The sequence below is a fragment of the Benincasa hispida genome, chromosome 4, assembly GCF_027475165.1.
Source record: "Benincasa hispida cultivar pf3 chromosome 4, pf3_genome.v1.1, whole genome shotgun sequence".
Lineage (NCBI taxonomy): Eukaryota > Viridiplantae > Streptophyta > Magnoliopsida > Cucurbitales > Cucurbitaceae > Benincasa > Benincasa hispida.
The window spans coordinates 39,717,029-39,789,117 of NC_143481.1; the positions used below are offsets into that span (position 1 = coordinate 39,717,029).

Here is a 72,089-nt window from a genome sequence, read left to right on the forward strand (position 1 = left end):
CAACTTTTGTTGATGTAGTAGGCTCTTGAACAACTCTTGTTGAAGTTTCAGTAGTTTCATTGGAAAGCTCACGCAACATGACTTTGCTTCGTGGACTGTGCTCCCTTATATGATCATCCTCCTGGAAAGTAGCGTTTGTTGAAACAAACACCCTATTTTCCATTGGATCATAAAAATAACCCCCTCATGTTCCTTTGGGGTAGCCTACAAAGAAGCGTAACCTTGACCGTGGTTCCAACTTCTTGGGATTAGTCTCAAGCACATATGCAGGGAAACCCCCAATGCGGAATTGACGTAAACTAGCTTTACGCCCGTTCCACAATTCCAAAGGTATTCTTGCAACACTCTTGGAGGGAATATAGTTGAGTATGTACAATGCAGTCTCCATTGCGAAACCCCAAAATAAGTCCAGTAAGGAAGCATAACTCATCATTAAGTGAACCATGTCTAACAAGGTCATATTTCTCTTTTTCGCTACAACATTCTGCTGAGGTGTACCCGACGCTGAGAGTTGGGAAAAAATTCCATGTTCTATCAAATAATCCTGGAATGCCGAGTCCGAAAACTCTTCACCTCGATCCGATCGAAGTGTTTTAATCTGTCTATCTAATGTGTTTTCAACTTCAGCCTTGAACTCTTTGAACTTTTCAAAAGATTCAGACTTCCGTTGCATAAGATAAACATACTCGTACTTAGAGTAATCATCAGTAAAACTGATAAAATACTCATAACCACCTCGGGCTCACACATTCATAGGACCACAAAGGTCAGAATGTACTAACTCAAGAGGCTCCTCGGCTCTAGAACCTTTTCCAGTAAAAGGTCATTTAGTCATCTTACCCTCAAGGCAAGATTCACACACTGGCAAAGAATTTTTTTCTAACTCACTTAGAAGTCCATTCCTCACCAATCTCTTAATCCTATTGAGATTGATGTGTCCTAAATGTAGATGCCAAAGTTGGACATTTTTTTTTGGGGAAATTCGTTGACATTTTGATTGAGTTACGACAGTTCTGAACATTTCAGTATTATGGAGGGAATTAACCGCTAACGACCTTAACACATATAAATTCGATTCCAGATTTGCTGTGCAAATAAAAACACCATCTTTATGAATAAACACTTTATTCAAATTAAAAGAAACAGTGTATTTACATTGCAATAAACACTTTATAGAAATTAGGTTCCTTTTAAGTTCAGGAACAATATATACATCATTTAAAATAAGAAACCTATTATGTAAAGCTAACTGGAGTCCTCCCACTGCCACAACTGAGACGACGTGTCTGGTGCCTACTCGTATCGTCATCTCATCAGCCTCCATCTGCCATCAAGATCTAATCCCCTAAAAAGAAGAACAAATATGGTTAGTAGCGTCTGAATCAATTATCCAAGCAGAACCATCATTCTCCACTAAACAAGTTTCAAGCACAAGTAAATTACATTTATCTTATCCGCTTTGGCCTTAGCCATGGCTGTTTTCTTCTCCTTCGATAGAGAGGACAGTTCCTCTTCCAGTGTCCATCTTGGTTAACGGAAACACTTTCCTTTAGCAACTTGTGGACACCTTCTTGGGGCGACAGGTGGTAGGTTAGTAGGTGCCTTCCCTTTTCCCTTACCACTTTTCTTCTTATTCCCTTTTGCAGAGTTAGAAGTAGAAGCTGCAGACTTCGTTCCTGAGGTCGAACCTCTATGGAACGTCCTTGAGGATGAAGCAACATTTGCCTCACCCTTCTGCCTTTCCTTACTTTTCAGTAAAGATTGGTATGTCTGCAACTCGTTGAGGAGAGTTGTAAGGTTATATTCATTTTGTTAAGAATCACATTGCTAACAAAATGCAGGAAGCTATCCGGCAAAGAATGCAGGATTATGCTAACCTGGCTACCCTCATCGATGGTAGGCCCATTCAAATCTGCCACATTGAAGTGGACCATCATGTTTAGCACATGTTTACAAACAGAGGTGCCTTCTTGCATTTTGGAATTGAATATGTATTTAAGAGTCTCATGCATAAGCTGTTCAGACGATTGTCCAAACATCCCCTGCAGGGACTCCATGATTTCATGGGCTGAGACCATAGGCTCATGCTTCTTGGCCAAGACTTTAGAAAGACTTGCCAAGATATAGGCTCGGGCCTTCTTATTCGCCCTTGTCCATCGCTCATATGCCTCCCGAACATTTCGAGCAGCATTTAGAGCTGAAATAGGAGGACAAGCCTTCGTGAGAGCGAACATGAGATCTCGATGATTAGGATTGTCGTGATCATGTGTTTCCATGTTGAAAAATTGTCATCAGTTAGTTTTTCAGTGCTTGGCAACGATAAAGTGGCTGTAGCCATTTGAAAAAGTTACTGAAAATATGAACAAAGCTTTATTAGATTTTGCTAAACCACTTTTAAACCAATTAGTTTTACAAAACAGTTTCAAGTACCCTAAATTATAGACTTCTATTTTGCAATGATGCCCCAGTGAGTCAGGACAAACACCACCGGTGGAGTGATCAGTTGCCCTTTCACTGGGATGAGACATTCTCAACCATTAGGCAAAACCAACTCTTAGAACTGAACCTAACAGCCACCATTTTTCAGTCCAGAATCGTTAACCTTTTAACTATTATGTGTAAGTGTAACCCCTCGTTTTCGGTGCCACAGTCCCGCCCTATGGTCATCCTAGTGAAATGAAGTCTCTGTCATGAACGGTGTTATATAACGAGACGTTAACACTTCGTGGTCAGGTCTTATACAAACTCTTTGTATAGAACGCTGATAACGGGTAGAAATGCACGTTATTACAGTGCTAAGTTATTAAATAATGCAGGTTTACATTGATAAAATATATAAGATTGCGTTAAAAAAGCATTAAGTTTATAACTTTGCGGTCGCATGCGTTCATCGCATAAAAATAGTTAACTTTTGTATTTTTGTGCAGAATATGCGTTGACACAAAGCGTGAAATGCGATCATAAGAAATCAATGGTCGAGCGCAGCATTACCGTAAGGCTTTTGCGGTGATTTATGCTCGCAAACATTTGCTCAATAAGGATTACCGCATAGAGCTGTCACAACTTGGTGGGCGCATCTGGGTGAAAGGCATAATAAATCACGATGGGACAGAAAGCTAATGACGGTCGAGTCCAAATTAAGTTGACAAGTCGCTAACGGTCTACTATAGCAAGTATACTCAGCTTTTCGGTGATAAATATTCGGTGCATCAGTCAGAGAATTAAAGCCATCCCATCAATGCAATCATAAGAGAGAAGATGTCTCTCACCCCGAAGCTCTATAAATACCGAAGGCAACCTTCGGAAAAGGAGTTCGGAGAGTTCGGATAATTGGATAATTTTCCCTTAGATAGAATAACCTTGTTCTTAGTTTTTCTTTTATTTAAGGCGGAAGCGAGAGAAGCGAGATTGTGCCGAGAGATCGTTTCGGGAACTTGGAAGAGTGTCGGAAGTGTTGAGCTCAGAGAGAGGGCCAGCTCCTTCGGAAGTAGGAATATCTTTTGAACAGAATCGAATTGACAGTATAAAAGCCTTGGGAAGCAAGGATTGCTACCAGGCTCTCTATCCTTATCTTCCATTGTCATTTTGTACTTAAACTTATCTATAGAAATAGAATTTACTTCTTTATATTTGTTCACTATCTGTTTATTACGCATGAGTAGCTAAATCTGTCGAATGGGTCAAGAAGCACTTAGCTAGCATAATTGGGGATCTTCACTCTATGTGTTTATCTTGTATTATGTATGCTTCATTCATCCATTAGAGATACTCGGAAGGGTAGTCTAAGGACAAAATCTAGGATTGGAAAAGTTAGGTTAGCATCTAGGCTCGGGAGAGTAAGATTAGAACGCATAATCAAGAGATAGAAGCTTAGGAATAAGCACTGTTTGCTATTAACGCATCGCATGCATCCTAAAGATAGGATATGATTGTGTGTGGTCACCTTATCTTTGTGTGCATCTTGCATCATCGCATAGGAAAAGAGTAGAGACTTAAGAATAAGCTCTATGAATATTATTGCATTCAATACATGCGTCCTAGAACTAGGAGCACTGCATTTGCATTGGAAAATGATTTGTTATCGCATGAGTATAGCATGATCGCATAGTTTGACGCATTCTCGGTAAACGCTAGCTAAAGACCTTCTCAAATCTGTCGCATACATTTATTTTATACCGTAAACAACAACCCAAAACAACTATTTGATTATTTGGTTACCGCAAAGTCTTCTTAGAAATTATCATCGGAAACTGTTTTCCCTAGTCCCTGAGTTCGACCCTAGACTTACCAGGAAACTCAGTGGGGTTTATACTTGGATTTTGCTGAGAAAACTTGTTGCTCAATGTATTTCCATCACCGCATTTCATTCCATTAATTCATCACATAAAATAACGCATCAGACGCCCCCTTTGCATGTCTCCAACACGAATGATTAGGATCAGACCATCTGTAACAAGTCACAACACTTGTGACCATTCCATAAAGCGGGCCGCGTCCGTAGCGTTACCAGGATAAGGTTTCCCTCCTTTATCCATTTACTACAGACTATTTTGGTTATCACTCAAGACATGATCCACTTGTATATCACCACATACATGCTTGAGTCACATACAGACAACCAGGGATTTTATGTTTATTGGTCTGTGGTAAAGCAAATAAAACAAATAACCGAGCAAAACAACAAGATGTGAAGTAAATATCATATATCAACAATCACAGGTGTTCGTATATACTGTTTACAAACTACAGGACACGAGACTTTAGGGCATCAACCCTAACATATCCTTACCACCCTTCTTCTTCTTTCCCTTTACAGAGTTAGAAGTAGAAGGTGCAGACTTTGTTTCTGAGATCGAACCTCTATGGAATGTCCTAGAGGATGAAGCAACGTTTGCCTTACCCTTTTGCCTCTCCTTGCTTTTCAGTAAAGATTGGTATGTCTGAAACTCATTGAGGAGAGTTGTAAGGTTATATTTCACTTTGTTAAGAATCACATTGCTAACAAAGTGTAGGAAGCTTTCCGACAAAGAATATAGGATTATGCTAACCTGGTTGCCCTCATCGATGGTAGACTCATTCAACTCCGCCACATTAAAATGGATCATCATGTTGAGCACATGTTCACGAACAGAGGTGCCTTCTTCCATTTTGGAGATGAATATGTATTTAAGAGCCTTATGCATAAGTTGTTCAGACGATTGTCCAAACATCACCCGCAAGGACTCCATGATCTCACGCGCTGAGACCATAGGCTCATGTTTCTTGGCTAAGACTTCAGAAAGACTTGCTAAGATGTAGGCTCGAGCCTTCTCATTCGCCCTTGTCCATCGCTCCTATGCCTCCCGAACATTTCGAGTGGCATTAGAAGTTAGAATATGAGGCTAAAATAGGATGACAAGCCTCTGTGAGAGCGAACATGAGATCCTCGATGATCAGGATCGTCGTGGTCATATGTTTCCATGTTGCGCAATTATCGCCAGTAAGTTTTTCAGCGCTTAGCAATGCTAACGTGGTTGTTGCCATTTTGAAAAAAGTTGTTGAAAATACGAACAAAACTTTATTAGAATTTGCTAAACCACTTTTAAACCAATCAGTTTTGCAAAACATTTTCAAGTACCCTAAGTTATAGACTTCTATTTTGTAATGATGCCCCAGTAAGGCAAGACAAATGCCACCGGTGGGGTGATCAGTTGCCCCTTCGTTGGGATGAGATATTCTCAACCATTAGGCAGAACCAACTCTTGGAACTGAACCTAACAACCATCATTTTTCAGTCCAGAATCGTTAACCTTTAACTATTTTGCATAAGTGTAATCCCTAGCTTTCGGTGCTAGAGTCCTGTCCTAATGAGCCCACCGTAGGGAAGAAGCAGTTTAGGACAAGAGACTAAGTTATCTTATCCTCTTATAGGAGATCAAATAAAGAAACGCGCAAAACTGCCATCCTTTAAGAGGACACTCCTAGGGTGTCTCGAGGTGATGCGCAGTAACTTTATTCAACCGGAGACCGAGGGATATGCTGTCGCACTTCCTACTCCCACTTACTATGAACATTCTCTCCATCCACCTTGATATCGACCTACCCAAACACCATCCGTTGGGGGGACACACCAAAGGTGCCGCAAGGTCGAGGATAGATCTCACAGTGTGGACTATTTAGGAGAAACGTAAAAGGTTTAAGTGAAGCATCTCATGCCCCAAGTACCTCCCACTGAATGTTCTACCTAGGGGTTCATTAATCTAGACAATCCGGCTACTGATTTTAGTCTAAATCATCTTTTTAAACTCTACTCATAAACAACGTTTGTCTATGAAATATGAACAAGTTCAAGTAGTCACATTTAAACACTTTAATGGATTATCCTTAACTTGCATGCATGCATCAAATCTATCTAATTTACCTTTCCAGGTAAGTTCCCAGGTAGGGGTGTTATGTTTCCGTCAACTTAAATACCCCAGCCTAGACAGAACCCGCCTTAGACAAAAGGTCCCTTATAGATAGATTTGCCACACTTTAACCTTTTATTAGCTAATTTAATCCTATTAAACTAATTAAAAGATTAAAGCCTTAGGGTTGCTAATCGTATTAGAACCGAGATCTTAGGTCTATGTGATCCAAGTTTTAAACACTTTAAAACCATGAATTAAACCTAAGTGAGCATGCATGTCTTTCTTATTTCTTTTAGTTCTAATTTATTTTTAACTTTTAAAAGGAAACAACTAAAACCATTGCGCACAACGAGGTGTTTATAACATTTATAAAGTAACTTATGTGTCATGCTTCATACAATGTCCGATCATTACTATATATAACTTCTATATAATGCGTAACAACCTAGCAAACATGTTATCATTCACCCTTATACTATAACATTTATAATATAAAGATGATGCATGTCAATGCTTTTTATGCATGCATAAAATAATTTTTATATTATATGATGCATGAGCATACTCTTACATAATTAAATCATGCTTCTCTAAATTATAACAATTACAATAAAGAGATGATGCATGACCATTGCATAACCTAAGGTGGGATTTACTATATGTGCATACCATATAACATAAAACGACTTACCTTGCATTATTAAGCGATCGTTTAGTCAGTTACTAAGCAATGAAGCTTGTTGATCTAAATGATCGTCTAGTGCACGCGCTTTAAATGATACGTGAGCATCTCATTGTCTACACGATGCGTGCAACTAGGTAAACGATTTACCTTGCGATGCTAAGCGATCGTTTAGTCAGTTACTAAGCAATGAAGTTTGCTGACCTAAACGATCGTCTAGCGTGCGCGCATTAAACGATAATCAGAGATCGTGTACCCGATCGTCAACACGATATGATCAATTCTTGATCACATACCCAATCGTTTAAATGATGTGTTTAACCGCGATCATGTACTCCTTCATCTTTACCACGCGATCACTATCTTCTGCACGATATGATCAACCCTAGATCTCTTTCTTCCTCGAAGAACTGCAACACTTGCCCAGATCGCGTACCACTCTTATGCAACGCTTGCACAGATCTGTTTCTTTGACGAACGACTCATAACTTCAAATAAACTTTGAATACAGACTCAATAACGATTATTACTACCCAAAAACGCAGGGGCCTTTACAAATAATCGCAAATGTAAAAGGATTTAAATCAAATAGAGGCTTAACATCCTGAAACCATCCATTAATCCGCACATCCATAGCAAAATTTAACCATTAAATCGTGTAGAAATGCACTCACCATGAATGTAAATCTTATTTCGTTGCAATAGATGAAATCGGAGTATCATAACTTGGCTCTGATACCAATTGAAGGATCTCATATTTAAGAGTTTCATGAGCGCATTCAGATCGCTCCGATCTCACCATGGCCGAAATACATATTATACATTCAATACATACAATTATGCAAACAAATCTAATTAACGACATGCTTTGAACCAGAAAAATAACAAGGGAAAGAGTGTCATACCAGTTGAAGACATTCTTCATACTTCGGCACTCCAAGCAGCATAACCCTCCAAGCGATCTACCAACGCCTAGCGAAAATGTCGACTGCAGCAACACGAACAACGCAAACTCATGACCGCTGTGCCAATTTACCGTTTTTGCCCTATAGTTAGATCTAACTCCTTAAATACCGCTGGTCCCTCTAATGAACAATAGATCATAGTCCCATTATGACTAAACCCCTCTCGGGCAAGGAGAGGATGTGGCACCACATTGTTTAAGACCCATAATCAACCCTTAAGAAAGCAATTTATCTACTTACCCCTGCTTCGGGGAAGAAGTGAATTCCATCTTGTGTAGCTAGATTCCTAGCTCCTCAATTAGATGAATTCCCAAAATGGTAGGCTTGTTGAATCGATGATTTGGCCACTCTCACCCATACAAATCAAAGGACCGCCCTCATAGGCAGGAATTCATAACTAACTCAGGATTAAGGTCATGTTACCTATGGTCATCCTAGTAAAATGAAAGTCTCTATTACGAATGGTGTTATATAATAAGACTAAGCATTTTGTGGTCCGATCTTATACAAATTCCCTTGTATAGAATATCCTCTCTCGCATGTCTAATAAATGATCATGATCAGATCATTTGTAGCACTTTACAACATTTGTAACACCTACAAAGCGGGTCATACTCGTAGTGTCACTAAGATAAGGTACCTAACCTTATCCATATACTACAGACCATTTAGGTTATCACTTAAACACGATCCACCTGTATGTCTCCACATATATGTTTAAGTTACAACGATAACCGTGGATGTTAGTTTATTGGTTTGTGGTTAATGCAACTAGAATATCATATATTTCATATACAAGATGAATAAAATATCAAATATTATTAATCACATAAATGTTTGTTCATACAAGGTTTACAAACTATAGGACCCTACGAGATTTAGGGCATCAACCCCAATATTAACAACATTTACGAATTGCGAGTTTAGGCCATTCCTAAAGGAACCCTTTAAATATGAGTAGCAGAAACACAACGGGCAACCCTAACTTCCATAGAAATTGAGAGCTAAAAAGGAAAAAATATCGGCAGAATAAAACAACAAAGGAAACCACCGATAAGAAAAGTATTTTGTAGGATCATAGGGTTTTTTTTTTTAACAAACTTGGTTATAAGGCATGTGTTGAGCTTGTACGCGCAGGTCTGAATATAACTCTTCTTCTTCATTCCTCACGAAAAGGGGACTTCAACTTCTATATCTTTTCTGTGTGTATTACTGCGAGAGAGATGAATATGCCTTTTATACTGGGAGATGGTAAGCTGAGGTTGTATTAAGAGCTGTGTATTTCCTCATGAGCTCTCTGTTTTTATTTTATTATTTTTTTTATGATTCTCTAAAGAAAAAAGATCAAGCTTGCACTAGTGGATGTAGGTCCCTTATTAGGATTAAACCAATGTAAATCTCTATGCATCTACTCTTTCTCTTAACTATTTCTTCTCAGATAAATTATTATTTCTGGCTATACTTTTCTTTTGTTCTTTGATGTACACGAAGGTTGTCTACTCTGATAACCAAAACAACAAAATAAACTAAAGAAGTTGTGAACTACGTCACTTATTCTATAATATTGCACAAACATGTATATGTAGGAGTGATAGTTGCCAAGTATAGGTCATCACCACAATAATACAAAAAATGTTATCAATTTAGATTCATACATGATTTTTTTTAAATGATGGTAGGTTTTCATTCAAAACTAGTTCAAGAAGAAGGATCTATTGAGTACAATTTTCGAAGAAGAGATCACAATGCAAAAATAAGTTATTATATTATATGAATTGAATTAAAATATATAAATTGTTGTAAAAGAGTCATTGGGTGATTTCTTATCTTATTCCTTAGTACAATTTTATGAATGTTTTTTTTTTTCTTTTCATATATACAGTGTGTTTTCTTGCTTTAAATATTGATGGAACCCATAAAAAGAGTAAAGTATTAGGGATGTTTGGATTGACTTAGAAAAAATGTTTTTCAAAAAGTTTTCCATTTAAATATTTTAAAAAATAAAAATAAAAATTGCTTAAAATGAAAAACACTCATGTGTTTGGATATTCTTTAAAAAAATGTTCGTATATACAAGTTCCAATTACTTTAAATTACTATAAACAAAGACTAAAAAACACTATGAACTGGTCATTGGAATTGGTCACTAGAGTTAGTCGCCTGAGATAATCATCAAAGTTAGCCACTGAAGGTAGTCTTCGAAATTAATTGCGAGAGGTAGTGTTGTTTGCTCTATGATGATGAGAAGATTGTGCTTAGAGTTATGTGGATATATATGATTCAAATACACGATTTCTCTTTTAAGTATGAGCTTTCAAAAGTAATTTACTTGGTAAAGACCAAGATCGAAAACAAGAATTATTCGATTCAACACAATCTATTAATGGTGTCTCTCCTTTTAAGATTAGTAAATTTAAACAAGACATTTGCAAGTGGTGAATTCTAAAATTACTTAATGTGATGAAATAACATAAACGAAATGTAAACACGCTTGAAGGGCACGATTCAAAAGAAAATAGTGTTGATGAAGGAGATGTATAGATGGAAAAAGTAGGGTTGAAGTGATTACCATCATTCATTTAAACATACACAATAAATACGCTCAACTTCTCAGTGAAAATGCCACATTCTTTATATTTATATGAAGAATGCATAAGAGTTATGTTGAATGAAGCATTATCTTTATCTATAAAGGCACTACCTACTCCCATTAATACGTTCCACAACCTCTTATCCTCTCAGGGCAGGTGATCATTTCCCCTTGATTCGATGGCCAAATGGAACCAAGATTACGTAGATCTAAACTCACAAATCAAACTAAACTTCTACTTTTGCCATGTTCGCAGGAATTTTGTATCTTTATCTTAACCCATTGGAAATTTAGCTACTTGTGATTAAGGAAGTAAAAATGCAAATGAAGAATGAGATGAAGTTCATGTTATATTAATGAATGAAACAATAACTACAAGAGTTTTGAGTAGTAAGATGAAATGAAAATAGATATAGAATGATGGATGAAAGTTGACAGGCCAAGCCGCCAATTGACAATCTTTGCTTCTCGTCGGCTTGGTTGTGATGATTGCTTCTTTTTCACCGTTCTTTTGCTACCAACGAGGGATCCTCAAGCCTCATTCCTTTTGGAATTTGGTGTTTTTCCTTGAAAAATTTAGTCTGATATATCTTTCTATGTATCGGTCTCCTTTCTCTCTTTTGAGAGTGCTCCTTATATAGGCAGACGTGGGGACATTCTCTGTCATCCTGGACCACAACAGACGTGTCAACTTTTTCACGTATCACCCATTTCTTGTCGGTAGTCCCCCCTCTGCATATAATTTAACTTAACTGCAAATCTTGCTCATGCATGCTTCATCACATCCCTTGCTGGCTCATGATCATTGCCACATGGGGCTATCAAATTCTTTGCATTTCATTTGCTTTCTTGCATTTTCAGTGGATTAATGCTTGCTACCGCATAGATTAAGTTTTACACCTAGACTAATGCAAGAAATGTATTTTTGCCCTAATTTCTTTTAATACCGCTTTTTTTTTTTTTTTTTTTTAACCAAAGACAACTGATTATTCTAATTCTAAATCACAATAATTTATACTTGATTAAAGTTATCGATAGTTGTTGTCAAAATTGAGGTATTAGAGATGATCTTCATTGGAATTTGTCGCATGAGTCCTTGTAAATATTGGAGAGAGGAAGAATGGGTATTTTTGTATCAAAATGCTTGGTTAAAATAGGGAAATTGTGGTCTGTATTCTGTAGCAACATTAACTTGCAATTTAGAAAATGTATAAAATATACTAACTTCGAACAGTTATGAAAATTAGATTGTTGTTAAGGTAAGAAGAAAAGAAATTTTAGATTGTTTGGGTTGGGGTACATTGGTAGAAGATCCTGTTATATCAATTTCCCCTCCACCCTGTCTTAAAAAGAAAAAAAAAGTGGTCTCGACAAAAAAAAGAAAAAAAAAAAAAAGAGGAAAGGGGAAAATTTCCCCTCCACTTCTTCACCCCTTCTCAATACTATTCACGTCGGAGCGCCGGCTCCCCTCCATTTTAACAGCTATCGACGCCTCGCCGCACTTCTCCCGCTCCCATTGCCACCGCCGCCGCCACCGCCCATCTCTTTGTTCTTGCCGCAGTCGTCGCCTCTCTCCACCCTCAGTGCTGCTGCCGCCTTCTCCCGTTCTTTGGTATTCTCCGAATTTCTATTATTGTCTTTCCTCTGTCTTCCAACTTATACTAGAACTTGTCTAATGAAAGGAAGGATAGTTCCTCAGAATATATATAGTTCCAGATTATAGTTGGTTTGATGAATTTTAGATCAAAATCATGGTAGTGAAAAGAACAATTAGCGTTTTGTGAAAATTGGAGCTCTTCCCCTTAAATTAACGGATCACCAATGGTACTTTGAATTCACTGTAAGTACGTGCATGGTGCAGAGTCTGCATTTTATGTGTACCTGATAAAATGTTCTGAACAGTAACAAAAATAATTAGAACAAAATAGGCATATGTAAAAAGTGAATCTCTTCCCCTCAAATGAACTGATCGCCAATGGTACTTTGAACTTGCTGAAAATGAGTGCAGTAATATACGTGTTTTTGTTTGGACAAGATACGAAACTTTTTATTTAGAGAATGAAAAGATATGAATGTTAAAAAATACAAATGTTCAAAATACAAAAGCAAAAATATACCATATACGTGTTAAAATGTTCTAAGCAATAACAAAAATAAATGGAGGGCAAGAAGGAAATATAAAGATTCTTCCTAACATCGACTCATATGTAGTAGAGATTATACACCTCCAATTTTTATGGACTAAAAGTGTCATTTTTGAAACTTGATCAAATAAACATCAACAGAAACTCTAAAAAATTTCAAAACTAACTTAAGAGTCAATTTCAAAACTTTTAGGTCAATTTCATCAAGCTTCACTAGCAACGAGATCAAAACCCCAACCTCTGCTATGGCCTCCGCTTCTTCCATTCATTTAAAGTCCATCATCAACCATATGCCAACTTCTGATGCGGCTGGACACTATGAAGTAACTATAACTCTACACCTTTTTCTATTTTTCCTCTCTCTTATTGAAATTGTCTATTTGGTTTAAGTGAAAGGATTGAAATGTGAAAATGAGGGGCCCAACTGATGATCTCTCCTCAATTTGCTGCTTTTGGATTTCTTATTTTGATGACATTTGAAATTTTTATCCGGGTTTGGTGATGGATCGACCTGTTATTGTGTTCTTCATTGGGGTTTCACAGGGGGTCACTTCCAAGAACTTTCTGGTTAGTTTTGGATTCCACAAGCCACCATTTTCGAGGTGTAATCAATTGATGGTTTCAAAGAAGTGTGCAATGAACAAAGAGACGGATGTGTCCACATCGACGTTGATTGATGTTGTTGGTAAGTTAGCTTTGCTTCATGCATAAATTTATTGGAATTATTTTGCTTGGTATTTGAAGTTTGGTTTCTTGCTATAGAGTTGGAGGAAGAAGAGCCAAGCATTTCAACTATGATAATGAATTTTGAAAGCAAATTTGATCCTTATGGTGCTGTTAGCACGCCACTTTATCAAACTGCGACCTTCAAACAAGTAAGTGGTAGGAATGATATATAATTAGGTTTAAATTTGGTCCCAGATTCTCACTTTTGTTTCGTGTAGGTCTCGAATTTGTAAATATTTTGTTTTAGTTACTAAACTTTAAATAAAAAGGCATTTAAATCATCAACCTTAACAGTTATTAACATAAGGCATCATACTTTTTTTTTTTGGTTCATTTACTTCATGAATGAGTGCCCCCACAGAACAAGTGTTGGAGTTAAATGTGATAGGTTAGTTGTTGAGTTCCTAAAAGGATTAGGGTTCTTATTAAATAGTTAATGAAGAACTAACAATAAAGACATAGTTCTTTTAATGCAAAGTCTAGGGATTGAAATTAGAACATATACAAGTTGAGAGGCTATAGAATATTTGAAATTTAAGGACCTACAAAAGTCTTGGGACCCAAATAAGATTTAACTTTTCTGAAGCACTAGTTCAATTGAGTATTATAGACTGATTTTCCATACTTGTACCTAGTTAGGTAGGTCACACTCAACCACTCCACTTGGCTGAATATGAGTATCAGAAAATGGCTAGTTGGACTTAGGTTGAGTGGACTTCTCCTTAGTATTGATCTGTTTATTGCTTTGCATAGATAAATTTTTCACGAGATTGTAACTAGGATAACTATTTGATGGAAACATTGAAGTCACTGAAATTCCAAGATTAAAAGTACATTCTTCGATATTAAGACTACTAAAAATCTGATATTATAATTATTGTTGTTTTCTTGTTAGTTTGATCTTTGCGTTTGCATTCTCTACATTGTTCCTTGGATCCTTATTGACATTGTGAATGATGTGTCTTCTTACTTGATTTCTATTTTTCACTTTGCTATGCAGCCTACAGCGACGGAAAATGGCCCATATGATTACACCAGAAGTGGAAATCCTACACGAGATGCCTTAGAAAGGTGCATTTTGTCCTATGTCCTTCTTTAGAAAGGAAAAAGGGTACTATGCTGACACTAATGCAGCTCCCCTCTCACCCCAAAATAATTAAATCTTTGTTCATGTAGCCTTTTAGCAAAGCTTGAAAAAGCAGATCGAGCATTTTGCTTCACCAGTGGGATGGCTGCTTTATCTGCAGTTGCTCAACTTGTTGGAACTGGTGGGTTTTTTAATCCATTTGCATGGTCATTTTCCACTTTTGAGTCTATATGATTATTGTGTATTTGTTCTTATGATAGATCTTGCATTTTGTGCTTTCATCATTTTGCATGTAAGGATTCCTTTTCCTATGTTGAACCTTCAGGATGGTCAAACCAACTTGTGTACTGTAAATTTCTTAGGCGCTTTGTATTTCTACATTCTATTTGCTTGATCTATCTTGGGCCCTCTTTCCCTGACTTTGATCACCTCTCTTCTGCCCCCTCAACCAAAGGGGGGAAAAGAGAATAAAAAGAAAAGAAAAAGAAAAAGTGACATCAAGTTACTAGATCACCATTGTTCATCATTGCTCAATAAATGGAGTTAAAAAGGAAGACTCCAGCCAGACATTTTCAAAATGAAAGGGTAGGACCCTATTTTAAAACCCAGCTTCAAAACTAAAGGAAAGTGATATGAGGTTAACCTGGTGAGCCTTTCAACTCTCAAGTCTTTGAAAAAGATCTTCCCAAGCTATGGAAACGAGAAATCTATCAATTTGTCGAAGAAGGTTACTCACGCGAGTTAGATTGCCATTGCTGATAGGAATGTTGACTAGGTCAAAGGAGGCAATTAAGGAACTGAACTAACTCACACTTCTCGTGATTATGGTACTGATAGATCCCAACTTCCTTCTAGAAATCCATCCTACCTACCATGAGACAAAACACAACCATAAACACCAATAAACCAGCTACTAGTACTATCATTGAGAGAGAAGTTATAGAAATCGAGAAAACCACAACATTAGCTAAAGTAGTCGATTCTTTCCACATGAGAAGAGCCACTTGAAGATCCTTCTGCATCTAAGCGAGGGGCCCCGACCTACTTTCTCACTAATTACTTTAGCCTTAACTTCATTTTAATTTTTCCAAGGTAGGACAAAGCTTTTTATTTCCCTAGCAATCTACTATGCTAGCAATTATTCCCTTTCCTTGTTGATCTTCCTTCCATTGGGATGGGTTTGATAGATAGGGCATGCTTCCATAATGAAGCCGCCATTTTCCTAGCAAAAGGGAAGTCAATTGGGGGGGGGGGGTTATTGTCACCAAAGGTTGAATCTTCTAAGGGATATTTCTATATTGCCAGTGTTTTAAAAAGCCCTACCGGCGCGTGCCTAGATTCAAGGCCCAGGTTTGGTCAAGACGCTCACAAAATAAGGCGCGCCTTAGGCACAAAAGCTCTGGGCCTTGAGGCTTTTCCATTATTTTAAAAATATAGTAATAATTAAAGTTTTTCCTTCTTTATTAATTAAAAAAAATCAAATTTACTATTATAAATGCAATTTCCCCCATATTATATAAAACGCGCCTAAAAAAAATCCACACTTTTTTTTTTTGTGTGTTGCGCTTAAGACTTAGAAGACTGTTGCACTTTATTGTGCCTTGTTCTTTAAAAAACATTGTCTATTGTCTTTTTCCCATTTGGAAGCTCCAATCCCTTCTCAATATCCACTAATATATTATTTGATGTTTAAGTGAGTTTTAGGGAGGGTCTTCCTTAACCCAAGAAACATAGACACGACATGGCACAACACGACGATTTCCAAAAAATGTAGGATCCAACATGTTGGAGACACATTTTTTTTCAACAAAAATAAATGTGTGCATATTTTGACATATATCATATTGTGAAATATTACTTTTAAACATCAAAATATCAGCTATACAATTCATGAAAAACGACAATAGATAAGATGACCAACATCATAAAATATATTTAGGTCCTAATAAGTAATTAGTCTAACACAATAGAACTAGAAAGTAGAATCAAACAAACCTTCTACATATTTTCCTCATGCTATAGGAAAGAATCGACTAGCTATTGGTCCTGGGTTTTAGAGTTAGTGTGTTGCGCAATTGTGGAGAACTTATGGTCACAACTCTAGAATTTCAAAAAATAAGGGCTGAACCGTGAACCTAAATGGGCTTGAATGGGGGGATTAAATAGGCTGCTGATCGTGGTTCAAGGTAGTGTGTTGTGCATTGTTTTTTTTTTAGTAGATGACATGTCCATCGCGTGTCGGACACGCTTTGGACACACCAGCTGGCGTGTCAAGCACGTATCGGAAGTGTGTTGGTGTCAGACACGTGTCCAACATCGAAACTTACCCATTTTAGGAGTATTGGTGCTTTATAGTCTTAACCATGGGGGAAAGATGTTTATTAGGTCCATAGCTTTTTGGGCTAGACAAGAACGAATCATGAGAAAGCTCAATCCATTTACCTTTCCTTTGGCTCGAGGTATCAATCTTAGGGTAGAAAGGGCAAGATTTGAGGTGGGACTTTTATCACATCCCGCGAAAATGGTCCTTCAAATCCCGCCAATAAGTGGCCCCAAGACTCCTTTAGCAAGGTCGAAGAGGAGTCAAGACCCATCGGATGGCATCCCCAAGTCGCCATGCACGGTTGACACGCGTGCCCATGACCCAAGCAAGCACCCGACCCAGGTGCCTAAGACATTAGCATGCTTAGGTGCCAAAATGCATGATTAGATGCGCATGCCCAAAAGCACAAGGCCCTGACGCTCCCATGTCCCTAAGCGCAACCCATGGATGTGCCTAGATGCCAAGGCACGTTGTCAATGACGATGTCACACGCCTAAGGCTGAGACGTGCGCCCGAGTCCTAGCCTAGCGCCCATGTGCCCAACCACGCACACAGGCATGCATAAGGTGAGGTGCACAGTCATACGCTCAGTCGAGCCCGCGCCCATGCACGCAGTCATATGCATAGATGTGTGCAAGGCCAGGTGCGCCACCGTGCGTACGGCCGAGCGAGGAAGGCCTGTTGAGCGCTGGGTAGCATCAATGCTCATGCCCGCGAGTGTGCCAGACAACTATTGCAGTTTCTAGAAGCTGCTAAGCAACTCCAACGGCCACGCAAGAAGCCTAGGCATGCCCGGAAGGATCAGGATGGTGTTGGATAGTGCCAGTGGCCTCGTGCGTACCCCAGGCAGCCCAACACAGTGCCAGGATGGGCTAGACAACCCCACATGCCTCTGGAAGCCTCTAGAAGGCTCTAAACAGTGCCAGAACAGCCCGGATGGTTCCAGAAGGCCATAGACCGTGCTGGAAGGTCCCAACATCAGTCCACTTGTACACACTCTCGAATGCTCTGTAAAGGTCTAAAAAAGCCTAGGAGTGTCTAAAAGGATCTAGTATGTACATGGATGCTTGTTGAAGGGCCTAGTATGGTCCAAGAATGTTCCAAGATACTTTGAGAAGGCTCTAGTGGAGCCATAACCGACCCTCAAGGGCGGTTTAGAGTCCATAGGTCGGTGACGAAGGCTTATAAATAGCTCACTACCCCTCATTTGTAAAGCTCTACGAGGTTGACACTCAATAAAGCTTTCTCACATTCTCTCAAACTCACTCTCTTGCCTACCACTCTTAAAACCTTTCAACGTGTACCTAAATGCCAAGTTCTTCTTAAGGCTTACTTGGTGCATCTTTCGACAGCAAGATAGGCCAAGTGTCGCACGTTCGGTTAGCTCAACTCAACAACTAACCGCGTGACAGGTGGCACTAGAGCAACGGTCCTTGAACCTAGGTACCTCTAGTCTACACACATTCTTTGGCCTTTGTTACCCGATGGCATCCGAGGAACGATCTAGCTCACTGATTGAGCAAGTCGTTGAAGGCCCAACGACTCGAGGATCAGTGTTTTCGAGGCGACCCTGGGCGCACGCCTGAGGTGAGAGGTGAGGCGCACAGGCCTTGTGCGCCTTGTACGTAGCTGGGGCGAGCGATTTGAATAAGGTGCTCACCTAGTGGCGCCTTGCGCCTTGGCCAAGGCGTGCTCCTGGGTGATATTTAGTGTCTTTTTTTTTTTTGGATTGTGCCTTGTGGTTTTCTGGTAAAAATCAGTTCTTGCCCCCTTTCATTATTCTTATTTCTGTCAAATTGTTTTCTAAACAGGTTAGTTTTTTATTTTTTTAGTAGTATAGTGATTTTCGGCAGAATCTGAGTAAAAATAAATTATTTTCTTGCCCCCTTTCATTATTCTTCTTTTCTTTCTGTCAAATTTTTCTAAAAAGGCTAGTTTTTTATTTTTTTAGTAGTATACTGATTTTCGGCAGAATCTGAGTAAAAATGAGTTATTTTCTTGCCCCCTTTCGTTATTCTTCTCTTCTTTCTGTCAAATTTTTCAAAAAGGTTAGTTTTTATTTATTTATTTTTTTTAGTAGTATAGTGATTTTCTGCCTGGGTAAAAAAAAGTTATTTTCTTGCCTCCTTTCATTATTCTTCTTTCTGTGAATTGTTTTCTAGAAAGGTTAGTTTTTTTATTTTTTTTAGTGCAGTGATTTTTGGCAGAGTGGATTTTTATTCTAAAAATCAAAATCAATTTTTTGGTTTGTGGTTGTATTTTTAAAGTTTTTTGGTTTACTTTTAAATTTTATTTTAAAAAAAACTTGAAAGTTTAAACAGATTGAGTTTTTTTTTTTTGACCTGGGTTGATACCTCCTCCTTATCATGAGGCTAGAGTGACATGCTTAAAAAAAGGAAGTAGAACATACAAAAAATTTAATGAGTAACCATGAGGTTGAATAGAAAAGAAATGGTTGTTCTTTGATATCTGATGGGTGGACTAATAGAAGAGATAGAACCCTTATAAATTTTTTAGTGCATTCTACTGCGGGGACATTGTTTTTGGAATCGATTGATGCATCTTCATGCATCAAAACTGGAGAAAAAGTATTTGAACTCTTGGATAGCATGGTGGAAAAGATAGGAGAAGAGAATGTTGTCCAAGTTGTGACTGATAATGCCTCGAACTATGTCCTAGCTGGCAAATATTTGGAAGTAAAGCGACCACATTTATATTGGATACCATGTGTTGCCCACTGTTTAGATTTGATATTAGAGGACATTGGGAAGATTAATCAGATCAAAAGATGTCTTAAAAGGGCTATAGCACTAAGTGGTTTTATTTATAATAACTTGTACGTACTTAACATGATGAAGAGTTAACCAATCAACATGAATTGGTGAGACCGGCGATTACACGTTTTGCAACATCATTTTTGACCCTAGCAAATATCCACAAGAATAAAGCGAACTTGAGAAAAATGTTTATTTATGAGAAATGGATGACTTCCAAAATGGGCAAAAGATCCAAAGGGAAAGAGTGTAGCCGCGACACCGTTTTGAAGCCATCCTCTTGGAACTCCTCGGTGGTTTACACTTTAAAAGCATTCAGACCATTAGTTCGAGTACTTAGACTTGTCGATGGTGATAAACCTGCAATGAGATATATCTATGAGGCCATGGATAGGGTAAAAGAGGCCATTAAGAGTGGATTTAATGATAATGAGATGAAATACAAGCCAAGCCAATTTGGGAGATCATTGATAGAAGATGAGATTGTCAACTTCATCGACCATTACATGCTGCTGGATATTATTTGAATCCATCACTTTTCTATGACCACAAGGATAGAATTATTCAAGATGTTGAAGTCATGAGTGGTCTTCTTAAAGTTGTGCAAAGATTGATACCATCTACTAGTGGTCAAAATCAATGCACAATGGAATTAAAGTTATATTCTGAAGCTAAAGGCATGTTCGATATTGACTTAGCAATCAACACGAGGAAAGTTAAGACGCCAGGTATGGATATTCCCTATTACATTAATAGTGTTTATAAGTATGTTATTTCTAAATCATGTCAAATGTGTGAACAGCATCTCGGTGGGCTCTTTATGGTGATAGTACTCTAGTTTTGCAAAAATTAGCTATGAGAGTCCTTAATCTGACGTATAGCGCTTCTAGGTGTGAGCGTAGTTGGAGTGTTTTCGAACATATATGTGATCATTTTGTTTTTTACATTATTAATTTAAAATTTAAAATAAACTTTTAACTCCATAATGGTTAATAATTTGTAGATTCATACAAAAAAAGAGGAACAAGTTGAAACAGAAGTGCTTAAATGATCTCGTTTATATAAAGTATAATCAAGCGCTTAAAGAGCGCTTTGATTTAAAGGTTGATCCAATCTCCTTAGATCATATAGAAAGAGTAATGAATGGCTGGTCGGAACATTAGATGAAGAAAATAATGAAGCTGAAGTTGACTATGAGCTAGTTTTTGATGACGACGACCTCACAGGGGAGAACCTATCACGTCCATTGGATCATTACTATTATTAATCTTTGAGGTTTTGACATTTGTATATAAACTTATGTTTTTGTTCTACATATATTATATATTTGTTTATTTAATCATTGCACCTTGCTTCGCTCGGGCGTCGCCTTTTTGTCGCCTCTCGCCTTGAGGCGACCATGGGACTTGTCGCCTTGAGGTGCGCCTTGCGCTTTGAAAACACTACCGAGGATGCAAGGCACAACGTTCTCCGTCGAAGCGAGGAAAGTCCAAGGCCCCGACAACGAGAGAACATGTCGACACTCGCCTGGCCAACTTGGAACGAGGCTTGGAGGACGTGCAAGGCATAGTTGGTAGGTTGAGTGACGATTATGAGGGGCTTGTCAAAGAGAATGCCGAGATCAGTATTGCGGCTAAAGAAATGATCACGGAGCTTGGACGCACACTTGGTAGGGAGGTAAGTGCCCTATCCACCGAGTAGTCAACCTACGCAAGTTTGTGGAAGGTGAACTCCACGAACTTTGCAAGGAGATCGATGACATTCGTGCAGAATGCCAGGACAATCATAGGGCTAGTAATCAGTATGCTTCTACTAGCTCATCATCCATTGTGCACGGCACTCGTGGGTTGAAGGTGCCCAAGCCCGACATGTACAATGGCACGCGAAATGCCACCATGGTGGAGAATTTCATATGCGGCCTAGAGCAATACTTTAAGGTTGTTGGTGTCGTCGATGATGGTGCAAAACTTGAAAATGCGCCCAACTTCCTACGTGATGTGGCATAGTTATGGTGGCATAGGAAGCATGTAGAACGTGAGTTGTATCAATGTAGCTTGCGAACGTGGGAACAATTCAAGACAGAACTCTGAAAGCATTTTGTTCTCCACAATGCCAACATGGAGGCAAGAGCCAAACTAAAACGCTGGAGACAAACCGGTAGCATTCTCGAGTACATTAAAGAGTTTACAACTCTTATGCTCGAGATAGATGACCTATCAGACAAAGGCGCACTCTTTCATTCAAGATCAATTTGGATTGGCTCGTTTTCGTTTAGAAAATATGGTTTGAGGAACCATATGTGGAGCAATTAGACATACATTGATACTGACTCCTCAGCAAGGATGGTCTCAAAGATTGGGGGAGGATCGAGCTTGACCAGCATAATATGCGGACCCTCGATGATGCCATTTCCGCCGTTGAGATGCTCACGGACTACTCAACCAAAGAGATCCAAGAAGAATGAAGGAGAAATGTTGGAGTCCGAGGAGGATCACGATCGTACGGCTAAGGGAAGCTCCAAAGATGGAGAGAAGGATGGGAAAGCTATGGACCCAAGTGAAGGTAAGCCCTTCATATACAAGAAACCTAAGTCATGTTTCTTTTGTGGAGGGCCACATTGGACTAGGGATTTTCCAGATAGGACAAAGCTAAATGCCCTAGTAGCCAAGTCCTGCGAAGTCATGGACGATGGAGCAGAACCCACGATAAGAATGGGTTCAATGCAACAACTAGGTGCTCTCTCTTTCTCCTCTTCCAACGAGACCACGGAGAAATACGAGGCACCCATGATATCAACCATGCAACCCAAGGATGGATGCACAAAGAAAAGGAGGTGCCCAAGGAAGGAAGACGCAACGAGGACATTGTGAAATCCAGTGGGGAGGGTGTCACATCCCACGAAAATGGTCCTTCAGATCGTGCCAACAAGTGGCCTAAGACTCATTTAGCAAGGCCAATTAGGAGTTAACACCCATCGGATGACATCCCCAAGTCGCCATGCACGGCTGACATGCATGCCCATGACCCAAGCACGCATTCCTCTCAGGTGCAAGCATGCATGATCAGACGTGCATGCCCAAGAGCACAAGGCCTCGACACTTCTATGTCCTTAAGCGCAACTCGTGGATGTGCCTAGATGCCAAGGCACGCTACCAATGTCGATGGCGCATGCCCAAGGCCAAGCCGTGTGCCTCAGATGAGCTCCCATGTGCGCAATCACGCGCACAGGCATGCGCAAGGGGAGGCGCATGGCCATACGCCCAGCCAAGCCTGCGCCTATGTGCGCGGCCATACGTGCAGATGTGCGCGAGGCCAGGCGCGCCATTGTGCATGTGACTGAGCGCGTGCGCATGCCAAGACACGCGCTTGTGTCCGATGCGCGCGACCCCATTGTAGGCCGATCGGGGAAGGCCTGTCGAGCATAGAGCAGTGCCAGTGCTCGTGCTCGCGAGTGTGTCAGACAACTCTGGAAATTTCTAGAAGTTGCTAGGCAACTCCAACGCCCACACGAGAAATCCAGGCACGCCTGGAAGGATTAGGATGGTGCTAGACAGTGCCAACACTCTCATGCGTGCCTCAAACACGTCTGAAAGGTTCCAGACAACCTCACACAGCACCAGGATGGGCGGGACAGCCCCACACGCCTCTAGAAGGCCCTAGCCAGTGCCAGAACAGCCTAGATGATTCCAGAAGGCCCTAGACCGTGCTAGAAGGTCCCAACATCAGTCCGTTTGTACATACTCTTGGATGCTTTGTAAAGGTCTAGAATAGCCTAGGAGTCTAAAAGGATCTAGTATGTACATGGATGCTTGTAGAAGGGCCTAGTATGGCCCAAGAATGTTCCAAGATACCTTGAAAAGGCTCTAGAGGAGTCATAACCGACCCTCAAGGGCGGTTTAAAGTCTCATAGGTCGGTGCGGAAGGCTTATAAATAGCTCACTACCCCTCATTTGTAAAGCACTACGAGGTTGACACTCAATAAAGCTCTCTCACGTTCTCTCAAACTCACTCCCTTGCCTACCACTCTTAAAACCTCTCAACGTGTACGTAAGTGCTTTTGATAGGCCAAAGCTCTTCTTAAGGCTTACTTGGTTCATCTTTCGACAGCAAGATAGCCCAAGAGCCGCACGTTCGGTTAGCTCAACAACTAACCACGTGACAGAAAGATGCACCAAGTGTTGCATGTTTGGTTAGCTCAACAACTAACCACATGACACTTTGCCTTTCTTCAGCATTGAAGAGGTTTTTTTCCTCGTTTTCCTTTTCCTTGCCAAAAACCACATTTTTAGGAGAATGGCCTTGACAACCGTTGTACCTATTTTAGCTTCGATGTGGTAGAAAATGTCCCTTTCTTTTTTAAGGATTATGTATGTGGTAGAAAGTGTTCCTTTCTTGTTTAGGATTTTGTAGGTGACAAATCAATGGATCCATTTTGGGTCGTATGTTGCCGCAAGCAATTATTTAATGCAGTGAAGAACTCAAAGGTGGCCTTAAGCATGCTGAGGATTAATATTGCAAAAGGCAAAGCAGCTAGGGGTTATACTCAAATGAGACCTACTTTGTCAGAGTTATGTTTGTGGACAAAAAAATGTGAGACAACAGTGCTGATCTTGTGCCCTCCCCATGTTTGTTGGACAAGGGCCATAACTTATTGTGGTAACGTTCTATTGCCTTCAACGGTGGTTGTGGAACTCTGCCAATTTTATGAGGAGATAGTTTGATCTTGATAAGTGGATACTCGAGTCATTTGCTGTCTTCAATTCGGGAGGGGAGGTATCCATAGTGTAGTTACTTTAGACTTTAGTGGTCAGTTTCACTTCCATGCAATCAATCAAAGTGGAGGAATCCCAAGCAAACAAGCTAGTTCTTTGAAAGGCATTCCAAGAGGGCCTTGTCGGGTTGAGGGGCAACATGACTTTTCTCACTAGACAACTGTCTGACCTTTTTACATTTGGTTGCTAAAGTAACTTGAATGTTAAATCTTAGTTACTGGCCACCGTGGCTTGAACTCATTTCCATTATTTTTATTGGCTAAACCAACCATGGTGAATCATAAAACTTCCATTTTTGTTGGTGGTTCCTAATATGGTGCAATGGGTCTTTTGGAAAAGTCTATGCTTCATGCGAGAGGAGGAGATCTTCTAAGGTCTCTGAGATCAAGAGGAGGTCTTCCCTTTGAAATAGAGGCAGTTCTTTGGGTGTTCAAGATTTGGTCCACCCTCCCCCAGCCATTCCTATCAGAATTGTAGGCAAGACTTTGAAAGAGAGCTTATGAGAGGACGATAGAGAGATTTATTAGAGGCATGGTGGGGTAGGGAGAGGGGGAGAGAGAAGAGAGCTAATTGCAGTTTCTTCTCGCTAGTAATTTTGTTAATTTGTTAGGTATTTAAGCACCTTGGAGAACACACCCTAAAAGTTAGCTATTGGGGTGGAAGAGCCAAGCCACTTAAGTACCACATTAGTCATCCCATTCTAACCAATGTGGGACAAAGGCATCCTATACTACCTTGATTCCTAACAATATCTCATCCTCAGAAAGTTGATGTTCCGGCGGCTACTCTGGCGATAGTTCACTTGGCCACACCCGGTCAGAACCCTCCGCCGGTTTCACTCCGGAACATCAACAACCGGCTCTGATACCATTGTTAGGTATTTAAGCACCTTGGAGAACCACATCCCAAAAACTAGCTATTGAGGTGGGAGAGCCAAGTCACTTAAGTACCACATTAGTCATCCCATTCTAACCAAATGTGGGACAAAGGCATCCCATACTACCTTGGTTCCTAATATAATTCTATTTAAATTATTAACTTGCGATGTCCTTTTAACAGGCGAGGAAATTGTTGCTGGTGATGACCTTTATGGTGGCTCTGATCGATTGCTCTCACAAGTGATTCCTAAACGAGGAATTGTGGTCAAGTACGTATTTTCATCATTTTTGCCCTGCCTCCAACTCCAGGATTAATATTGCAATGGATACAATTTGCAGACGTGTGAACACGAGTGACTTAGATGAGGTCTCATCTGCTATTGGCCCTCAAACAAAGCTTGTGTGGCTGGAGAGTCCAACCAACCCAAGATTACAAATATCAGATATTCGGGTATGGTCTCTTTGTAAACAATTATGTGAATTTTTCATGCCCTAGTAACTTGATTTTTCACAATGTAGTTAGCTACGGATAATATTGAATCTATAAGCCAAAATAATTCATTACTAGCCAAAATAGTCCATTCCCTTGGATTCAGTTGAACATCATGGGGAGTTTCAGCTGAAGCTAAAACTACAAGGAGGCAAACTTCTTAAATATTTTATTCATCTACTTGATATTTTGGAAATGGATTAATTGAACTTCGTATTTGACTCATTCAAATAAATCCATAAACAGACTTTGCTTCGTTTGGAAATCCACACGTAACTGACATGTTTTACATATATTATACTGCTGGCAAATAATGCGAAGTTCTTATTTTAAAAATTATTCTAGTTAACCATGAAATAAAAATTAAGGCTTTGTTTGGTAACCATTTCATTTTTGGTTTTTGGTTTTTGAAGATTAAGCCTATTTACTCCTCATTTCTTTTAATGATTTGTATAGTTCTGGTTTTTGGTTTTTGAAGATTAAGCCTATTTACTCCTCATTTCTTTTAATGATTTGTATAGTTCTTAAGTACAATGGTGTATTCTTAGTCAAATTCCAAAAACAAAAACAAGTTCTTAAAAGCTAATTTTTTTAGTTTTCAAATTTTAGTTTGGTTTTTTAAAGGTAAAAAGTAGATAATATAGTAAGAAATTTGGAGGTGGAAATAGTGTCTATAAGCTTAATCTTAAAAGACAAAACCCAAAAACTAAATGCTTACCAAACGGGGCCCAAGCTATTAACTTAGATTCTATGTAATGTGTACAATGACACATTATAGAACTCCCTGTACCTCATGCTTTAAAATTTTTGTTTCTGCTTGCTTCAGTTGTACACAAAGAAGATGAGCGTTACCTTTATGTAAAAAAGAAAAGTTAAATCATAGGTTTGTGCCTTGAACGTCCATGGTTACTCTATGAAGTCTTTGTAATTTGAAATTTCATTAATAGGTTTAGAGTTTTAGAATGTGTGTCTTTAGTCCCAATAATTTTAAAAGAATCTAATAGGTTCCCTAAACAACACTTTTGTGTCTAATAGTAGAGGTGTTCATTGGTTGGTCAATGTCTATTCTCGGCTCAAACTGATGCCAAGCACCAACTGATCGGTTTCTTTTGGTCAGTTTCTGATGGTTTTGGAGGGGTTGGATACACTGACCAACCAACTACATCGGTGGTTGGTCGGTAGAAAAGAAAAATACTAAACCTCTAAAGAGAGAAGAAAAAAAAAAAAAAGAAAGAAGAAATGGGGAAGAAAGGAAGAAAATAAGAAAATAAGAAAGATTGAGAAGGAAGAAAAAGAAGAAAAAAATTGAGAAAGAAGAAAAAGAAGGGAAGAAAGAGAGAGGAGGAGAAGGAGAAAAGAGGAGAAGGCACTTGCAATGGTATTGGCGGGCGGTGGAAAAAAAAAAAGAGAAGAGAACCGAAGAAAGGAAGAGGGAGAAGGAGAAATGGAGAGGCGAGAGAGAATTAATGTTAAAAAAATAATAATAAAAAATATATTTTTTAAAACAGGTAATGAAGGTAATCATTACTTTTAAGTTTTAAACCAAGACTGGTTTTCTGAAACATGCACCCAGCCATGAAAATTTTCATTTTCTTGAAAAAAAAGAAAACACACACACACGTAATAGTCTGACTGCATCTTCTTCATAACTGACTGACCGATGTTAGTTCGGTAGGTTTTGGTTGGTCATGTCGGTTTTTTGTAATTTTGTGAACACTTGTGTCACAAAACCTTTCAATTTGTTTGAAATCAGTCCATCATGAAATTCTTAAACAATGCAGTCAGTGTGGCTCCATGTAAATATTTCAGGGGCGTTTGGAATGGTGAGTTAGTTATTATATTATGTGAGTTATAATAGCCTGGAGGTTATAATAGTTTACGTTTGAGGTGCAAACTATTTTACTGAAACATGATGAAAAAGACAGAGTAGAGAAAGAAAATAGCACACACAAAGTTTATGTGGAAAACCTTAATCAGGGAGAATAAACTACGGGATAAAGAATTCTTATTAGAACACTGATACAAAGAATACACTGTGACTACTTGCTTAAATAGAAAAGAGGGAAACCCTAGGGGTACAAGTAAAAAGACAAAAATGCCCCTAGAGAAAAAAACCCTAATTTCAACACTCCCCCTCAAGTTGGGGCGTAGATGTCAATAAGACCCAACTTGCTCACACAAGTCAAACAACTGTCTGGGCAGTCCCTTTGTTAGGACATCTGCAATCTGTTGGTTGGAAGGAACATAGGGAACACAAATGTTGTCACTGTCAAGCCTTTCCTTGATGAAATGCCGATCAATCTCTACATGCTTTGTTCTGTCATGTTGAACTGGGTTATTTGCTATGCTTATTGCGGCTTTATTATCACAATAAAGTTTCATTGGATCGCTGTGACCTTGGTCAAGGTCTCTTAAAACTTTTTCAAGCCAAATTTCTTCACAGATCCCCAGACTCATGGCCCTATATTCAGCTTCGGCACTACTTTTGGCAACTACCCCTTGTTTTTTACTCCTCCATGTGACAAGGTTACCCCACACGAAGGTTCAATATCTTGATGTCGACTTTCTATCTACCACAGAACCTGCCCAATCTGCATCTGTGTCCGCCTCGATGCATCGTCTGTTAGTCTTTCTGACATCAAGCCTCTCCTTGGAGAAGTTTTCAGATACCTCAGGATGCGCTCCACTGCCCTCATATGTTCTTTGTTCGGAGATTGCATAAACTGACTCACCATACTCACTGCATATAAAATGTCTGGTCTAGTGTGAGAGAGGTATATTAACTTTCCAACAAGCCGCTGATATCTTTTTTTATTAACTGGAACACCTTCACTCAGATTACCTAATTTCGCATTCACTTCTATAGGGGTATTAATTGGTTTGCAGCCTACCATGCCTGTCTCCTTAAGCAAATCCAGAGTATATTTCCGTTGGGAAACTGAAATCCCTTCTCTTGATCAAACTACCTCCATTCCAACTGCTTTGTGTCCATTTGGAAGAGTAACTTGGTCCCACATATGATTTTTCTCAAGAGTCCCTATTTCTTCCATGTCTGCGGCTTTCCTTTCAGGAATCTCCAATGCTGTGTGTATACTGTTCGGTATTACCATTGTGTCTAGGCTCGTAGTGAGGGCCTTAAACTCAGGAGACAGGTTGCTATAAGACAAGTAACTCTGCAGTGGATATTTTGTACACGATCTGGTACTTTTCCTTAGGGCAATCAGAAGGTCAAGGGATGCATCTCGGTCTTTACTCTCCTCGGACTTCATATTGCACTCAACCTCCTACTCATACGTCTCATGCTCTGTCATTTCTTTTCCATTTTCAACGGTGTTTTCAGCTGGAATAGGTGACATTTCTTTTCCAGGTTCAACAATATTTTCTGCTGGAACAAGTGTCCCACAAACATCATTTTTTGCCTCGGTTACATCCTTGCTGTCATTGTCTTCCCTGTCTTTGCTCTCATCATTTTCAACACAAGCATCAGTTTTATCACATTTATTACCATCATCAGGGATAGGAGTATTAATACCTGGAACTGATCCCTGTTCTGACTCATGGATTGGACCCGGAGAAATAACAAGCGACATCATTTCCTTTCTGAGATTCCTCCTATCGTATGTGATCCATGGGACTTGTTTGGTCGGTAAAATGGGTTCATTGGTATTGATGTCAAGGATGGGTTCGGGCAAGACGAATAGACTCGGACCCCAATTGGTTTCTTCACTAGTATTCTCCCCTTGAAGAGAACCATTGGGAAAGAATGGATGATCTTCGAAGAATGTCACATCCATTGAGACAGTATTTTTTGGAAGAAGGATGATAACACTTGTACCCACGCTGATGAAGTGGATACCCCACAAAGACATATTTCTGAGCTTGGGGAGTAAACTTGGTTCGGTTAGGGCCATGAATATGGACAAACACAACACATCCAAATACTCGGAGGGGAACATCAGAAATAAGTCGGTTATTTGGATAAGACTCTTTGAAGTAATCTAAGGGGGTTTGGAATTTTAGAGCCCGGGACGGCATTCGATTTATTAGATGGGTTGCTGTCAGAACAGCATCCCCCCACTAATAGGAAGGAAGGGAAGTTGACAACATAAGAGACCGAGCAACTTCGATTAGGTGACGGTTTTCCCGTTCGACCACTCCATTTTGTTGAGGAGCGTACACACAGGAACTCTGATGGACTATTTCTTTTGAGATTAAGAACTCCCTAAAGGAATTATTAAAGTATTCCCGACCATTATCACTTCGGAGAATAGCGATTTTGGCATTGAATTGGGTTTCTATAGAATAGTAGAATTTTTGAAAAACCGATGTAACTTCGGATTTTTCTGTCAGAAGGAAAACCCAGGTTAGCCTAGTATGGTCGTTAATGAAGGTTACAAACCATCGCTTTCCAGTGGTGGTAGTAACAAGTGACGGACCCTAAACATCGCTATGGAAGAGGGTGAATGGTTTAGAAGGCTTATAAGGCTAAGATCTAAAAGATACACGGGGTTGTTTGGCTTGGACACACACATCGCAATTTAACTTAGAGATATTAACATTATGAAAAAGATAAGGAAACAAGTAATTCATATAATGGAAATTGGGGTGCCCAAGTCGATAGTGCCACAACATATAGTCAGTTTCAGAAACCGAAAAAATGAAATGAAAGCAAACTAGTCCTATCACATATCCTAGATAAGGCTTCTTCAGTGAGGAAATAGAGCCCCCTGTCATGTTGAGCAGTGCCAATTGTCATCCCCGAGTTCAGATCCTGAAAAACAACGGCATTAGGTGAGAAGATAACACGACATTTCAAATCCCTTGTAATTTTACTAACAGATAAAAAGTTATAAGAGACTTTTGGCACATGTAATATATCTTGGAGAACTAAGCCCTCAAAGGGTGACAATCGTCCTTTTCCAGCAACCGGGGCAAAAGACCCATCAACAATCCTAATCCTCTCATTACTAGCACTTGGTTGATAAGAAAGAAACTAGTTGGAGGAACCAGTCAAGTGGTTTGTAGCCCCTGAATCTAAAATCCATGGTTTACTACCAGTTATACTAACAAAGCCAAAGGAGTGAAAAGTACCTGATTGGGCGATTGCACTTACTCCTACTGTACCAGAAGTGCTCTGACTGTTTTCCTGATTCTGAGGTTGTGTGTCTCTAGTTACTGATTCATCTACCAGTGCCCGACTTGACTGTCGTTTTTTACCATTTGGCGGATGGCCATGCAACTTCCAACACTGATCTTTCGTGTGCCAGGGTTTCTTGCAATGTTCACACACTGGAGGCGGCTTACTGTTCTATTTATCATGGGCAGGGCCTAGCGTTTTGTCTTTTGGAGTATAGTTTTTGGACTGCCTCGCAAATATCTCGAGCCGTGGTTGCATATAATAAGGGTTTTCCAACCTGAAGTTCCATACTTCCTACCATAATAGATCTCAGCAAATAATCCTCCCTCTTCCAAATTCGTTCTTAGGGTCGCCTGGCCTTGGTTTTGGTATTTCACCTGTCAGATACCCAAATTTGTGACAACCCTCAAGGGCCATTTTAATGGATTGGGACCAAGAGAAATAATTATCACCATTCAATTTTTCTCCTACAATAAAGCTAGAAGAGTTGTCTATAGCTCCAGAGAATAAATTTGAAGAGTATGCAGGGAAAGAAGTTACCGAAATTCTAGGGTAGATTGGTTGATTTTGGTTTAGATCTGGTTGGACATTGGATGTCGATCCCAGGGCTTCCCCGATGGCAACTATCTACTGCTGGAACATTTCATTCTGCTACTTAATCTGTAGTTGCAACTGGGTAAACTGATCTTGGATTATACTCCCTTGGTCCCGATGATGGGACGATGATTCTCCCCCTTCAAACCCACCAATGATCGACGATGACTATCCAAATCTACTACCCACATTCGGCTGAAGCATAGGATCCCGATTGGTGAAGTGATAGCCATTGATTTGATCCATTCCCAACTGATTCGGCTGATGAAACACACTGCGGCTGAACCCGTCGATCATGGCACCCCTGTTCGGCTGCGGCTGAGAAGACCCAAATGGATTCGCGCCGACTTGTGGGCTTGGCTGGAACTGGCTGGGAGGAAAAGTCGGGCTGATCCGCACGGGAGGAAGAAACGCTGGTTTGACCCACGGTTGAGGAGGAGCTACACCGATCGGAAGTTGCGAGCTGATCGTCTGCGGCGCAACCTGGAAGCTTTCGAATGGAGGTTGCGAACCTTGGAAAAAATCGACCGAGACTGTCGACTTCAGCTTCTGCGGTTGGACCTGATCATCGATCGGCTGGTTGGATCTGTTGGAAGCTTCAACTTCGGAGATCTGTTGGAAGTTTACCGGCTGGTTGGCTCTGATCGGCTGGTCGAGTCTGATCAGCTGGTTGGATCTGGTCGGCTGGTCATCACGCTGAAGATGGGGAAGAACAGATTGGAAATATCTGTCAATGGCGTTTTGGATAACAATGGTTATATCTGGGCTATTGGTTTGGGATTCTCCTATTGGGTTTTCCTTAATAGTGCCCAGGGTTTCGTCTCCATGCTCTGATACCATGATGAAAAAGACAGAGTGGAGAGAAAATAGCACACACAAAGTTTACGTGGAAAACCCTAATCAGGGAGAAAAAACCACGGGATAAAGAATTCTTATTTGAAGACTGATACAAAGAATACATTGTGACTACTTGCTTAAATAGAAAAGAGGGAAACCCTAGGGTACAAGTAAGAAGACAGAAATGCCCCTAGAGAAAAAACCCTAATTTCAACATAACAAATAGAGAATGAATAGAAAATAGTAACACTATGACAAAAAGAGACTTGAAATAGTTATATTATAGTTAATTGTAGGTTATAATAGTTGGAAACACCAACTATTATAATTGGAGTTCCAAACATGGGGTGGGCTATAATAGCTCACTCCACCAACTTCAAGTTGGGCCAAGCACCCCTAAAGGATCAAAGTTAGCAATGGGACCAATTAGACTAAAATTTCAAAGTTTAGAGGCTTGGTTAAAAGGCCAAGAATCAGATAAACACAACCTTGAAGGTTTATAATTTTGTTAGAAACTTTTTCAAGTACTTGTACTACATATATAGCCCTGAAAGTGTGGGACTACTATTTTAATTTAATCTTTAAAAAAATGTTCATGTTAAAAACCGCGAAACGATTTCAGGGAGCCAACAAATAATGCCTTTTTGGCAAACACCATACAAAACTGAACTTAGGCTAGATAAATTCAAACTGTTAGTAGAAGGCTCACTTTGGATGAATGAGTCACGGGCAAAGTAAATTCCAACTTTCAGCCTGCAATTTAAATCTTCAAACAAATATGGGGAGGGGCAGCTAAAGAAGGGTTCTTTTGGATCTTATTTTGTGTTTAACCTCCTGACTCCTGTAATCTCCGGAACATAGCTAAAACATGACATTTGACAATAAGCTTTGACAAGGACTTCACTAGCTTAATGGTGGAGATATCTATCAAAATACATTTCTGTGTTGTAAAACTCTTCATGACATCCTTTCCCCCTCCTCCCCTTTGGATAAAGCTCTTTTCTCGGCCCTTTGGAAGACAAATAGCCCTCGAAGGGTTAACATCCTTACTTGGATCATGCTCCTCGGCCAGCTAAATGTAGCCTCCGTTTGCCTCCGTTTTACAACACAAATTGCCCTCTAATTACCTTTCCCCTTCTATATGTCTGTTGTGCCTTTAGTTTGGCGAAGATCCTCTCCACCTTTTCTTTTTGTGCTCCTACTCAGCTTGGTGCTGGGAGAACTTATTGTCTATCTTCAATCTATCATGGGTGTTGAGCAACGACTTCCGGAAAAATGTGCAGCAACTTCTAGTTGGAACAAGCTTTAAGAAACCCATCCGTTTACTTTGGCTTAATGCGGTTAAGGTTTATTGGCAGAATTATGATTTGAGAGAAACCAGAGGGTGTTTAACGATAAGTCTCTTGGGTGCCAAAGTCACTTTGATTCTGCCCGTCGTCTTGCTTCTTCTTGGTGCATCCTCTCCAAACACTTTAATAGCTACAGCATCCTGGATTTCAACCTCAACTGGAGAGCTTTTATCTCCCCTCTTAATGGCGGTTCTTAGCTTCATCAGCTGCTGTTTCTCTTGTTTTCTGCTTTGTTATCCCTTGGTTCTTTTCACTTTGTAGTTCTCTCTTTTTCCGGCCACTGTTTTGGTCTTGTTAAGCTGTTTGTATTGTGTTTGGCTACTTTTCAGCCTTTTCTATTTTCCCATTAGTTTATGGTTATCTGTTTTTTGGATATGATGAGGGCGCTAAGAGGGTGTCAACCTAGTTGAGATGCCTGGGTGTGCTTACTGATCCTTACACTTTTTGCTCATTGTATAATCCTCTTGTACTTTAGGCATTGGCTCACTATTTATTTAATATAAAGAATCGTTTCCTTATTGGTCAATAACGTTGTACTCCTCTCTCTGTGAGGCAGTTCTTGGATCAAAGCTTAATACTTCATAACCTCAAATATATTCAAGGTTCTTTGTGAGGATGCTTAATCATTGCAGGGCTGCAGGAAAACTGGAAACATACTTTCATTAAAATTCTTTTATAGTGCTTGCTATATCATGTTTGAAACATGGAATCGTGCTAATTGTTTAGCGAAATAAGAAAATGATGCCTTCCACATGTAATGCATGTCATTTGTCTTTCCATTTCAGAAAATTGCAATTATGGCACACAAACACGAGGCTCTAGTGTTGGTGGATAACAGCATATTGTCCCCTGTGTTGTCACGACCACTGGACCTTGGAGCAGGTATCAAGAATACTATCTAATTTCAATGTTAAAGCATTTGAATACTGTTTTGAATATTGATACTCACTCAGGTCTTTGATTTCAGACATTGTTATGCACTCTGCTACCAAATTTATTGCTGGACACAGTGATGTAATGGCCGGTGTGCTTGCTGTTAGGGGAGAAAGGTACTCTTGCACTATGCTTTCTGACTGCTGAGGTAGAATAGATACGTAACTTTTTATGTGATTTTCATTTAATCTATTTCAAATATTAATCCTTTGAAAGAAAAAGGCTGTGTAACTCTGTGCTTGTTAGATGCATATTCAAATAGATATTTTAGTATTTATATAAAATTTTTCAGAGGCTGCTTTGACTTTTGAGGCAGAAAAAAATCCACTTTGGAAAATGCAGGACTAATTCCAGGCACAGCTTGACTTCAAAATTGATTTTAGTTTTACTATGTGGTAAGAGTTACCATTGTGAAATCGATCTCACCTTTTCACCTCTATAATGATACTTCTCGTTTTGAATACTGCTTAATGTTCCTCTAATCACTTACAAATTGAATGTCAATAAAATATTTGTTTTCTATAAGAAAAGAGTTGGACGGGCAGTGTGCAGTGGATCTTTCTGTAAAGAGCCTCTTCTGCGAGCAGATTTCATTTATGTTTTCGTTGTTGATGCTACTTGTTCATAGCTTAAAATTGGTAGGAAGTCCTTGTATTAAAAAATTGGATTATCCTTTCCTAAAAGGTCAGGGCTTCTTGAAGGAAAAATATATTTATTAATTTTTGGGTAACTGAACTCTACAAATGACTCACCAACTTTTGCCCTTTCTATTTTCTTTGGATCTGTAGTTTGAGTAGGCCTTATGCTCAAACCTCATCTTGTTCCTAAAATTTTATCATCAATAAATATCAATATTTTTTTCTGATCGAGAAGTTAAAAGAACTCTTCCACTGGTGTTTTTTCAAATCTATGACAATCGTTACAGCTAGAGTATGCTATGGCACAATGACTGACTTATCAACAAGTAGGATGATTTTACAAACATTGAAGGGTAACATATAGCCGGAGAAGAGTTTCTAGCAACTGTTAGTAGTTTTTCTTTCTGAGGGGGTGGGTGTGTGGACTTGGGAATTTTCTGTAGCAGTTTATATATATATATCTGTTTGACTTTGTGTATGTGTGTGAAAATTAGGGGTTAAGGAGGCAACATTTGCTGCTTATTTTACCAAGTAAATGTGAGGTAGCTTTTTCGTGGAGTTTCCCAATTAAAATGTTTTGTTGATTACTCTATTCAAGATATTTGTCTTAATTGGAGTGCCTTTGTTTTCTCTATGTAATCATGTAGACATCAAGTGGATCTCTTTTGTATGTGGATGTGATGAGGTTGCTAAGGATGTGTCAACCTAGTTGAGATATCTGGGTGCATCTGTTGATCCTTAGATTTTATGTTTAGTTGTATTTTTGCTCTTTTGCTTCTTGTATTTTGAGCATTAGTCTCCTATCATTAATAATGAAAAGTTTTTTCTGTTTCAAAAAAAAAAAAAAGCGGCGGTCTTGTTAAGAGAAGAAATACATCATGATTGGATTTGATTGGATGGATGCATGCCTTAATGCTTTTACCACATGTTGCTGAACCCATTAGTTCTGATAACTCAATTTGCTTTTCCTTGTTCCCATTATACCAGCTTGGCAAAAGAGTTGTATTTCCTTCAAAATGCAGAAGGATCTGGACTGGCTCCATTTGACTGTTGGGTTTGTTTAAGAGGAATAAAAACACTGGCCTTAAGAGTTGAGAAACAGCAGGTGCCCATTCCGACCTGCATCTTGTTCTTTTGTCCTCTTTCTAAATATCCATAATTGTCAGTTTCAAATTCATGTTGCGTTCTCAACACAATTGGCAGTTTTTGTTTCTTATTAATGTTATTTCTTGATTCCTTGCTCGTTTTTTGGTTGATACTTATTTGTATTATGATTCAGCTCAAATTATTATGCTCCTTGAGACCAAATGTCTACGATCGAATAGCTTGTATGTTCCTGAAAAATCTACTATCAAGTTTATTGTTAAGAAATTATGCTTTTCCAATATTTTAGTGTTGGTAGGAGTCGTAGGATATCAGAAGTTTATAATTTGAGGAAACGCCACTATTTGCTTAGTTCATTTGATGTTTCATTCTTAGTTTTCACAAGTCAAAGTGGTCAAATGTACGCTTGAAGAGCAGGATAATCTGAGAACTCTAGTTCAGGGTATATTAGGATTATGAGTAAGGGTATATTAATGATTAGCTTCGGACTTTGTTATTGTTTTTGATTTATAAATAGAGAGGGGGTTGGGGGGCAAGGTAGGAAGTCTTTAGTAGCAATTTCCATTGTGGGAATCTTAGAGAGTCTAGCCCTCTCCTAAGGCCATGGTATATTGCAACTTCTTTTGATTTTGCATTATATATTTTATCTTTGAGTGTTCTTTATGTTCTTTGTTATGCTTTAGTTTTCTTGATAGGTGGTATCTTAACGCAACACTGTCTACTATTCATATCAGTACATGTATTTATGTGTATGAGACAGTTCATTTCTCAATAGATTGATGTCATTAACAGGAAAATGCACAGAAGATTGCTGAATTTCTCTATACACATCCACGAGTGAAGAAAGTGTACTATGCAGGTCTTCCTGCTCATCCTGGCCGTTCGTTGCATTATTCTCAGGTACAATATTCAACAGAAGGTTAATATCGTAAAATAAAGAATCCACAGTGCCTTAGCCGTTGATCATACAAAAGAAAGAAAATAATGAACAAAATTTGGATTGTAAGCTAGCCCTTAAACTCACACAAATAAACTAAAAAAAGAAAAAAAAAATAATTAGTTAACCATGCAACATTTTTATGTTTTTAGGCGAAGGGTGCAGGAGCGGTACTGAGCTTTTTAACTGGATCGCTGGCACTCTCCAAGCATATTGTTGAAAGTACCAAGTATTTCAGCATAACTGTCAGTTTTGGTAACCATACTCTTCCATTTGGAGTTAATTACACTCTTTATCATGCCTACAAGTGATTAGGGATAGTCATACGATAAGGCTGCTTCAGGCAAGATGATGCAACGATAAGGAAATGATTAATTGTCAGGCCTCTAGTATTTAAAGTAGCTTAAAAAATTTGTACGTCAGTAGTTGCTCTTCATTTTTTAAAAATGAAATCAACAACTTCCATTGAGGGAAAAAATGATAGAATACAAGGATATACAAAAATGCAATCCCACGAAAGGTATGTTTCTCATTAGATAGTAGGACGTTGAAGAAAATTCACTTCATTTGGGGTTTCCTTATAAATGAGTTTATGGAGTTTCAGTCACTCTGCCTTTCTTTTATAGTCAACCTGTTGGCTTTTGGGATTTGAGGCTTAAAGAAGAGAATTATGGTTCCCTGTCTCCTTGCAGGTAGTGTGAAGTCCCTTATAAGTATGCCTTGCTTTATGTCCCATGCAAGCATACCTGCTGCGGTGCGAGAAGCTCGAGGTCTAACAGAAGATCTGATTCGCATATCAGTTGGTATTGAGGATGTTAATGATCTTATAACTGATCTAGACAATGCCCTCAGAACTGGACCTCATTAGGAGTTTGGAACATTCAAACTTGTAAACAATCCCTAACTAGATATGATGAAATTGATGAAAGGTTCTGCAAAATCCAGGAGCCTGGGTTTCGGTTCTGCAATCATCTACTAGGGATCAAACATATTCATGTAGCAAAGGTTAGTTTTAATTTGGGTTGGGAAGTGAGAGGGCCATGAGAATGGCATCTGCAAAGATTCCCTTCTTGTATTGAATTTTAATATTTGAGTTGATGGTACAGAGTATCCCTAATTGTTAGTTATCTATCTCTATGACTTTTGGTGGATTATGAAGGTTTAAAATATATATTTATAAACTTCTTCGTCAGGGACTAGTTATGAACTCAAAATTCTTTGAAGTCATAAATTAAAATAAGTAAAAATTACATGTTTGGTTCAGAAGTTTGACTTAAGTTGCATTTGAGTTGATTTTCAAACTCGACATTTTATTTATTGAGGTTTTGGACAATCTCATTCTTTGTCCATTCTATTGATACTTTTGGTTCTGTTATTTATATGTAGGATAGATGATAGTTTTTTAAAAATTATTTTTAAGTTAACGGGGCTCAAATATTATAATTTTTATTTTTACGTTGATGTGCAAAAAAACATAGTTATCTAGGTTTTTTCAAAAAAAAAAAAAAAAACACTTGTTAATTTTTCTCTCTTCCTGGAGATGTCCACGGGATAGGGATAGAGAAGGTTTCTCTGTCCCCCATTTCAATTCTCGTCTCCACGAAATTCCTTCCATAAATTGAGTTTCCAAAGAATGTTTTGTTTGTTTTTTTTCTTTTTAAATTTATTCATTTTTAAACTTTTAAATTTATTCTAAATCTTAATAAAATTGTATTACTAAATAGTTTATTTTCAATATATTTTTATTAAAAAAAATATTATAATTTTTTTAAATAAAAATAATAATATTTTATGTGAAAAATATAATTAAAATATTTAATTTTATAATTTTTAAAAGTTAAAATTTGAATATTACAAGTTTAGTCTTTCAATCTAATTATCATAACATTCATGGTCTTAAAAAGTAATAAAGTCCTAAATATTAAAAAATGTTTTTAAAGTATAAAACATTGACATGAAAATTGGAAAAGGACTAATGGTTGAAGTTCTGATTTTTGTAAAGTATTATATAAATAATTAAATATGTATGCATGTAAAATAAAGTAACTGTATGTAATTTTTTTTTAAATCTAATTGATTTTTCTTCAATATGTAACCTCTTCTCCCATCGATTCTTCTTCTTTCAATTGATTCCTCCGATTCTTCTTTGGATTCAATATTTTTTTATCTTTCAAGAAATAAGAAAGTAAGTGTGAATTGAGAATTAATGAGTGAGAAGCATGAACAAGACCTTCGCTTCTGATGCGACCATCTTTGGATCAAAGTAATAATTTCGTTTGAAATTAAAATTCTCTCTCTAATACAAGTAAAAACCATCTTTGGATACAAGTAAAAAGATTATTTATTTCTTAACTTTGGGTTAATTTTCGTTTGAACCCATAAAGAAGGGTCATCCGAACAAAAATTCTCTCTCTGATATGATGGTGGTGTACAGTTGTGATACACTATGAGAAATAGCAAATTTTAAAACTTCATACGTGAAAATGACAAAAAAAAAATTCTAAATTAGAAGAATAATAAAATGAATGTCTGGATTATTAATTAGAAATGATTGGATGACAAAAAAGAAAGAAACCATAGATAAAAAAATTGAATCAACTAGAAAAACAAAAAAATCAAAACGTAGAAAGAGCTTTACTCGGTATCCAAAAAGCCTCTCGTCACATTTTTTTTTTCAAAAATAAAAAATCAACTACAAACGAATTACAAATTGGAAACACAAGAACCAATAAACCTAATTAAATTAGATGGAAATGATCGACATACTTCCCTATACATGCATTAATCAACCAAAAAAAAGCTCAAACGAACCTATCATTCACAAGAAATTCATCATTTTGCGTGTGAATTCAAAACATAAATAATCAGGATTTTAGGAACTCACCATTTTCATCCTTCATCCCATCCAAATTAACTATTCCCTCATCTTTCCGTTCATTTTCCCCTCACTAACAAGGAGGACATACAAAAATGCCTGTGACAACCTTTTCAAATATAGTTACATTGTACGTAACGACGATTAGACCCCTAAAACTCAAGTTAGGCCGTTACTAAACATATGCATGCATGAAACTTAAAATGACACACTTTCATAGAGAAATAAATGCTAAATAAATAAAGTCAAATAAAAGATTTTCATTAAAACTAAATAAAAGTCAAATGAAAGGGAACCCATAAATCATAATTAGAAATTTAATGAGTCTAGAAAAATGTAAAAGTTTGGAAACGAATATTAATCAATAAGTTTCAAACATGAAGACTGAAAGTGGAAAAACATGAAAGAAATCTAAACATCATGAGCGGAAGCATAAAACTGGTCCCAGTGGCTCGATAACGAATTCCGCTTGTCATTCGTCGGCGTGTCCCTACTCTTACTTGAAACATAAATATGAGAAAGAGTGAGCATAAAATACTCAGTAACTAACCCCACTACCGGGGCCAGGCTAAGCATTTATGTCCAATAAATGCAACATGAACTGAAACCCTCTACTAGTGGGCCTTAAAGATTTCTTTTACATGATTCACTCTTTTTTCTTTTTCCTTTCCCCTAGAGTGCACCCTTTATGTACACCCCAGGTCCTCTCTATGATTGTAGGGACGTGTACCTCTTTCGTACACATGGTTATGCATACACCTCTTTCGTATACACATAACCCACTGAATGTGTACCTCTTATGTACACAAGGTTATGCATACACCCTTTTCGTATATACCTAACCCACTTAATGTGTACCTCTTTCGTACACATGGTTATGTATACACCTCTTTCGTATACACATAACCCACTGAGTGTGTACATCTTTTGTACACATGATTATGTATACACCTCTTTCGTATACACATAACCCACTGAGTGTGTACCTCTTTTGTACACCCCAGATCCTCTTTATGAATGTAGGGATGCATACCTCTTTCGTACACATGGTTTGTAGGATTGTATCAGCAACAACGGAAGCACAAGGATCATCTAAGCACTCTTATTCACTAATTTTGGCAAAATATAAAGCATGCTCTTGTAGTAAACAAGTGAGTCTCAAGACATACCTCTTGAGAACTTCTTCAAAGCTCGATCTCCAGCTGCAATCTTCTCCAAATCTTGTTGCAGACCACCTAAAGATCTTCTTCACTATTCTCTTGGTGCTCTAGATTGAGTTGTGGGACTAAAAACAAACTTGAATCAAGGGATAGAGGAGAAATGTTCACTACAACAATCTTGTTGAAGAACCCTTTCTTCAACCCGAATTTTCTCTAAAACTTTCTCTTGATTGCATGCCCGAATTTCACTCCAATCTCTTCAATATATTGCAGATCAACATGCAAAGGAGAGAGTTGCATGAATTGCAACTCATGCTTGGAGAAAGATAAGGCAAAGGTGAATGCTTTTGTGTGAGCAAGTTGAAAGATGGGTAATGAAAAATAAACTTTTTCCATTTATGTTTTGTTTTTCATAAATTTTCAATTTTATCATAAAACCAAAAATGATATTTCCAAAATCCATTTTGATTTTAAAAATTGAAAATTGAAATTAATTTCATAAATTAATTTTTAAATGAAATTAATTAATTTAATCTCAAATATTAAATTAATTTTTACACATATCCATCTTTATATATTTAAATCATATTTAAATATATAAATTCTCCTATTCTGTTTAATTCTCAAAATTAAACACGTAATTATATCTCATATAATTACTAATTCCCTTAATTCTAATTATTGTTCGTCCCCGAACCACATCTTATTGGGAGAGGTTCCATTCAACATGCTTTGTCCTCATTCACATGCATCCTAGGAAAATTGGTCACCCAACATAGGATTGACCCAAGCAAGCACGCTTAGCACGCTTAACTTTGGAGTTCTTATGATTGAGCCACCGAAAAGGAAGGTACACCTTGTTAGTATAGGTAGTAACTTTCAATTCTTTTAAGTCTTTCTTAACTATACTTTCATGTCCTCAGGATCCCTCTCATTCGGATGTGAAGTCGGTTCATTCATGTACCCCTCCTGAACTCGGGTCCTTACACTATGTCCCAACTATCTATTCAGTCTTACCCTTGAAATGGGAGTCTTATTGAGCCAGCGCTGTTGAGCCAACCCCTACCTATGCAAATCTAAGGGTAATCCCAAATAAACAGGAGTTCATAGTTAGCTCAGGATTAAGATTGAGTTACCTAGGTCATTTAGGTGAAATAGTCAGTATTATACAGTAAATAGGGTTATAAAGTAAGAGTGACTTATTTCTTGGTCCGATCTTATGCAAACTCATTGCATAGGACGCCTCACTCCTCATGTCATAATACAATAGTCATGAGTCTTAGTTTATTGGATTTAGACTTTCATACAATTTATGAAATCAATAATAAGTTTATTGATTATAGAAAATGTTTATCATTTTACAAACTATGAGTTTTAGGACATAAAACCCAACATGGTTATGTATACACCTCTTTCGTATACACATAACCCACTGAGCGTGCACCTCTTATATACACCTCAGTACCCTCTAGGTATGTATCACTTTCATACACACCAGCCCTAGTACATCTCTTTCATGTACTAGCGTCCTCGGGCATGCATCACTTTCATGCAATCACATAGTCAGGAAAGGAAAAAGAGATTGCATCTAACTTCACATTACATATAATATTCACTTAATCCTGAGTCCTCTAAAATCTCCTCATTAACCTCATGTTAATTAACCTCAACATACATATTTAATCTAGTTTTAAATGGATCAACTGTAGCACATCACTTTCATGCACTAAATCATGTAAACAATCAAGTATTCAGGATTTCATAATATATCGTACGATCTATACATTCTCAAAATAAATCGCATAACTATATAGATATGCAAATGGCTAATTCTCATTTAACTTTAAGACATTCTAGTAAGAGTGCCACTTAACTCATAATTTAAGGGTCATACTCAATCATCATTTTAATATAATTCATAAAATTCTAAATCAAGCCCATACGTAATCATAATCATATATATTACCACATGCTCATATATCCTTCCTAAAATTGGGTTTTGTCCTAAAAACTTGTAGTTTGTAAAATGATAAACATTTTCTATTATCAATATACTTGTTATTGATCTCATAAATTGTATGAAAGTCTAAATCCAATAAACTAAGACCCATGACTATTGTATGAGTACTTGAACTTTATGTGGAGACATAAGAGTGGATCAGGTTCGAGTAAAAAGTCAAAATGATCTATGGTACATGAATGAGGTTGGGTACCTTATTCAGGTAACACCATTGGATGTGGCCTACTCTGTAGTTGTTACAAAGAGTTGTAAAGTGCTACATACGATGTGATCCTATTTCGTACATGTTATGACATGAGGAGTGGGGGCATCCTATGTAATGAGTTTGCATAAGATCAGAACCAAGAAATAAGTCACTCTTATTTATAACGCTGTTTACTATTTAAGACTGACTATTTCACCTAGATGACCTAGGTAACTCGATCTTAATCATGAGCTAACTATGAACTCCTGTTTATTCGGGATTGCCCTTAGATTTGCATAGTTGAGGGTTGGCTCAACAGCGCCGGCTCAATAAGACTCCAATTTCAGGGGTAAGCCGGATAGATAGCTGGGGACAGAGTGTAAAACGGAGTTCACACCTACCCGATTTAGGGATAGGAGAAAGGTTGTTCTCTCAAGTACTGAATCCAGGTCTTGAACAAGGGGCCCCACCCTCTCACTGGGCTGAGAGAGTTTGATTTGGTGATTGGATCACAAACCAGTTGTTCATTAGAGGATCAGTAGGGATTTGAGAAATAAGACGTAATCTCGAGGGTAAAATAGATATTTGACCCAACTGTTATTAAGAACAACCTATTAAGAGTCAACTTGCTGATTATGGTTAAATCATGTGGACATAATATATCTACAGTGAGAAGAGTGCAACTATGTGTTTTAGTGAAGTGACCCATTAGTTAACGAATGAAGATTAATTTGGTCTAATGAGTTTAGCCAATTAATCTCGAATCGTGGGAGCCCATGATTTATAGGTTTGCGAGGTCCCCTTACTAGCTCGTAACAGACTAGCTCTAGAATAGCGTGATAAGTTAATTTGAAACGTTCAAATTAGAATTAAGGGAATTAGTAATTATATGAGATATAATTATATGTTTAATTTTAGAATTAAACGGAATAGGAGAATTTATATATTTAAATATGATTTAAATATATAAAGATGAACATGTGTTAAAATTAATTTAATATTGGATATTAAATTAATTAAGTTTTATTATTAATTAATTAATTTATGAAATTAATTAATTTTCCATTTTTAAAATCAAATCGATTTTTTTTAAAATCAAAATTTGACTTTTGGATAAAATTGAAAAAAGAAAAGAAAACTAAAATACAAATGGAAAAATGGGTTTTTTCATTATCCATCACTTAACTAGTTCACACATATAGCAACCATTTGCCTTGTCTTCTACAAGCATGAGCTGGCTCATGCAGCTCTTCTCTTTGCATGTTGATCTACAATATAATGAAAAGATCGGATGAAAATTGAGCATGCAATCTATAGAATTTTGAGAGAAAATTTGGTTTGAAGAATGGTTCTTCAACATAGGTTGCTGTAGTGAGCTTTTCTCCTTCATCCCTTGATTCAAGTTTGTTTTAAGTCCCACAATTCAATCTAGACAAGAGAATAGTGGAGAAGATCTTGAGGTAGTTTACAACAAGATATGGAGAAGATTGCAGTTGGAGAAGGATCTTTGAAGAAATTCTACAAGAGGTATGTTTTGAAACCAATTTTTCTGCAGAAGCATGCTTTATATTATGCCAAAATTAGTGAATTTGAATGCTTAAATGATCCTTGTGCTTCCGCCGCAATTGATACAATCCTACACCTAAACAGTCCACTCAACCTCAGAACAATCAAAATTATCCTCGAAAATAGTTTCAGGATCCTCAATATAAAATCTACAGTTTATCGCCTGGCACAAACCAGTTCCAGTAGTAAAATTACTTACCTCAAAATTAAATCCAAATAACCAAAGCAAGCTTATCTTTTCTTTGCCAAGCAAGACCTTGAAACAATACTAAAATTGTGGCTTGGTCCTAATTAACTCCAAATCTCAATTCTGTTGGCCAATATGTACATAAAACAAAAACCCATATTTAACAACTTAATTTCCCACAAATTTCCTAAACCAAAAGAGAACCAACCAATTATTCACACAAAACTTACCAAACTTCAACCATTTTCACTAAAATTGGTCTCGAACCCTATGACAACGTCTCAAAATCTCCAATCCTTGAGTCTAAAGTACAAACATAAAGAGATAACAATTTTAACCCAAAACCAAAAGGGTAATCAAACCCCTCGAAGAAAATCCAAAAATCTTGCCCAAAATTAATCAATCCCTTACTCAAAACAAAAATCCGGTGATGCACGGCAGATTTCGGCGACGAACAGGGTTGGGCGGTGACGGTGGTGGCGTCTAAAAGAAACGACGCGACGGCTAGGCGTGAAAGCAGCGGCTGGAGTTGAAGTTGGAAGCGGTGGCCTGGCTCGGGTGGGCTTGTTCGCGTGTGAAGGCCGACACGACTTCAGCAACGGTTGGAGGTAAAGTAGTCTGAGCAGAAGTGACCGACGGATGTGATTCACGATCAACAAACGGTGCAACTTCAACGGATCTGACAGACGACGTCGAGCGAAGCTAACGTGCGGCTGGGCTTCACGTCTGACCGGCAGCGTGCCGAGGAGGCTTCGAATTTTACGGCGAGCGGCGGTTGAGAGTTTCAGCTGGAAGAAGGTTTCGAGGAGGAGGGAGGGGGTTCACGCAAAGAAGAAGAAGAAAGAGAGAGGGTTTTCTAAATAAAAAAATTATTTTATTTTATTCCTTTATTGTATTTTATTCCTTAAATGCACAAATATATATATATATATAAATAAATAAATACACATATTTTTAAAACTCTTCCCTTTTTCTCTTCCAATCAAAAATCAAAATCAAATCAATTTTCCCAATTTAAATTTAAATTCTTGACCTTAACTTAAAATTAAATTAATTGGATATAAACCTAAATCTTCCCATTAAATAAAACGGAATTTTGAAATAAAAAAATTGTCCTCAAATTTTATGAAAATACAGAATTTGAATTATGAGAACTCGGGGTGTTACATTATAATTAAATCTTCTCAAAGGTTGATACTAAATTGCAGACGAAAAACTCAATGACAACTTGATAACACAAGAACCAATAAATTGTGGATGTTATTTTAGACCAAACAGAGTGTGGGTGTTGACTTAAACTATTCGAAATGTAGACAAACATTGCTACTAAGGCATTGAAACTTTCGAAAATGAGAGAAATGTTGTTTTAAAGCTAAACAAAGCAGGTGCTAGTGTCGCAAGTTAAATTAGTGGGTTTCATAATCACAACACTTTTAGAAGTGAGGTTAATGATGGGTCTGTGGTAACACCATCAACATGTGGGTGAGGTCGCACAACGATGGGTCACTAAAGTTGGATGTTTGCACATGGCCTAAGGCTACCGAAGAATAGGATACCCATGCGCTAGCCAATGTTGGACAAAAGATTACATATGGGGGGAATTGACAGTTGAGGGGAGGGAGAGGAAAAGGAAGATGTTTGAGGTTTCTTTTCCTTTGTTTTCTTTTTTCTTTTATTTTTCTCCCCCTCTCTCTTTTTCCTTTTCTTTCTTGAGGATTTTATACGGGCGACCTATTATCGGGAACTTTTATGTTTTTTGACCTGTCCCACTAATTTATGACATCTAACTTTCTGCTTACGTCATAGGGAAATTTAGGCACCGAAGGGGCCATTGCGGTCGGACTGAACTTTCCAACCCGACGGTGAATGATCCTTGACTCGATGACACGCCCCAACACGATGATCCCAATTTTTAATGGTTGTTGCCACGAACCATCACTCGCGATAGGGAATCCAAACACAACCCGATGCCATAAGTAAAACCTTGTCTCGATTTCAATCTTCAAATTTATACACTGTTGAAAAGTTGAACGATTAGATCCACTACCTTCCACTCATGATAGTGATGCCCACCTAGCCTGATGTCACTTGCAAAGCCCTGACCCCATTTCAAAACGAAAGCGCGAGTTAAAAGTTTGAACCCTGTTCATACGAACATCAACTGGATCCACGCACCTTCAACTCGCGATAGGGAACCCCCATCTAATACGTTGATTTATCATGCGATGTAGGGATGTGTGGATGCGATGACCATACAAGTTTTCCTAACAAAGGCCAAGTATAAGCCTTCTTAGGGTCCTGGTAAGTCCAGGTTCGAACGTAGGGATTACTAAATAGATATGTGACAGACTTTCTGATCCTACGATGGTGATAAAGAAGTAGATGGTGATTTAATTTAGATTCTCTAATGCGATGGAATTAAATGCGGAGCGATGAAAGGGTGGTGTTGTAACAAGTATGCGATGAAGGGGTTCAGAAGAGATTTAGCTAGCATTTCTTAAGATTTTGTACAAGTCATGCGATCATGCTATACACAAATATTAAGCACTACATTTCTCAATGCATAATGCCACATTTCCTATTTCTAGGATGCATGCGATGTGTATGGAATGTAGCAGATAAAACTTATTTCTAGTCTCTACTCTTGCTTATTCGATCTAATCTGACTCTCTCAAGCCTAGATTCTATCTTTAGACTACTCTCTCAAGTACTCTCAACGATGAATGAAGCATACATAAGATAAGATGATCGCATGACATAGCTTAAGTCATGCCAGCTAAGTACTTCTCAGCCATTCACAAATTTAGTTACTAATGCATGGTGTGGAGAGACTGAACATAAATTGAAATGAAGTTTCAATTTTTGCAAACAAAGTGTTGAGTACAAAACAATAAATGGTGTAAGAAGTATCAAGCCAGGTAAGCAATGTCTTGCTTCCTCTGGCTTTTTACATTGCTCTATCACTTCAACTCTTTCTCAAATTGTAGAATCTTGCTCTCGCAAGGGTTGGGTGTTTCTTCTTCATGTTGTTTTCGACAGTCTCTCGACCTCTTTGAAAATTAATTTCTTCTCAAGGATTCCCTTCCCTCAGCTTCGCCTCGCCCCCTCACGCGTTTTCTGTCTCTCTGGTTTGGTAACATCGGGTATTTATAGACTTCTAGGCGAAACAGTTCTTCTCGCTAATGATTGCATGGATGGGCAACATTAATTTCCATACCCTGTTGCATGTAACGCAAAATTTATATCTTTAAGCATCTATGGACATGGACAATGATGAATGTGAATCATACAAGCTCATGTTGCCATAAACTTGATGACTTGGAAAGATGAAGATGAAGTGTGGATGTTATGTTATGCTTATATACACTTTATGCGATACTAATGATGCAACTTTTTTATAATTCTCGCATTTCTTATATACACTTGACGACAATTTATAATTCTCGCATTTCTTAGCCAATTTTCATACAATTGATGCAACTTTTCTTCCTTTTGGCTACAATATCTAAATAAAACAGTAGAAATAACTTCACACCCCAAATTTAGATATATGCTTGTCCTCAAGCATATCTTCTACTAAGGCAATAATGTTCAATTCCTATCCTAAATTTTGCATCGATTGGTTTCTCCGAATGCTCCACCTAGGCACATTACTTAACAATGCAATTTCCTTCTATCCTTGATAATTCATAACAAAGCCATACTTTATTCTTCTATACTACAAATCTCTACTAAAAAATGCTTTTCTCGTTTTAAAAAGATTGTTTACCTCTTCTTGCAAAAACAACTTGATGTGTCTGGATGCGGTGGTCAAATTTTGCGTCATTCAAATAGAGACTGCTGATCATGGTTACACTCTTCGTTTTGGTTTGTTCCCACGGGTGTCATGCGAACATCCAACTACGGTTGTGTGCCATTGTTCCCACGGGTGTCATGCGAATATCTAACTACGGTTGTGTGACAATCTCAACTTTAACTTTTGAATTTTAGAGGAGTTGTCTCTTATATTCTTTTATTTTTTCTTCTTCTCATTTTTTTTCTTTTCTTTTCTTTTTCATATTGTGTTGTTCTTGGAAACCTACCTTCGTTCTGGTTTGCTCCCACGGGTGTCATGTGAACATCCAACTACGAGCAGGCTCATTTCACAACTTAACTCTTATCAGGTTGGGATTGTTTTTGGAGTTTCCCTTGCGTTGACATTGAAGTTTATATGAAAATTAATTTTTTTTTATAATAATAATGAACGCTAATGATCGCATCACTTGATCTCATCTGCTCAGACCTTCCCCACCTCCAAATTTAGAGATGCGCAAGGTCCTCATTGCGTTATTTGGACAGAATAGACAAACACTTAGACAAAATTTTGAAAAGAAGGTTTGAGCAGAATTTCGAAGGATAACAGGTAAAGCATTGCTATAGCTACGAATTAACTAAGTGTTAGTTAAAAAATACAAAGTGTGGGAAATGTTTCTAAGTGTATGCATATAACTCATCATGGCAGCACAATGAATAACACAAAGTAAAAGATCAAGAATATCGCAAAAATTGACAAAGGATGATAAAGAAGAGGCTATTGTGTACTTGAAAGAATTGTTACTTAGTTGTATTGAAAATTAACCAAGTATACAAAGAATTACAATTAATGCAATACAAATTTTTTTTATCATATACAAAGAATCAAAGAATCAGCTCCTTTACTTAGAAAATAATGAATGAAATTATCTTATGTTTTTTATTCAGACGGGTGCACGATTAAAAATTAACACCACGCTTCCATTAACGCAAATACATTTTTGCTGAGGACGGGCAACAATGCATGTATCACCGCAACACACCCCTTAACTCAACGCAGTTCTGGAGGACGGGCGCACGGTATTTCTACCAGTGCAACACTACCTCAACATAGTGTGTTTTCGCTAAGGACGGGCTAACAATACATACGAGCACAACACACCCCTCAACGGAATGCATTTGGGTATAATGGATGCAAAGTGTATCTGTTATCATGAAATGCACCCATCATCGCGTTGCATACCAAATTTTTTTCCTTTTTAATTCATCAATAAGCAAGTCAAGGAGACGTTGCGGTGTTCATCATTTTGTTAAGTCATTCACAGAAATTTTAAGAACAACGCTACTAATGCATATTAAGCATGACATGGAAATACACAAAGAAATTAAATTGAAGGTAAATACAGAAAGCATTAAAAGCTAATCCTAATAAGCAGTAAATAACGTAATTTTAGAAAGCAGTAAATAAAAGTTGTAAGGAAAGCAATTAAACATAGATATAGGGATGCTGATCGAAGGAATTTTTTCAGAGTTACCGCAATAGTATCCCCTCTGCAGGCGATCAAGCTTGCCTGTGCAATGTCATCAAGGACATTGTTCACCTCCTTGCATCATCCTGTAATGTGTACGAGAAGAGATGTAATCTAATTCATTCGGGAGTCACACTAGGTATGAAGATTTTGTTGCACATTGCTCAAACCTTGCATTCTCCTCAACCGTAGGTCTTAAAATTCCGGCGCTTAGTCTGGTTCTAATGTGCTCCTGCGCGAAAAATACACCTGATCTCTGGGTCAGCTTAGAATTTCTAGATCACTCCAGTACTCATAAACCGTCAGACTGCTCTCCGCGATAAAGAGCCAGTACAAAGAGATCTGTCCTGCACATACTACAAAAGTACTCAACACTAACTGTTAGCAATCCCCGGCAATGGCGCCATAAACTTGTAATGCAAAATTTATATCTTTAAGCATCTATGGACATGGACAATGATGAATGTGAATCATACAAGCTCATGTTGCCATAAACTTGATGACTTGGAAAGATGGAGATGGAGTGTGGATGCAGTGTTATGCTTATATACACTTTATGCGATATTACTTCTATATGTATGTGTTATTAATGGAATGCTTGTAGTATGCTATGTGTTGTCACAAGTTTCTTTACGATGAAACCAAGTATAATTCCAACGCAAGTTTCTCAGAGTAATCCGAGGTCGAACACAGGGATTGTTATCATTAATGTGTTACATTTGTGATACATACGATCGGTTCTTACAATTAATAAAAATGTGTGTGTACAGGAAAGTAAATTGCGGTAAAGTAAAATTGTGCAGATAAACTAAAGTTGCGTTAATAAAATAAATTGCGATGAAAATAAACTTAAGCTAATGTGATGCAAGATACAAGATACATGATATACATGATGCTGAGTTCGAGACTGACTGTGAAGTTTATACAAAGGATCGTGGTATGCGATGGCAAGTCTTTATGGATGAATCAGAAATAGAAAGGATAACTAGTAAAAATATCGCAAGTTTATTAATTGCGTTAAAGATGTAACTAAGGTTCCGTTTTCCCTTGGCGTACACCTCTCGGTGATCGGCCGCGTTCCCATATCTCTATGGTGAAACAGGGATGAACGTAATGAACGCAAGGTTGCTTCCATCTCTGTAAGTACTTCTTGCTTTAGTTAATGCATTCTTCCAACCCTCTTTCGATAGGCGGAATGGCATATTCACTTCTGCTCTCACAGGTGAAGATGCAGTCTAGCATGCCTTAGCTAAACAGAATTATTTCCTTATCACAGATTAATTTACTTGCTTAATTCTTACTAATTACCAGGGGATTAAGAAAACATCATGGAGAAAGTGAAACATGGAGGAACGAAAATAGACAAAGAGATGATAATGGAAATGATCATAACATTTAATACTACGATTAAGCGTCTGATACATGGTGTGAATGATAGAGGTTAGGAAGATGAATATAAGTAACGATAAGGAGATAGAAACAAATACAGAAGAGTGTCAACGTCTTGACACAGATCTGGACGGGGGTTTTGCTTACCGGTGTGTGGAATGGATGAACAGAAGAGCTTCCCTCTCAGGCTTGCTCGTTTGGTGGAGGTGACCTTCGTACAGAGCTTCGACGGCAGGGATCGGAAGGATTCTTGCCCGGAGACTCACCTCTCGGCCTTATCTCTTAATTCTTCCTAGATCTATTCTGATTAGTCGCTTAACCAGTCTCTCTCTCAGATCAGTATATACACTTTTCTCTGTATTCAAGCATTATTTTTCAGTGGAATTGCCAGAGCTATTTATAGTCTCAGCTTTGACTCTCTGACTTGTGGTCCCTACTTTATTGTTATGGCAGCTTCTAAAATGTTGGAGTGAATATTACTTCTGTTACGCAATCAATCCCGTTAGAAATGCACAACGATCAGCTGTACACGCGTTAGAATCCTCCGCATTTGCGTTGCTCTTTACATCTTCGATCGTTTGCATGTATGTGGTGTTATTTTTGATTACCGCATGCGGTTGAGATTGCGTTGAACGCTTAGCTCTTGATCGATTGTCGCATGTGCCGTCATTACATTGGTCGTCTTTTCATTCCTAAATGATGGGCACAATATGACGTAGATGCGTTGTTCTTTTTATCTCGAGCCTTGAATGCATGCGGTGGCTTGATTTCCTGCAAAACACACTTGAAATATTCTTTTCTACCATCGCAATGGTGTCAGTGGGTGTATTGACGACAATTTATAATTCTCGCATTTCTTAGCCAATTTTCATACAATTGACGCAACTTTTCTTCCTTTTGGCCGCAATATCTAAATAAAACAGTAGAAATAACTTCACACCCTAAATTTAGATATATGCTTGTCCTCAAGCATATCTTCTACTAAGACAATAATGTTCAATTCCTACCCTAAATTTTGCGTCGATTGGTTGCTTCGAATGCTCCACCTAGGCACATTACTTAACAATGCAATTTCCTTCTATCCTTGATAATTCATAAAAAAGCCCTACTTTGTTCTTTTATACTACAAATCTCTGTTAAAAAATGCTTTTCTCATTTTAAAAAGAATGTTTACCTCTTCTTGCAAAAACAACTTGATGTGTCTGGATGCGGTGGTCAAATTTTGCGTCATTCAATTAGAGACTGCGGATCATGGTTACACTCTTTGTTTTGGTTTGTTCTCATGGGTGTCATGCGAACATCCAACTACGGTTGTGTGCCATTGTTCCCACAGGTGTTATGCGAACATCTAACTACGGTTGTGTGACAATTTCAACTTTAACTCTTGAATTTTAGAGGAGTTGTCTCTTATATTCTTTACTTAAACTAGCTTGTTGAAAGAAAAACAAAAAGGATACTCAAAAGGATATACTTCGTCCCTGATGAATGTATGTCGCTTATCATCGCAGGGATTGAGTGTTTCTTTTTTATTCTGGCTTCTTCAAGTCAATGGAGGTTTTTTCGCGTTGGAAATCTCCTCCATGATACATCTTTACTTTTGTCCATTCACTTTAAATGCGTTGGTCCCATCTTCGTTGGTCAATTCCATCGCTCCATGCTAGAATACTTTCTTGGTTATGAAAGGCCCGGACCAATGCGACTTCAGTTTTCAAGGAAAGAGACGCAACCTAGAGTTGAACAGTAATACCCTTTGACCTTCCTTGAGGTTTTTCTCACAAAGACGCTTATCATGTCATCGCTTGGTGTGTTCTTTGTAAATTTTGGAATTCTCATACGCCTGTAATCTCCACTCGTCCAGTTCTAGTAGCTGATGTTTTCTCTCTTCTTCTGCAACCTTAAGATCAAAGTTAAGTTTCTTAACTGCCCACATCACCCTATATTCTAGTTCCAGCGGCAGATGACAAGCCTTCCAAACACCAACGCATATGGTGACATGCCTATGGGTTTCTTATAAGAAGTCTGATATGCCCACAAGGCATCATCCAATTTCATGGTCCAATATTTTCGTGATGGGTTCACCACCTTCTCTAAGATTGACTTGATTTCTCTGTTAGAAACCTTTGCTTGCCCATTTTTTTGGGGGTGATATGCGGTGCGATCTTATGGTGGACATTATATTTGATCAACAATTTACTAACAATGTGATTCACAAAGTGGATCCCTTCGTCACATATTATGGCACGCGGGGGTGCCAAAATGAGTGAAGATGTTTTTCTGCAAGAACTTAGAGACTGTTGCCGCATCATTTGCAACACATGAAACAGCTTCAATCCATTTTGAAACATAGTCGACAGCCAATAGAATGTATTTATGACCATTTGACGATGGAAATGGTCCCATGAAATCTATTCCCCAGACATTGAATAGCTCTACCTCCAATATGATGTTCATTGGCATCACATTTTTTTTAAATGCTTCCAGTGCGTTGGCACTTATTGCATTTCATGAAGTATTCTTGTGTGTCCTTAAACAGAGTGGGCCAAAAATACCCACATTGCAAAACTTTTGTTGCTGTGCGCTGTCCATCAAAATGCCCTCCATAGGGTGATTCATGACTGATGCGTTATTTTATTAAGTGAAAATATGGATGATATGCGTTGATGGACTACGTTGTGCACTTAAGTTTCCCAAGCGAAATTCAAGTATAAATTCCTTTGAGTTTCCTGGTAAGTCCAGGGTCGAACATAGGGACTTGTGAAAATAGTTGTGTTGGTAATGTTATGAAAACTTTGTGGTAACCGAGTAAATAAATAAAGTATGGATGTGTTGTTGCGTTGATGAAAAAGAAGTAAATAAAGGCGGCGGATTGAGAAAGATAGTTGCGTTGATAGATGCAATGAGTATGTGATGAACGGGTTGAGAAGGTCTTTTGGCTAGCGTTACTCGGGAATGCGTCAAACCTTGCGATCATATTACAACCATGCACAACAAGTCATTTCCCAATGTAAATGCGATGCTGCTAAGTCTATGATGCATGTGTTGAATGCAAAATGTCCATAGAGCTTATCCCTAAGTCTCTACTCTTGTCTTATGCATTGATACAAAATGCATGAAAGCAAGGTGACCGCATACAATCATACCTTATTGCTAAGATGCATGCGATGCGTGGATAACAAATAGTGCTCATTCCTAAGTGCCTATCTCCTGTTTATGCGTTTTAATATGGTTTTTCCAAACCTAGATTCTGACCTGACCTTCCCAAGTCTAGATCCTGTCTTTAGACTATCCTCTTGAGTATCTCTAATAGATGAATGAAGCATACATAAGCAAGACAATCGCAAGATGAAGATTCCCTCATTATGCTAGCTAACTACTTCTCAACCCATTCAACTAATTTAACTACTCATGCATAAATAATAGAGTCTGAACAGATATAGAGAAAGACATTCCATTCTTATAACTGAGTTGAGTACAAAATGATAATGAAAAATAAAGGTAGAGAGTCTGGTAGCAATTCCTTGCTGACCGAGGCTTTTTACACTGAATCTCTATTCTGATCTACAAATTTTTCCGCTTCCGCAGGCATCGGCCCTCTCTCTGTCTTGGAGCTTCCGATGCATTCTCAAGCTTGCTAGAACGATCTATCGACACACCTTCTTCATCGCGTCCGCCTTAAAATGAAAGAAGACTATGGGCAGAGATGTGAACTTGTAAGGTGATGAAGTAATCGACTGCTTAACCCCTTCTCTGAAGAATGCACTTGGTATTTATAGAGTTTCCATGGTGAAAGGCGACTTCTCTCTCCCGGTTGTACAGATGGGATAACTTTAATTCCTGATTGACACGTCGGATGATTGTTACCGATAAAGCTGAATGTACTTTGTGATCGTTATCGGCTGTCAACTTAATTTGGATTCGACTGTCATCAGCTTTCTGTCCCATCGATCTTAATTATCCTTTCACCTAGATGCGCCCACCATGTTGCGTCGACCAAGTTGCGGTATTCTTCTTGGGCGAATGTTTGTGAGCACGATCAACACAAAGTCTTGCGGTGAAGTTGAGCTCGACAAATGTATTCATGTGATTGCAATCTCTGCATTGCGTTAATGCATATTTTGCACAAAAATATAAAGATTAACTGCTCTAATGCGTTGGACGCATGAGACCACAATATTATAGAATTTATGCTTAATGGACGCAATTTAACATATTTCATCAACGCAATCTAACATTGTTTAAGAACTTAGAACTTTGATAACGTGCATTTCTGTCCGTTATCAATGACATTGAAACAATATGCGATGAAAGCAATTTCTGGAACACAGAGTCTCAATATCTGGTCTAGTACTCTTTTGTAAAGATTCGGATCGTCCCAGTAGTAAAATTTGCATTCATGAATGAGCCTTTTATTTTGATGGGATGTGTAGTTTTTAGGGAATTGTTTGCAAATCAAGAAGTTGACAATATTTGCGTACCTGGGTAGTTCTTCAATCTTAAGCAATTGTTCATTAGGAAATGAGGTGTTCACCTCTGACTGGATGCGATCCACTTCTGGATTCTCTAATCACGATAAATGGTCAGCGACCTGATTCTCTGTTCCCTTTCGGTCGATTATTTCCATATTAAATGCTTGGAGTAAGAGAACCCATCAGATTAGTCTAGGCTTCGCATCTTTTTTGGTCATCAAATATCTTATCGTCGAGTGGTCTGTGTAGACTATCACTTTTGACCACAACAAGTAAGTTCTGAATTTTTCAATCGCAAAAATTACCGCTAAAAGTTCCTTCTCGGTGGTGGTGTAATTCACCTACTTGGAGTTTAATGTTTTGCTAGCATGCGATGGGGTGTAACATTGTCTTTACTTTTTGTACCAAGACTACCCCCATTGCATATCCGCTGGCATCGCACATCAGTTCGAATGGCTTTGCCCAATCAGATGCGATCAGAATTGGCACTGTAGTCAAAGCGTCCATTAATATTTTGAATGCAATGAGGCAGTGTGAATCAAAATCAAAAGGTCTATCAGCTTCTAACAACGCATTCAAAGGTCGAGCGATTTTAGAGAAGTCCTTCACAAACCTTCTGTAAAACCCCGTGGTCCTAGGAAACTCCTTAAAGCTTTCATATTCGTTGAAGGTGGAAGTTTTTCTATAGCTTCAATTTTTGCTTTGTCCACCTCTAACCCATTCTTTGAAACCTTGTGCCCGAGCACAATTTCTTATTTGACCATAAAATGGCACTTTTCCCAATTCAACACCAGATTAGTTTCTTCACATCTTTTCAGTATTCTCTCTAGGTTTTGCAGACAAATTTCATATGTTTGCCCATAGACTGAGAAATCATCCACAAAGATTTCAACTGAGTCTTCAAGGTACTCGGGGAAGATTGCCATCATACACCTTTGAAACGTATTACGAGCATTGGATAATCCAAAAGGCATGCGACGAAAGGCGAACGTTCCATATGGACATGTGAACGTGGTCTTTTTTTGATCCTCCGGTGCGATCATAATTTGTTTATAACCTGCGTACCTATCAAGGAAGCAGAAATAATCATCCCCTGCTAATTGGTCTAGCATTTGATCAATGAAAGGCAAGGGGAAATTATCTTTCTTTGTTGCCGCGTTGAGTTTCCTGTAGTCCATACAAATCTGGCAACCCATGACGGTCCTCATGGGGATCAATTCGTTGTTTGCGTTAGTACTGCTGTCATCCTACCCTCTTTGGGAACACACTGCATGGGGCTGACCCATGTGCTATCTATGATAGGATAGATAATGTCGGCATTTAACCATTTGATGATTACTTTCTTAACAACCTCTTTCATCGTAGGGTTCAGTCTGTGTTGAGGTTCTATCGAGCCCTTCTAATTTTCCTCAAGCAGGATTCGATGCATACAATACGTCGGGCTAATACCTCTGATATTTGCGAGCGTCCATCTGATTGCTCTAATATATTTCTTTAAAACACTAAGCAACGTGGTCTCTTTTTCTTCAGGTAATGCAGAGGATATGATGACTGGTAAGGTTTCATTCTGGCCGAGAAATACGTACTTCAAATGGGTTGGTAGAGTTTTAGTTCCAGTGTAGGTGGTTGCTCTAAAGAGGGTTTTTGTGCTTTTCTTTCTTCATCCAAATTCAGCATTTCCTCATCCTTTAATATCTCTGTTATGCATGGTAAGTCTCTATGGATGCGGCCGCATCCTCTCTTTCTATATTTTCTTCCTCGGACTCCTAATCTTCAATGCAAGCGTGTTCATCATCGGAATCTGATAAGCCTTCCTCATTTGGGAACTTCATTGCCCTGATAATATTGAACCTGAGCTTCTTTCCGTTGATGCTTTGTGATTTCTCCCTTGTGCACATCTATTTGAGCACGATCAATAGACAAGAATGGTCGTCCCAATATGATTGGAACATCTTTATTCGCCTCATAATCTAAGATAATGAAGTCTGTAGGTAGAATGAATCTATCTATTGTTACCAAGACATCCTTTAATTTCCCTTCAGGGTGCACCAAAGATCTGTCAGCGAGTTGAAGAGTCACCTTGTAGGTGTCAGCTATCCTACATTCAATCTTTTGAAGATTGAAAGGGGCATTAAGTTTATGCTTGCCCCAAGATCGCATAATGCTTGACCAATATAGATTCCTCCTATTGAGCAAGGTATTGTGAAACTACCTGAGTGATTCATCTTTGGTGGGATTATAGTTTTGGATTCTTTTGTCAATGCCACCGTGGCGAATCTTCCCGTGCTTCTCTTCTTCAAGACAATGTCCTTAAAAAATTTGGCATACACCGATATCTGCTCTATCGCTTCTGTGAATGGAATATTGATGTACAATTGTTTCAATATTTCTTGGAAGCGATGGTACTGGCCTTCATCGTTATGTTTCTTTTTCAGTCTTTTGAGGAAATGGAGGTAGCTATACTTTCAATGTTTCATGGTCTGGAGGCTTAGAGGTGATTGCATCTTCTGGTTCCATAGTTTCGGACTCCTTTGATTCAGTCTGCGATAGAGATTTCTTTGATTCAATCGCAGGTTGCTCCTTTGACTCGGTCTTGCGAGGCTTCTTTCTGACTTCTATCACTGCCTTTCCACTTCTTAGGGTGACTGCTTGGCAGTGTTCTTTCCCTGTATTCCATGGATTGTGTGGAAGCTCAGTTGAGCTAGGCAATGTCCCTTGGGGTCTGTTTTTTAGCTCTTCCGCAATTTTTCCCATTTGAATTTTAAAATTGCGGATGGATGTAGCTTGGTTTTGAAGGACTATTTCATTTCGATGTATTGCTTCAACAAGTTTTCCAGGGATGATGAGGATGGTGTTTAAGAACTGCTAGCTTGTTGTTGTTCATTAGTTCTATGGAAAATCCTGACGGTCCCTCTCTCTGAGCCACAGGCTGACTGCCTTGCTGTTGGTTGTTCTTCCAATAAAAAATAGTGTGATTTCTCCACCTTGGGTTGTAAGTGTTTGAAAAAAAGATTGTTTTTGACAAAGTAAACTGATTGAGGATTTCATGGGCATTCCTCAAAAGAATGTGATTCTTTACATGACACAGCTGGTGCTTGTTTGCTCTATCGCATTGACTTGCCTATTTTGAGTTCCTAAATTGTTTATTGCGATGCCTTGCAACAAGTTTATCATCACATTCATCTGATTTTGTAATGATGTGATGGCACCATTACTCGCATTACCTTCTATGAGCTTCGTTCTTTGATCGCTTTCTTGCTAATCTTCGTGGTTTTTCGAGATGCAATCAAGAATATTCTTTGCTTCATCATATGTTTTGTCCAACAGACCTCCTGCTGCTGCCACATTGGCAGCTGTCTGTGATGCAAAGTTCAGTCCATGATAAAAAATCTCCATTTGGATGCAATCTGGCAATCCATTGTGTGGGCAGTTGCGTACTAGTCTCTTGAATCTCGCCTATGCGTCACTGAGCGATTCATCTTCTTCTTGTTCAAAATTGGTGATCGGTTTCCTCCTTCTGGCATTTTCTGTGGGAGGGAAGTACTTCTTCATAAACTTCTCCACAACTTGCTTCCATGACGTTATCTCTCCTGGTTCAAGAGAGTAAGCCCATTTTCTTGCTTTATCGCATAGCGAAAATGGAAATAACGTGAGTCGAACCTCTTCTGGGAAAATATTAGGGAACACAAACGTGTTGCAAATTTCAATGAAGCTTCGTAGATGGGCGTGCAGATCTTCACCACGCCGTCCACCAAACTGTACTGTTGTTTGTATCATTTGTAACATTATTGGCTTCATCTCGAACCTTGATCTATCCATTGCTGGTACCATGATTCCTGGGGAGAAATCATACAAATTTGGTGACGCATAGTCCCAGATGGGTGATGACAAAAAATTAGTGAACGCAATTATGTGATGCATGTCTTAAGTTATGCGTTGGTTATCATGCACCAGTGGTCATGCGTTAGAATGAAAATATGCGTTACTCTTATATGCGATGACCATGCATTATTGTCACAAGTTTTCTTATGCTCACGCCAAGTATAACGTGAACGCAAGTTTCTAGGGTGATCCGAGGTCGAACTCAGGGACTTATAGCTAGATGTATGTGGTGATGTGCTTGCGGCGGATAAATAAAAGAATGATGGGGGGTTTTAAGCTACAAACTACTCCTACTCCTAACTAACAGACAAAGCATAGGAAGTATGAATGAAAGGTAGAGACACGACAACTGTTGACGTGTAGTAAATGCATGGAAAAATAGATAAAATGTAAGGATGTCTTCATCGCAACCCTAAGTTTGACCGCAAGGGCAACCTCAGCCAACGCAAGCTATGCGATCATGCTACACACACTTGAGCCTATTTCTAGGACGCATGCGATGTATATGCAACGCGTCGAGAGGCCTTATTTCTAAATCTCTATTCCTGCTCATGTGCTTCCACACATAAACAAGATGATCACATACCACCGTATCCTACTTCTTGGACGCATGCAATATCCTCTCCGTAGGGTGCATACGCTGTGTAATAGTAAGCTTATTCCTAAGTTCCCCATTCTTGCTTATGCATTCCAATCCGCTCTCTCGAGTCTTAGATTTGGTTTTTAGACTACTCTCCCAAGTATGCCTAAATGATGAATGATGCACTCATAAGACAAGGTAACCACATAAACTTGGCTGACATAAGATTATTCCTATCTCTAGTGAATACTTGCTTACATTGCTTAATGCGACCAACTACTTACCCTCCTAGGCAGTTAGTTGTTGCTGACTTTTCTCATAGACAAGCGTTGTGTCCGCCTATAGACAGGCGTTGCCACAGCTTCACACTAAGCAAATAAGGTTTTCTCACAACACTCACGCAACGCACACCTCCCGGTGGTTTGCTACATGCTTCATATTCCTATGCCGCATGATTAATTATGCGATACTCTCACAATCTCACTAAGTGATGCAATGAAGATTAAGAATGCTAAGTAAATGAAGTTGGAGATTGAATCGAAAGAAATATAGAAATGCATTGATCACAAAATGTATTAATTTCTTAAGCCAAAATGTAATACAATATAATATAAGAAAAGAAGAGAAATGGAAAAGGCTAGGTGGAAGCAATGTCTTGCTTCTAGAAGATGTGTGTCAAGGCTGCCGGTGGTGCCATGGAAGGGCGATGGAGCTGATTCTCTCGAGATCTAACTCCGACAAAGTCTCCGGTCGTCACTCGGAATGGATGAAGGAGATGAAGAACTCTCAAGCTTTCTTCTAATGCTTTGGTCTGGATCACAAGGATCCACCCAAAGGTAGAAACTTGGATAAAATGAAATTCTTCTCATCGGCTTCTATTTATAGAGCTTGATCGCCAACAACATTAATAAACCTGCTCTGATTTTGACATTCGCGGCGTGATGGTCCTTTTCTGAATCTCTGCTGCTAACGGCGTAGTAGGTGAAATGTCAACAGCATCTTTTGATTTTCCCAAGATATGCGTTAATGTTTCCATTCCATCAACCTTGTGCTCATCCCACTATTATGGTTATCATCGTGTAGCCGCAATCTTGCAATGACTGCATTCACTTGATTACCGCAACTTTTACACGATGACCGTAATCGCTTGACGATCGCAACTTGATGCGTTATTTTATGATGTGGAATAGTGGATGAAATGCGATGGTGAAAAATGCGTTGAGCACTCAAGTTTTCTCAGTGGAATCTAAGTGTAAACCCCACTTAGTTCCTGGTAAGTCCAGGGTCGAACTCAATGACTTGTGAAAATAGGTTGCGATGGTAATTTTTACAAAACCTTGCGAAAATCTGTTGGCACAACCTTCTTCTCTCGCGTCCTCCTTAAAGTAAAAGAAAATCTAAGAACAAGGCTAAACTATGAATAGAACTTGTGAACTCGTGAGATGGTGAACCCCTTTTCTGAAGGATGCCTTTGGTATTTATAGAGCTTCGGGGTGAAGACGGCTTCTCTCTTATGATTGCTCGGATGGCTTTAATTCCCTGGCTGATGTGTCGAATATTTGTCACCGAAAAGCTGAATGTACTTGTTATCATTAGCGGCTGTCAGCTTAATTCAGATTCGACCGTCATCAGCTTTTTGTCCCATTGCGATTAATTATGCCTTTCACCCAGATGCGCCCACCAAGTTGCGACAATCCTTCTTGAGCAAATGTTTTCAAACACAATCACCGCAAAGCCTTGCGATAATGTTGTGCTCGACCAATGATTTCCTACGATCGCAATTTCCACCTTGCGTCAACGCATATTCTACATAAAAATACAAAAATCAACTGTTCCTATGCAATGAACGCATGCGATCGTAATATTATGAATTTGATTCTTTTTGGATGCAATCTAACATATTTTATCAACGCAAACCAACATTATTTAAGAACTTAGCACTATGATAACATGCATTTCTGCCCGTTATCACAACTCTTATGCGATGGACGCATGCGGTTGATTACTGCAACACCCATGCGTTGAATGTATGCGTTCGCCTTTGCGATGGAGAAATTCTCCGCATGTGGTCATCTTTGCAATAGCCTGAATTCCGCGTATGCGTTCGCTTCCTGCGTTAGCTACAAAGATAAACAATTGAACGCATAATAATGCATAATAGTGGGTTAGTCGAGATTCTTAATGTCGAACGACGCAAACTCATTTTTTCATGAATTCCTAATATGATTGCCGTATATTCTGCTTAACAGCCCTCATAATTCTAAATAAAAGGCCTAAGATGACGTGCATTCCTGCCCTTCATCAATGGGTCTATTGCCATCATTTTCCAGTAGGATAGGATTTTCCATCATGTTGTTTTCATTTGCTACTCGTTCCTCAGGTTGTTCAGCCATTCTATGGACTCTTCCTTGCCGTTTACATCTGTTTCTTTGCCTTTTGCGAAAAGTTCTTTCAATCTCTGGGTTGTACTTGAGCTCAGGAGTATGTCCTTCGCTCATACGACGCTCGCTTCTTCCTTCACAGATGGAATGGCAATACAACAAAGGTCGAAAGCTGCAAAGATGAAAGAGGTTTGATGTTAGCGCAATCTATCCGTAATCCCCGACAATGGCGCTAAAAACCTGATGCGTGATTTATCATGTGATGTAGGGATGTGTGGATGTGATGATCATAAAATTTTTCCTAACAAAGCTCAAGTATAAGCCTTCTTATGGTCCTGGTAAGTTTAGGGTCAAACGCAGGGATTACTAAATAGATATACGACGGACTCTCTGATCCTATTGCGATGGTGACAAAGAAGTAGATGGTGATTTAATTTAGATTCTCTAATGCGATGGAATTAAATGTGGAGCGATGAAAGGATGGTGTTGTAACAAGTATGTGATGAAGGGGTTCAGAAGAGATTTAGCTAGCATTTCTTAAGATTTTGTACAAGTCATGTGACCATGCTATACACAAATATTAAGCACTACATTTCTCAATGCATAATGCCACATTTCCTATTTCTAGGATGCATGCGATGTGTATGGAATGTAGCATATAGAACTTATTTCTAAGTCTCTACTTTTGCTTATGCGATCTAATCCAACTCTCTCAAGCCTAGATTCTGTCTTCAGACTACTCTTTCAAGTACTCTAAATGATGATTGAAGTATACATAAGACAAGATGATCGCATAAAGTGCATAGCTTAAGTCATGCCAACTAAGTACTTCTCAACCCATTCACAAATTTATTTACTCATGCATGGTGTGGAGAGACTAAACATAAATTGAAATGAAGTTTCCATTTTTGTAAACAAAGTGGAGTACAAAACAATAAATGGTGTAAGAAGTATCAAGCCAGATAAGCAATGTCTTGCTTCCTCTGGCTTTTTACACTGCTCTATCACTTCAACTCTTTCTCGAATTGTAGAATCTTGCTCTCGCAAGGGTTGGGGTCTCTCCTTCGTGCGTTTTCTGGTAGTCTCTCGACCTCTTCAAAAATTAATTTCTTATCGAGGATTCCCTTCCTTCGGCTTTGCCTCGCCTCCTCACGCACTTTCTGTCTCTTTTGGTTTGGTAACATCGGGTATTTATAGACTTCTAGGTGAAGTAGTTCTTTTCACTAATGATTGCATGGATGGGCAGCATTAATTTCCATACCCTGTTGCACCGTCTGATAGTAACCAGAATTCAATATATTTGTAACGGTATGGTCTTCAACGGCCGTCGATTGCATTTCCGAATTGACCGTTATTAGCTTTACGTCCCATCATGTTTCATTATGTTGTTGCCTTTATGTAAGGTCTTTACGTGATCATCTTTGAGGTACTCTTAAATCGCAAACTTGAATGCGCCATCGCATTGTACCCTTGGATTGCAATTTAAGACGCGCCATTGCATTGTACTTGCATAGAATAACACAATTTAACTACTTTTATGCGATGAGCATTAGCGATTGCAATTTTCATTTAGTTTGGCACATTCAATCTTAATATTATCTATTTTACCATCGCTTTCTCCCATTGTTTTAATAAATTGAACTTTAATAACTTGTATTTCTACTAGTTATCACCCAATTCGATGCCATTTACAAAGACTTGTCCCAATTTCAAAATGAAAGCGCGATATTAAAAATTAAACTCAATATTTCTAGAGAAGTCACGGAGGATTCCACTGTGGGTGCTTTATCACCTTTATTCCCATTGGATACTACTTCAATTATAATATAAAGTTTAGTTGCACGTTGACTTATTGTATCCTAGCTATCCAATTTCGTGTTTACACATTCCTTCCCCACCATGGCGATCTTATCATAATATACAATGGACACCTTCACTACATCCTTATTTGTCTCAAACTCCAACTTCACATACTCAGATTCCACATTCGTCGGACGCATTTGTACCGTAGATAGACGGTGTCAGTACTTGACTAAATTGATTCACTATCTGAAACAGATGGCCATAGTCCAGAAATGAGTAGAAAATTTTCTTTACTAAATGTCACGTCCTTCCCACCTATAAGGAAGCTCATGACACCTGGTCGATTATCAACCACCTCTCTTTGAAGTACGTAGTGGACAAGAGGACTATTGAACATCAAGTCTATGTCAACCGAATGCCCGAAGATGATGCTTCATCTAAAAATGTCCAATTATGATAACGAAAGCTTATTCTTCAGCAGCTTGTTAGCATACCTAATGTGCGACATATTACAAATCATGCAACGGAAGACTACAAATCAATAAGCACTCAACTACATTTAATTTGAGTTTTAAGCATGTTGTTCATATGATGTGCATAAGAGGGTTTGAAACACATATTACCTTTGAAGATTTCCTCCACGAATTCAGCTGAAATCCACCAAGATAGAGCTTGAAACTTCAAGAGGACTACCACTGAGATCTTCTCTACTATATTCAAGCCGAAACGAGTGGTGGAAACACTTGAATCAAGTTGAATTGATGAAGAACAAGTGAGGGGTATGTAGGGTTTTCAGGTTATCACTTTAGAAAGTATAACTCGGAATGCTTAATAGTTCTTCATGCATGGAGCTTCTATATATTGGTAGTATTCATGCAAATGTACAGGGTTGCATGGTGGGCAGCTCCAGCTTGAAGATCATCACCAAAATGAAATAGGAATTTGATGATATTCCATCAAACATGTTAGTGAGTTTTTCCAAAAATGGAAAAACCCATTAACCTAAAATGATTTAAAAAATCATTTTAGTTAAATTAATTTTATAAAATTAATTTAAATAAAACTAATTTTAATTGATTTTTAATTAAAATAATATTAATTTAATATCTAAATATTAAATCAATAAAATATACAATATCATTTTATATTTAAATATTAATTGATTTTTCAATTTCATTTCATTTCAATTAAATTAAATGTTTATAATTGTATCATATACAATCAATCGAGAAACCCTGAAAATGATTTTGATCATTTCAAATTCATAACCCTAATTTCATACATCAATACTTGATTTATTATGCCAATTTAATGAGCTAATAGAGAGACCTAATTGACCCACAGATTATGAGCTCCAATGATCTGTAATTAATTCGTTAAAACTCTTTAGTCGAATTGATTACTATTCCTTAACTATCAAGACACACCACTGTAGCTCGATAGTTGCACTCTTCTCACTGTAGATATATTTCTGTCCATATAAACTATAATCAGTAAGTCGATCCTTCACAGTTGTTCATAATTACAGCTGGGTCAAAATTATCGTTTTACCCCTGTAAATACATCTTGTTCCTTAAGTTCCCACTGACCCTCCAATGAACAATTTTTTTTATTCATAATACTACTTATGAATCATGTTCTTCTCTATCATGAGAAGGCGGGGCCCCGATCATTCAAGTCTAGGAATCAGCACTTAAGAGAACAACCTATTTTCTAACCTTAAAATGGGTAGGAGTGAATTCCATCTTACAGGGTTATGTCACCAGCTATCCATCTGGTCTTATCCCCAAAATGGAAGGCTTATTGAGCAGTGATTTTGGACTACTCTCACCCATGCAGATCAAAGGATAATCTCGAATAAACAGGAGTTATGGCTAGCTCAGGATTAAGATTGAGTTATCCTAGGTTACATAAGTATGAAATAGTCAGTTTTAACAGTAAACGCTCATTAGGGAAAAAAAGTGACTATTTCATGGTCCAATCTATATGTAAACTCATTGCATAGGATATCCCCACTCACATGTCTTTACATGAATGATCTCTGGATCACGTCACTTGTATTACCTATACATATGAGCCGCATCCAATAGTGTTACCAAGATAAGATACTCAATTTCATCCATATACTTATAGACCATTTAGGCTATATACTATTAACTTGATCCTGTTTGCGTCACCACATAAAGTTAAAGTATTCATACCATAGCCATGGAAACGTTTATTGGATTTTCTTTCTCATAATAGAATGCAAAATCAATAACTTTATTGAATAAAACACTCAATGATATTTTATTGATAAATAGAATGTTTAACACAAAATTTATGAACTGCAAGTTCTAGGACATTCTCGACAATCTCCCACTTGGACTAAAACTCCAGTAAGAATAAATATATACAATACAATATTGAAAAACATAAAGGGAAAATACAATAAACTAAGGCATTCTCTAACACCATAGATATTCTCCCACTTGCCTTAGATTACATTGCTCGGAGTCCTAGTCCAACCAGATGGCCATCGAACACTTTAGCGGAAAGGGACTTTGTAAATAGATTAGCAAGGTTATCTTCAGAGGCTATCTTCGTGACGGTCACGACTCCTCAGTGTACTATCTCTCTGATGAGATGGTACTTTCTCTCAATATGTTTTCCACATTTATGACTCCTTGGTTCTTTTGAGTTGGCAACAACACCACTATTGTCACAATACAGTGTGATAGGTAGGTGCATATCTAGAACTACTTCCAAGTCAGCCAAGAATTTGCGTAGCCAAACTGCTTCTTTAGCGGCTTCACATACGGCTACGTATTTTGCTTCCATTGTAGAGTCAGCGATACAACTTTGCTTAATGCTTCTTCAAACTATAGCTCCTCCATTGAGAGTGAAAACTGATCCTGAAGTAGATTTCCTTGAATCCACGTCAGTCTAGAAATCAGAATTAGTGTATCCGGTAAGAATCAAATCCTTAGGTCCATACACAAGCATATAGTCCCTTGTTCTCCTTAGATACTTGAGGATGTTTTTTACAGCAATCCAATGACTGTGTCCTGGATTGGATTGGAACCTGCTGATAATTCCAACTGCAAAGCATATGTCAAGGCATGTACATAACATTGTGTACATCAAACTCCCAACTACATATGCGTATGGAATTCTTGTCATTTCCTCAACATCTTGAGGTGTCTTAGGACATTGTTCCTTTGACAAATATATTCCATGTCTAAAAGGAAACATACCTCTTTTGGAATTATGCATATTATATCTTGACAATATCTTGTCAATATAAGATGCCTGAGATAGTGCTAGGGTTCTATTCTTTCGATTTCGAAAGATCTGTGTTGCTAAAACGTATTGAGCATCACCCAAATCTTTCATTTGAAATTGTGTTGCTAACCATCTCTTTATGTTAGCAAGGAAGCTTGTCTCATTCCCAATGAGTAAGATATCGTCAACATAAAGAACTAAGAATGCTACAGTCTTGTTGATTATTTTATTCTATACACAAGGTTCGTCAACATTTTGTTCAAAGCCATAAAATTTGATTGCAGTATCAAATCTTATATTCCAGGATCTTGAAGCTTGTTTTAACCCATAAATGGATCGTTTAAGCTTACAGACTTTCTTCTTCTGTCCTTGTTCGATGAACCCTTCTGGTTGAGACATAAAAATACATTCATCAAGTTGGTCATTCAAAAAAGCTGTCTTAACATCCATTTTCCATATTTCATAGTCATAATATGTGGCAATGGATAGAAGTATTCTAATCGATTTTATCATGGCAACAGGAGAAAAGTTTTCTTCATAATCAACCATTTCTCTTTGGGTAAAACCTTTTATCACGAGTCTAGCTTTATAGGATTGCACTTTGCCAGTTTGGTCTCGTTTTCTTTTATAGATCCATTTGCAACCTATAGGTTTAACCCCATGTGGTTGATCTACAAGTTTTTAGATAGAGTTGAAGTAAATAGACTCCATTTCAACTTCCATGGCTTTTATCCACTGTTCCCTGTCAACATCATCCATTGCCTTTTTAAAGGTTAATGGATCCTTTAATCTATCATCATGTATAATGTTTTGAGTTTCTGTTAAACCCATATAGCGTTCAGGTTGCTGAATAACCCTCCCACTACATCGAGGCATACTCAACTCTTGAGACGGGCGTGAGGGGACAACAACAGTTGTTAATGGACCAATATGATCAACAACTCTTGTTGATGTTTCTATAGCATCTTTGGTCAGTTATTGTAATATTAGTTTACTATGAGGTAGATGACTTTTAATATGATCTTTTTTCAAGAATGTAGCACTTGTCGATACAAACACTTTATCTTCTTGGGGATCATAGAACAATCCTCCTTTTGTTTTTTTAGGGTATCCTACAAAGAGGCATAACTTTGAATGTGTTTCCAATTTCTTAGGATTTTGTACCAACACATGTGTTGGACAACCCCAAATATAGAAATGACGTAAACTAGTTTTACGTCATTTCCATAATTCATACAGTGTTTCTAAAATACTTTTTGAAGGAACAACGTTTAGAATATATATAGCAGTCTGCACTGCAAACCCCCAAAAGGATTGAGGTAATTGAGCATAATTTATCATTGATCGGACCATGTCTAACAAGGTTCGATTTCTCCTTTCTACAATACTATTTTGTTGTGGTGTTTCAGGTGCTGTGAGCTGGGATTGAATTCCATAATCCACTAGATTGTTCTAGAATTGTAAATCCATATACTCACCACCTCGATCAGATTGAAGTGTTTTAATTCTTTTACTTAACATATTTTTTGTCTCTTTCTTAAATTCTTTGAACTTTTCAAGAGTTTCAGACTTGTGAATGATTAAGTAAATGTAGCCATATCTTGAGTAATCATCAATAAAATTGACAAAATACTGATAGCCTCCTCGTGCTTTTACACTCATCGGACCACATAGGTCTGAATGTATAAGTTCGAGAGGCTCTTTGGCATGAAGACCTTTGTCAAAACAGATCTTTTTGTCATTTTTCCCTCAAGACATGATTCACATGGAGGTAAAAACTATCTTATAACTGACTTAGATGACCGTTTTTTACTAATCTCTCAATTTTGTTGAGATTAATGTGACCAAGTATGAGGTACCAAAGATAGGCGTTAGGAGAAATCTTCTGTTTCTTATTTTGAATCTCAGCCGTTTTAAACATCTCTATATTTAGAATTCCCTTTGCTTCAGTTAGTTTTAATATGTATAAGTTATTTTTGAGTCTTGCAGAACAAATATGAACACCTCTTAAAAAAAAAAAAAAAAAAAAAAAAAAAAAAAAAACACTTCATTAGATTCAAAAGATATTATGTACATATTTTCTAGCAGATAGGAAATGGAGATTAATTTTCTTTTCATCTTAGGTACATAATACACATTCCTAAGTAAGATAAAAGACTCTTCAAAAAATAGCTTGACATCTCCCACTGCATGAGCTGAGATGACTTCACCTATTCCCACTTTGAAAGTCATTTCCTGTTCAGAAAGTTCTCTCCAAGAACTAGTTTCCTATAGAAAAGTGCAAATATGATTAGCGACGCCTGAATCTATTATCCAGGTTAGGTGAGTATTCTCCACTAAACATGTTTCAACTACTAGTATATCTAATTTACCTTGTTTTGCCTTTTTTGTTTTTTTTTTCTTCAACCAAATACTTTGGGCAGTTACGCTTCAGGTGCCCATCCTCTCCGCAATGGAAATACTTTCCTTTGGTAGTTTTGTTTTCTTAGTAGTGGTTTTCTTATTCCCTTTACCCTTCTCCTTCATTTGTACAGATTTATCTTTTGAAGAAGAAGGAGCATACTTCTTGTTATTAGTGGGTTTTGTTCCAGATGTCGACCCTTTAAAAAACTTCTTAGATTTAGAAATAACATTTACTTCTTTTTTTCTTAAGTTTCATCTGATATTCTAACATCCCAAGTTTTAGAAAATTTTAAGTTAATTATCGCAAATTATTGAGTTCTAGTTTTTTCTCTAATCTTTGGAATTAAGGATCAAACTGTTATAATTGAAGAAGTTTTATTGGTTAATGTGGATTCTTTTATGTAGATATTTAAATTAATTAGAAGGGGTAATTGAATTATTTGGATAAAAAATTTTGATTTTTGTGGAATTTGGAGTTTGTTAAGGAATTGAAATTTAAGAGGGAAAAAGGAAAATTGTGGTTTTAAAATTTTACTCTTTAATTTTGGAGTTTGGAACCAAAATTTAATTAAAGAATTAGGAGAAGATAATTGGTTTATTTAAAATTTATTTAAATCAAGTATTTAAAAAAAGTATAAATTTGGATTTAAGTTAATTTGGAAAGTTTGAATTTAATTTTTAGGATTTAGAATTTTTGGAAAGAAGTGATTTAAAGTCTGAATTTATTTTGGTGTTTATTTAATTGATTGGAGAAGAGGTGAAAGATTTGAGTTTGATCTGCTATATTTATTAAGGAAAGAATATATATGGGTTTTGAAATTTAAGAAAAGAAAAGGAAAGAATATTATATATATATATATATATATATATATATTGGTTGGTTATGGAGGAAAGGAAAAATAAATATATCTATATATATGGAATTGGAGTTCGCTAAAGGGTTAAAGAAAAGGAAAAAAAAAAGAATATTTATATAAATATATATTTATTAAAGATCTTTGGAAAGGATGTGTTGAAACCCTCTCACCCCCATCTTCTTCTTTCTCATGCATGAAGACCCCTCAGACCAGTCAGACGCTACCTTTGACGCCGTCGAAGCTCAGCATGCCAGCCATCAAGCCGCGGGAAAGACGCGGAGCCGATTGCGTCATCCGCTTCTACATGCCGCTGTCCTCTTCGAACCCTATCCGTTGGAGTCGTGTGCGTCAGCTAAATAGAAGTCGTCTTCAGCCGCACATTGTTCTCTCTGTCCAGCCTCG

General features: G+C 38.0%; 1 protein-coding gene and 1 non-coding gene across 4 annotated transcripts; both read left to right on the plus strand.

Moving 5' to 3' along the window:
• The first annotated feature begins 12,104 nt into the window (after nt 1-12,104).
• CBL (cystathionine beta-lyase) lies at nt 12,105-38,541 on the plus strand. 3 transcript variants are annotated; one of them, XM_039029366.2, is made up of 14 exons: nt 12,105-12,238; nt 12,964-13,093; nt 13,314-13,455; nt 13,533-13,645; nt 14,497-14,567; nt 14,673-14,764; nt 25,512-25,599; nt 25,670-25,781; nt 34,523-34,619; nt 34,705-34,786; nt 36,296-36,413; nt 37,205-37,312; nt 37,502-37,604; nt 38,042-38,541. In XM_039029366.2, exons 2-14 carry the CDS (start codon nt 13,016-13,018, stop codon nt 38,215-38,217), a joined length of 1,380 nt encoding a protein of 459 aa, XP_038885294.1. In that variant the 5' UTR covers nt 12,105-12,238; nt 12,964-13,015; the 3' UTR covers nt 38,218-38,541. The 3 variants fall into 3 exon arrangements, with proteins under 3 accessions (XP_038885294.1, XP_038885296.1, XP_038885295.1); XM_039029368.2 differs by having other exon boundaries at nt 37,502-37,594; XM_039029367.2 differs by lacking the exon at nt 12,964-13,093.
• Nucleotides 38,542-59,929: 21,388 nt separating this feature from the next.
• LOC120076962 (small nucleolar RNA R71) lies at nt 59,930-60,036 on the plus strand. The gene has a single exon (XR_005481706.1). It is a non-coding gene; the product is annotated as a small nucleolar RNA R71 (small nucleolar RNA).
• Nucleotides 60,037-72,089: the final 12,053 nt, after the last annotated feature.

Bases quoted from the DNA above. Each gene is read 5' to 3' on its own strand.
- CBL (XM_039029366.2), top strand. From the start codon at position 13,016: ATGGCCTCCGCTTCTTCCATTCATTTAAAGTCCATCATCAACCATATG. The intron at 14,568-14,672 runs GTGCATTTTGTC...TTGTTCATGTAG, and splicing joins ACACGAGATGCCTTAGAAAG to CCTTTTAGCAAAGCTTGAAA. The intron at 36,414-37,204 runs GTGCCCATTCCG...TGTCATTAACAG, and splicing joins TAAGAGTTGAGAAACAGCAG to GAAAATGCACAGAAGATTGC.